Source organism: Hevea brasiliensis, chromosome 14 (assembly GCF_030052815.1).
Source record: "Hevea brasiliensis isolate MT/VB/25A 57/8 chromosome 14, ASM3005281v1, whole genome shotgun sequence".
Taxonomy (NCBI): Eukaryota; Viridiplantae; Streptophyta; class Magnoliopsida; order Malpighiales; family Euphorbiaceae; genus Hevea; species Hevea brasiliensis.
Window position 1 is genome coordinate 16,744,031 of NC_079506.1, and position 72,089 is coordinate 16,816,119.

Sequence of the window (72,089 nt, forward strand, 5' to 3'; positions counted from 1 at the left end):
GATAAGTTGCTTCTCCACTCTCATCCTCTGGTCTGTCAAAATCTCGGTGGTTTTCTTGACGGTTCTAGATTCGCCGCTTCACCATCACTCGGTCATCCTCCGCCATGCTTTCTCAGTCCGGTTTCTTCAACCCGTGCAACGCACGTGATATGATATCATTATTATCACGTAAACTATAATTTAGGCCTTGACGTTAATAAAAACCAACAATCTAATCCTTATATTTTCAAAAATAAATAATTTAATCCTATATCTTTGATAAAATTTATAATTTAATACAATCGTTAGAATTTTATTAATTTATTTTTTATTTTAATAAAAATATTAAAATGTCATTATTTTTATTTTTATTTATAAGTAATTTAATTCATAAAATTTTATCTTCTTAATAATTTAGTCTCTAAAATTTTATTTTATTGATAATTTAGTTCATATATTTTTAAAATCTAAGTCCCATTAATTTTAAAAATTTTAAATTTAAATTATTAAGGTATAAATTAATTTGATTAATTACAAAATCATCTACATATTTTAGAGATTAATCCTTAAGTATTATAACTATTTATAAATAAGCTCTTATAATATTTTCATATGTTATATTATATTGTTATATATCAAAAAAGAAAAATAAATAAATATGGGTGCAAATTATTATTAAAATAAAACTTTAAGGATTAAATTATTTTTGGAATGAAAATAAAGTTAAACACATTTTGGTATTTTTATTAAATTTAATAGAAAATTAATCATAGTTCTAGTGGTGGAAACTAATGTAACACCCCGTTTGCATAGCCTGGTAGATTTCACTGTTCCGGTGATCGGTGTCGGTCCGGACAATTAAGGGGATTAGAACCACACTTAAGACAACTAGATAAACCATAAACACAAATAATTAGTAATATTCAAGTAGTTAAGTATAAATAAGAAAAACAGAACAAAAGAAGTTAAACGAGCAGAGAGTCACAGCGATGGGTGACCTTCTCGGGATGACTGCGAAGTCGTTTTAAACTCAAATTTCGAATCGTAAAAAGTGACGCTGCGGTCCTTAGGACCCTTATAAACACAGTGGAAAAGAGAAAATCAAGAAAAAGAACTGTTAAGCTAGTCAAATAATTAGGTCAGGGAGCCGGAAGAAATATGGAATTAATTGTAAACCGGGTTGAACCGGTGAAGGGCAATTTGGTCAATTGACCCCGAGAGCTGACTCCTAACCTAACTGTCAAACAAAATAGGAGAAAAGAAAACTTCGGGATCGAGAATTAAATTAAAGAATTAATAGAAAAATAAAAAGAAAAAAAATAAAAAATGAAAAAGTTAAAAAGGTAATGACATCATGTGGTGACACATGCATGATGCCATAAGTATTTTAATTAAAAATTTATTTAATTAAAATTATGGTCTTCCTAAGACATAAAATAACAAAAAGAAAAGAAAAAAAATTTGATTTCTTCTCCCATTCCCGTCACCTCTCACCTCTCTCTCAAAATCCACCATTGAAGCTTGATTTCAAGCTCCATAAACCCTAAAAATCTCTCATAAATCCCCTAATTTTGTTGATTAAAGCTTGTCTAGGCAACTTGAAAAGAATTTTGAGCAAGGAAATAAAAGAGGAAAAGGAAGGAATTGAGGAAGAGGAAACTCCAAGTTGAGGTAAGCATTAAATTGAAATTTAATGTTTAAATTTATATGATTTGAGTTACTTTAGCTTAGAATTTTAATTTAAAATGAAAAGAGAATTATTGTTGAGGGACCATATGGGAAATTCGTCCAGCCTATATAGGGGTGAGAATTGCATGCATTTGATTGAATTAAAAGTAAACATCAGCTTGAATGAGTTGAGTAAGTAAGTTTATATGTGTTGAATTAATAAAATGTAACAAAAATTATGAGTTAGGGTTTGGACCTAGGGTTTGGGAGGCAAAATTATGAGAAATTGGTAAATAATATGTTTGACCTATTTTGAAGTTAAAAATGGTCATTTGGGACCAAATGAGTTGTGTTGGAATGGTTGGAATTGAAATCAAATTCGGAGGGAGTGTGGTCATGCTGCTGGCAGCATGACCAAGTCAACTTTGAAGAACCAAAAATGAAATTTTACAAGTTCAATTGATATGGGACCAATTGGGGATGAAAATAGACATAAAATGACACAATTTTTATTTAGAAACCATGCCCAAAAAGTGACCAAAACCTAGTGAACAAATTGACCAAAGTTGGATAAGTGCAGGCTGCCCTGTACAAACTGACCAAATGAACAGCGTTTGTTCATTTAGTCATAACTCGAGCTAAACAGGTCCAAATGACCTGAAATTTTACCAGTGGTTAGATGAGATATAGACCTAAAACTTTCATGAAGAACACAAATCCAAATTCTGCTAGCAACCAAGTCATTTGGCCACCCTAAGTTGGTGACCCAAAACTGCCAGCACCAAATTTGCCCAGAAAATCTGGGTTGTTTCCAATCCGGCAGTCATGGTTCAAATGGCCATAACTTGAGCTACAAAACTCCAATTGAGGTGATCCAAAAATGAGAATAAACTTAAGACAATAAGGAACATTTTCTATGAAGGAAGTTTTGCCAAATTTTAACAGTAAAATTACCGATGGAACAGTGCAACTTAGGACTCCAAAACCGAAAATTTGGCAATTTTGCCTAAAAGACCTAAGTTTTGAGAAAATGACTAAAACCAACAAGTTTAGTAACCAAAATGTGGTATGTGGATGAAGTTAGAGTTCCCATACCTATTAAGCCTTAGAAAGTCAATAATTTGACTTGAATAGTGTAGTGAATAGTAATCCGAAACACAAAATTTCGAGAACGTCGAGTTTAGCACGATAGAGCTAGGTAAAAATGAGGCTAAATTTATTTTGGATTTATGTTAGGTTCTAATACTGAAACATTGTAAAATTGTGTGTTTCAGTTGAAAAGAATACCGGGAAGAACCCGAGGAACCGAGTCAAGGCCAAGAGGCGGCTCGCTTGAGGTTTGTGCACAACGTATACTTTTTGTAATCATCTTTTGCATACTGTTTTGAATAATGTGAAATATTGGATTATGGCATTCTTATGATGTTTTGATTTAAATTGTTGAAAGTTATTATGTATATTGAAATGACAATGTTTAGCAAATTGTTAAGATAAGTTTTGAAACCACAGTGTCAAGACCATATATTTGAACACCTCACTAGCACGACCAGTAGGGGTAATTAGTTTCGAATTTTGATTCCTTCTCTGGAGAAGTGTTGAGGTGTGCCAGTAGAAGAGGATGTGAATGGATATCCATATATTTGAGCTTGCTAGCCTTGTGATGTGATTTCTTTTTAGCCTCTGGCTATTGAGATTCTATTTGTTTCGAATGGCATGATCTAACTGTGGGTTTTATGAAATGTGTTTTGATACTTCGAAATGAACTTGGTTTGCATTAAAATTTCATAATTCATGTTTTGTGTTTAATGCTCATGTTTAGTCAAAATTTTGAATAAATGTGATTTTATTTTTGCATAAAGATTATTTTAGTATGTTGTGCACTACTGAGTCCTAGTACTCAGCGATGGCTTCTATTGCTGTCGCAGATACCGAGATTAGAGGAGCAGCAGACTGAGCTGCTAAAAATTGAGGATCATTCAGCTTGAAGTCTTCGGGTATAATTTATACCCCAACTGTAAATATTTCTTTTGATGTATGTATTGCATATAAATGTATGGACATGTAAATGGGTCTTGAGCAGCTTGTACAAAATTTATATGAAGTTTGTAATAAAGTTTAGTTTGTATTTCTTTTGATGTGAATTTTGTAAGGATGTATATAAATTGTTTTATCTCAAATGAAATGATTGTGGAATTGTTGAAATTGATAGAGTTTGATTGTGAAATTGAAGTAGTGGTTGAGAAAAACTTTTAGAAGTGCTTTTTACAGGTATTTGAAGAACTGGTTTCTCAAAATACAGAGGGAACTCTGTCAAAATTTTTATAAAATTTGCGGAAAAACAAAATGGACCAAAAATATTAACTAGGTTTACTTTTAACCATATGTTTTAAATTCCTATTAGAAAATGCTCACCACTTGTCAAAAGTAAGAAAATTGTTTAAAATCCCTTGTAGGGTACTTAATGAGTTATCGGTAGGTGAAGTTCGGTAGTTCATTAGGTATTCTACGGGATCATGTTATGCCTTACAGAGGGATGAGGTGTGACATGTTTTAGTGGTATCAGAGCCTGGTTTTTTGAAGTTTGTTTTAACATATAAATTTGTGTCTTTCTTGTTAAGTACAACTGCTCAATGTCCATAATTGTTACATACAGTGCATTACATCATGAATATGAACTAACGGAGGGAAATCTCCTTGTGTTATTTGTTCAGGAGATACCTTACTCCAGATTGTTATGGAAGAAGGGGATTGCTCAGTTGAGCAGTTTGTTGAAGCTGAGGCACAAGGGGAAGCCCCAACTTTGCAGAATGTTAGTGGGTCAGCAGCACCAGCCCCACAAATGCCGTAGTTCCCTGCACAGTTTGCACAGCAGATGGCGGCAATGTTTCAACAAATGGCTGGGGGTATGCCTGTTCAAACTCCACCACAACCACCTGTGGCACAACCATTGCCTCCAGCCAGACAGTATGACAAGTTATTGAAGTATGGGGCTGCAGAATTCAAGGGTACAGTGGACCCTTTAGAGGCAGAGTAATGGCTTGAAAGAATAGACAGAGTATTTAAGAAGCTGCACTGCCAAGATGAACTAAAGTTTGAGTATTCTGTGTCTCTACTGCAAGGGGATGCGTATGATTGGTGGAAGACCATTCCCCACAACTTGGTTGAACCAACAGTGCTGACCTGGGATGACTTCATCAGAGAGTTCAGACAGAAATACATCCCAGATGCATATGTTGATCAGAAACTGCAAGAATTTTTGAGTTTGAAACAAGAAAATCGATCAGTGGCAGAGTATGAGAGGGAGTTCTCCCGCCTGAGTCACTATGCGGGGAGTCTCCTTACTACCAGCAAGGCAAGATGCAAGAGATTTGAGATGGGTTTGAAGCCTAGTATAAGGATGCAAGTTGTGGGATTTCGACACAGTAACTTCTCAGAGCTTATGTCTCAAGCACTTGAACTGGAGAGAATTGAATCAGAAGCAACCCCAGTGAAAGAAAAATCAGAAAAAGCTGAGAAATCAGAAAAAGACAAGGGGGAAAAATCAGTTGAACAAAGTTCTGGTGCTACCTCTGGAAAGAAAAAGAAATTTAGTGGACCCAGCAGGGGTCGAGGTGGAAGATTTGGTAGGTGCAGATTTTTCGGATAGAGACCCCCTAGGTCTGGTCAGCAGTCGAGCAGGGGTTCACATTCTGCCCACCCCTGTGAGACTTGTGGCAAGATTCATAGGGGGGAATGTTATTGGGCCACTGGAGCCTGCTTTAACTGCGGAGGCGAGGGTCATTTAGCAAGAGACTGCACTAGTGCTCCATCTTCGAGATATGGTCCAGCTCCTACTACTGCTGAGGGATCTATTCAGAGTCCTGCTCTCAGAGGTTCACAGTCATTTGGCAGAGGAAGAGGCAGAGGTAGAGGCACTGTTTCAGGTAGTCAGGGCACAGTTGGTCAGTCGGGACAAGGAAGTGCTTCAACCAGAATCTACACAATGAGACAGCGAGAAGAGGCTGAGACTTTTGATGTGGTAGCTGGTACATTCTCTATGTATGATCAAGAAGTATTTGTGTTGTTTGATCCGGGTTCAACCCATTCATATGTTAGTGCTAGCATAGTTAGTTCACTTGCTGTTCCATGTGTACAAATGGATTTTGAAGTGCTAGTAACTAGTCCGTTAGGACAAGAAGTCCGGGTCAACAGAATTTATAGAGATTGTCCTTTGGTGATCCAAGGACATGTTTTCCTATCAAACTTGATTGAAATGCCCTTCAGAGAGTATGATATTATCTTGGGCATGGATTGGTTAGCCAGGCATTACGCCATGATCGATCAGAGATCAAGATACACTTTTGGTCTCCCTCTGTACAGTGATGTGGTAATACAAGGGGAGAGGCATTTACTGCCATCAAACATCATTTCGGCTGCACTAGCCAGAAGAATGATCAGAAAGGGGTGTGAAGCATACTTGGCACATGTGATAGACACCCAAGTGGGGTGTCCAGCACTAAGGGACATCCCTACTGTATGTGATTTTCTGGATGTATTTCCTAATGAATTACCAGGATTACCTCCAGAAAGAGAGGTGTAGTTTGAGATTGATGTTATGCCTGGTGTGGACTCAATCTCCATAACGCCATATAGAATGGCACCTGCAGAATTGAAAGAGTTGAAAGTGCAGTTGTAAGAATTGCTTAACCAGGGCTTTATCTGCCCTAGTGTGTCCCCTTGGGGAGCGCCAGTGCTGTTTGTTAAGAAGAAGGATGGCACTCTCCGCTTATGTATTGACTACCGACAGTTGAATAAGGTGACAATAAAGAATAGATATCCGTTGCCCCGCATTGATGACTTATTTGATCAGTTGAGGGGTGCAGTTGTGTTCTCCAAAATTGACCTGAGATCAAGTTATTATCAGCTGAAAGTACAAGAGCAGAGTATTCCTAAAACTGCCTTCAGAACCCGTTATGGCCATTATGAGTTCTTGGTCATGCCATTCGGGTTAACTAATGCTCCGGCTGCTTTTATGGATCTGATGAATACTATTTTCATACCATACCTCGACCAGTTTGTTGTGGTATTCATTAATGATATATTGGTCTATTCGAGGAATGCAGAAGAGCATGATAGACAATTGCGGATTGTACTGCAGACTTTGAGAGAGAAACAACTATATGCCAAATTGTCGAAGTGTGAATTTTGGCTGAAGGAAATATCTTTCTTGGGGCATGTAGTATCAGAAGAGGGCATTAAGGTAGATCCAAGTAAGATTGAAGTTGTCCTTAATTGGAGGCCACCCAGAAATGTCACAGAGATTCGCAGTTTTCTGGGTTTAGCTGGATACTACCGTAGATTTGTGAAGGAATTTTCCATGTTGGTATCTCCATTGACTAAGCTACTCTGAAAAGATGTAAAATTTCAGTGGAAGGACAAATGCCAGCAGAGTTTTGATGAATTGAAGAAATGTTTGACTGAAGCTCCAGTCCTGACTTTACCTACTCCGGGTAAAGAATATACAGTATATAGTGATGCTTCTCATAATGGGTTACGCTGTGTATTGATGCAAGATCGAAATGTCATTGCCTATGCATCACGCCAGCTAAAAACGCATGAGAGGAATTATCCAACACATGATTTGGAGCTTGCAGCTACTGTGTTTGCTCTTAAGATCTGGAGGCACTATTTGTATGGGGAAAAGTGTTACATCTATAAAGATCATAAGAGTTTGAAGTATTTGGGCACCCAGAAAGAGCTAAATTTGAGACAGAGGAGATGGTTAGAGTTGATAAAAGACTACGATTGTCTGATAGACTATCAGCCAGGGAAAGTTAATGTTGTGGCTGATGCCTTAAGTCGCAAGACTATGGCAAGTCTACGAGTTACTCCTTTGTCTTTGGTACATGAGTTAAGATCATTGCATGCCAACTTAGAGATTAATGATGATGGGCAGACAGCAGTTGCATGGCATGTACAGCCAGTGTTGATTGATCAGATTAGAATGACTGCTCAGAATGATCAGAAGTATCAAAAGTTGATGGAAGAAGTCTGACAGGGTAAGAAACCATAATTCTCAATCAGAGATGATGGTCTATTGCTACACCAGGGCAGAATGTGTATTCCTAATGATGTTGATTTGAGGCAGATCATTTTGAAGGAAGCACATGAGTCTCCTTTTGCCATGCACCCTGGTGGCACAAAAATGTATAGGGGGCTAAAGGAGCATTACTGGTGGATGGGTATGAAAAGAGATGTGGCAGAGTTTGTATCCAAATGCCTAACTTGTCAGAAAGTAAAGGCAGAGCATCAAGTACCCACTGGGTTGTTACATCCACTACCAGTACCAGAATGGAAATGGGAAAGAATAACAATGGATTTTGTGATGGGACTTCCGAGGACACAGAAGAGTCATGATGCAGTATGGGTCATTGTCGACAGACTAACTAAGTCTGCTCATTTTCTGCCAGTCCGGATAGACTACAGTTTAGAAAGATTGGCCAAGTTATACATCGATGAGATTGTGAGACTACATGGAGTGCCATTATCCATCGTGTCAGACAGAGATCCTAGGTTCACTTCTAGATTCTGGGGTAGTCTTCAGAGAGCCCTAGGAACTAGATTGAACTTCAGTACGGCATTTCACCCACAGACAAATGGCCAGTCTGAGAGGATAATTCAGATCTTGGAGGACATGCTACGGGCTTGTGTGATTGAATTTGAAGGCAGTTGGGATACACACTTGCCTTTGATTGAGTTTGCTTACAACAACAGCTACCAATCAAGCATTGGGATGCCTCCATATGAAGCTTTGTATGGCAGGAAATATAGAACCCCGTTGTGCTGGGATGACGTGGGTGAAAGAAAAATAATTGGACCCGAAATCGTTCAGTAAACTGAAGAGAAAATCAGGGTGATTAGAGGTCGACTTAAGACTGCATCAGACCGTCAGAAGTCCTACATTGATTTGAAAAGAAGGGATATTTAGTATGCAGTGGGTGAGAAAGTTTTCCTCAAGGTTTCTCCTTGGAAGAGAATTATGAGATTCGGCAGAAAGGGGAAACTGAGTCCTCGTTTCATTGGGCCATATGAGGTTCTGGAAAGAGTGGGTCCTTTGGCATATCGGTTGGAACTACCTCCAGAGTTGGAAAAGATACATAATGTCTTCCATGTGTCTATGTTGAGGAGGTATCGATCAGACCCATTTCATGTACTACCAGTAGAGGAAATTGAAGTAAATCCAGACCTCACATATGAAGAAGAACCCATAGAGATTCTGGCTTATGAGGTGAAGCAGCTACAAAACAAGCAGATACCATTGGTAAAAGTGTTGTGGAACCATCATTCGGGTCAGGAGGCTACTTGGGAACGAGAAGAGGACATGAGGAGACAGCACCCACAGCTGTTCAGAGTTTGATACCAGGTAAAATTTCGAGACGAAATTTATTTTAAGGGGGGGAGAATTGTAACACCCCGTTTGCATAGCTTGGTAGATTTCACTGTTCCGGTGACCGGTGTCGGTCCAGACAATTAAAGGGATTAGAACCACACTTAAGACAACTAGATAAACCATAAACACAAATAATTAGTAATGTTCAAGTAGTTAAGTATAAATAAGAAAAACAGAACAAAAGAAGTTAAACGAGCCGAGAGTCACAGCGATGGGTGACCTTCTCGGGAATGACTGCGAAGTCGTTTTAAACTCAAATTTCGAATCGTAAAAAGTGACGCTGCGGTCCTTAGGACCCTTATAAACACAGTGGAAAAGAGAAAATCACGAAAAAAGAACTGTTAAGCCAGTCAAATAATTAGGTCAAGGAGCCGAAAGAAATATGGAATTAATTGTAAACCGGGTTGAACCGGTGAAGGGCAATTTGGTCAATTGACCCCGAGAACTGACTCCTGACCTAACTGTCAAATAAAATCGGAGAAAAGAAAACTTCGGGATCAAGAATTAAATTAAAGAATTAATAGAAAAATAAAAAGAAAAAAAAATGAAAAATGAAAAAGTTAAAAAGGTAATGACATCATGTGGTGACACATGCATGATGCCATAAGTATTTTAATTAAAAATTTATTTAATTAAAATTATGGTCTTCCTAAGACATAAAATAACAAAAAGAAAAGAAAAAAAATTGATTTCTTCTCCCATTCCCGTCACCTCTCACCTCTCTCTCAAAATCCACCATTGAAGCTTGATTTCAAGCTCCATAAACCTTAAAAATCTCCCATAAATTCCCTAATTTTGTTGATTAAAGCTTGTCTAGGCAACTTGAAAAGAATTTTGAGCAAGGAAATAAAAGAGGAAAAGGAAGGAATTGAGGAAGAGGAAACTCCAAGTTGAGGTAAGCATTAAATTGAAATTTAATGTTTGAATTTATATGATTTGAGTTACTTTAGCTTAGAATTTTAATTTAAAATGAAAAGAGAATTATTGTTGAGGGACCATATGGGAAATTCGTCCAGCCTATGTAGGGGTGAGAATTGCATGCATTTGATTGAATTAAAAGTAAACATGAGCTTGAATGAGTTGAGTAAGTAAGTTTATATGTGTTGAATTAATAAAATGTAACAAAAATTGTGAGTTAGGGTTTGGACCTAGGGTTTAGGAGGCAAAATTATGAGAAATTGGTAAATGATATTTTTGACCTATTTTGAAGTTAAAAATGGTCATTTGGGACCAAATGAGTTGTGTTGGAATGGTTGGAATTGAAATCAAATTCGGAGGAAGTGTGGTCATGCTGCTAGCAGCATGAACAAGTCAACTTTGAAGGACCAAAAATGAAATTTTACAAGTTCAATTGATATGGGACCAATTGGGGATGAAAATAAACATAAAATGACACAATTTTCATTTAGAAACCATGCCCAAAAAGTGACCAAAACCTAGTGAACAAATTAACCAAAGTTGGATAAGTGCAGGCTGCCCTGTACAAACTGACCAAATGAACAGCGTTTATTCATTTGGTCATAACTCGAGCTAGACAGGTCCAAATGACCTGAAATTTTACCAGTGGTTAGATGAGATATAGACCTAAAACTTTCATGAAGAACACAAACCCAAATTCTGCTAGCAACCAAGTCATTTGGCCACCCCAAAGGTTGTGACCCAAAACTGCCAGCACCAAATTTGCCCAAAAAATCTGGGTTGTTTCTAATCCGGCAGCCATGGTTCAAATGGCCATAACTTGAGCTACAAAACTCCAATTGAGGTGATCCAAAAATGAGAATAAACTTAAGACAATAAGGAACATTTTATATGAAGAAAGTTTTATCAAATTCCAACAGTAAAATTACCGATGGAACAGTGCAACTTAGGACTCCAAAACCGAAAATTTGGCAATTTTGCCTAAAAGACCTAAGTTTTGAGAAAATGACTAAAACCAACAAGTTTAGTAACCAAAATGTGGTATGTGGGTGAAGTTAGAGTTCCCATACCTATTAAGCCTTAGAAAGTCAACAATTTGACTTGAATAGTGTAGTGAATAGTAACCCGAAACACAAAATTTCGAGAACGTCGAGTTTAGCACGATAGAGCTAGGTAAAAATGAGGCTAAATTTATTTTGGATTTATGTTAGGTTCTAGTACTGAAACATTGTAAAATTGTGTGTTTCAGTTGAAAAGAATACCGGGAAGAACCCGAGGAACCGAGTCAAAGCCAAGAGGCGACTCGCTTGAGGTTTGTGCACAACGTATACTTTTTGTAATCATCTTTTGCATACTGTTTTGAATAATGTGAAATATTGGATTATGGCATTCTTATGATGTTTTGATTTAAATTGTTGAAAGTTATTATGTATATTGAAATGACAATGTTTAGCAAATTGTTAAGATAAGTTTTGAAACCACAGTGTTAAGACCATATATTTGAACACCTCACTAGCACGACCAGTAGGGGTAATTAGTTTCGAATTTTGATTCCTTCTCTAGAGAAGTGTTGAGGTGTGCCAGTAGAAGAGGATGTGAATGGATATCCATATATTTGAGCTAGCTAGCCTTGTGATGTGATTTCTCTTTAGCCTCTGGCTATTGAGATTCTATTTGTTTCGAATGACATGATCTAACTGTGGGTTAAATGAAATGTGTTTTGATACTTCGAAATGAACTTGGTTTGCATTAAAATTTCATAATTCATGTTTTGTGTTTAATGCTCATGTTTAGTCAAATTTTTGAATAAATGTGATTTTATTTTTGCATAAAGATTATTTTAGTATGTTATGCACCACTGAGTCCTAGTACTCAGCGATGGCTTCTATTGCTGTCGCAGATACCGAGATTAGAGGAGCAGCAGACTGAGCTGCTAAAGATTGAGGATCATTCAGCTTGAAGTCTTCGGATATAATTTATACCCCAACTGTAAATATTTCTTTTGATGTATGTATTGCATATAAATGTATGGACATGTAAATGGGTCTTGAGCAGCTTGTACAAAATTTGTATGAAGTTTGTAATAAAGTTTAGTTTGTATTTCTTTTGATGTGAAATTTGTAAGGATGTATATAAATTGTTTTATCTCAAATGAAATGATTGTGGAATTGTTGAAATTGATAGAGTTTGATTGTGAAATTGAAGTAGCGGTTGAGAAAAACTTTTAGAAGTACTTTTTACAGGTATTTGAAGAACTGGTTTCTCAAAATACAGAGGGAACTCTGTCAAAATATTTATAAAATTTGCGGAAAAACAAAATGGACCAAAAAATATTAACTAGGTTTACTTTTAACCATATGTTTTAAATTCCTATTAGAAAATGCTCACCACTTGTCAAAAGTAAGAAAATTGTTTAAAATCCCTTGTAGGGTACTTAATGAGTTATCGGTAGGTGAAGTTCGGTAGTTCATTAGGTATTCTACGGGATCATATTATGCTTTACAGAGGGGTGAGGTGTGACAACTAATAAATTTATTAAAATGTCAATTACTAAATTACTTAATTTTAAAATATCAGAAATTAATTTATAAGTTTAACCAAATCTTATAAAATAAATAACCATTAAAATAAAGTCTCAAAAATTAAATTATTTTCAAATTGAAAATTGAGTTAAAAATATTTTAGTTATTTTCATTAGAATTAATAGTAACTTAATTAAAATTTAAAAGTAGAGACTACGTTATAGATTTTATCAAATTTTAGAGATGAAATTGTATAGTCTTAAAAATACAGAGATTAAATTATAAGTTTTATTAAATTTTAAAAACTAAATTATAATTTACTTGTATTATTATTTACGATGAATTACATTAAAGCTCCTAAATTATAACTATAATTACAAATTAGGACTATTTTTAGGACTGCTATAATATACTTCAAGTTTTAACACATATGACTTGCTGCAAGAACTTCAAATTTGCGTAAAAGTATTAAATTTTTATTTTTCTTATTAGCCATATACCATGATTACTCCAGAAGTCAAGAATATTACTTCCTTGAAGATAAGAGAAGTAACTTGCTTTCTTTGAACCAATCAAGGCCTTGTTCTCTTAAGTGAATTTTATATTTTACTCATACTTATATTAATTTAAGCATTAAAGAGATTATTCAAGCATTAAAAATATTAATTTATATAGTAATTTATAATAAAAATATTTAATAAAAATAATAATTAAATATAAAAATAATTATATAATTTAATGAAAATGTTTTCCCAGCTTTCAAAATTAAGAGGATAATTTTTTATAAATTATATATTTAATTTTTAAATATTAAAATATTACATCGTTAAATAATATAAATAAAAAAAATATTATTTTAACTAATTAAGAAATTAAATACTATTTTAAAAGTTATTATAAAATTGGATATAAGAATCAAACCTTTAATTTTGCATGTAAACTTCGAATGATGGGATCAGACCCAACCACTTTGTTGATGATATTTAAATTTTTATATATGGTTAATTGTATTATATAGTTTGTGAAGAACTATAGTATTGGGCGTAATTTTGATGAAAATTTTCCGACTAATCCAAAGCCAAACCCAAGGCAAAAACATGGGAATTTACGATCATGGAAAATCCAAAAGTGAAAGTGACGATTGATCCCAAGATGCAGACACTGTTCTGACACGCCATGAACAAATTCTGAATCTAATTAAAGCAAACTGACACACTGCCATTCACAGCACATCTTTTATTTTTAACCCACCAATTTCTGCTCTCTTTATCTTCATCTGTATATAAGTTGATAAATTTCTCTTTACGCTACTCACCCACGAGAAATTTTATCCTAACACACTGCCTGGTTCACTCATTTTCCTCTCTTTTCTCTGCTTCTCCCCAAGCTCTTGTTTTTATCGGTGCTTGCTTTTCGGATTCTGGGTTTTGAAAAACCATTCCTGGGTAAATCTGAATTGCCAATGGTTTGATCTGGGTTGGTGAGAGAAGGAGGGAGGGAGAGGGGGAGGAGGAGGGCAGATACACAAATACAAACAATGGAAATTGAGAGGATCAAGGAGCTGATGCTCCTTTGGTGTAGAACCAAAAGGACCTGTGGCGCTCTCGTGGGTGGAAACCACACCGCATCCAGGTTTTGTACTCGCTAAATTATATTTTTCTTGCGTTGTGTTGGATTCCTTTTTTTCCAGATCTCTTGATTCATCATCATCTTTTGGCATCTGGGTACTTGCCAAATCGGCCGACAAGTTCCTTTTTTTTTTTTTTTCGCGTGATTACGATTGAAATCCACAGATTTGAAAAGTTTTCCCTTGAGAAATTCAGGTGGAAAGGCAAAAAGCCATGGAATTTGCTCGCGGGTATCGAGCCAAGGAACAGAACAAGATGAAGCATTCGCTGGATGGTGGCATTGATTTAAATTCTGATTCCATCTTGGTAATTAAGCTTCCTGATTCACAGGTTCTGCGTATTGTGTCTCGCTCGTTGTTTTTGGCTGTTGTTATTATTATGCTACCTTGCATTGGTTCCATTTTAAGGGAACTTTCTTCAACTTCTAATTACAATCTATACGCAGAAGATTTGGATTCTTATTTGATTGATGTTGAATTCTTGGACTCACTGCTGCTAGATTTGGCTGATGAGGGCCTTATCGAGAAGGGCGATAAAGCTCTCTTTGTAAGCTCCGGCATTGGGGCTGTGATTGATAATTCACGATTCTTGAATGCCAATGAAATTGATTTGGTATTGGGATCTGATCTGGGGCAGCCATTGTTCCATGATGCATCATTTGATTTTGTATTTGCATTTGGAATTGAAGATATTGGATTCCTAGACCGCATTGTGAAAGTTGGCGGTGTTCTGGTTACTCAGTTGAGTGACCTTCCGAATGCTCTCCAAAAGAAATCAAATTATAAAGTTGTTTATCTCAGGCGATATAGTTCAACCATTGTGGCAATGAGAAAGACAAGTTTGGCAAATGAACTGGTCGACTTCTCTTCGAGGAGGCAGCTCTGTGAGTTAGGATTGGAGGCCAAGAAAACATCATTGGATGGCTTGGAAGATGTTCTGCTTGAGCCCCCAACAAAGGTTCTAGCGACATCTAGAAAATTCTTGAAGAAATTCAACTATCTTCCTGATTTGTTAGGGGATTCTTTAGAAGATTATCCACGTCGAGTTTTTGTTGATGTGAGCTTGCAAGAGGAGAAGGATAGTGTAATGACTTGGTTTAATGAGAGCTATCCAACTAGGAATCGAGAATTTGAGATATACAACATCGAAGAAGGAGTGTCAAAGGCAGTGGCGCCAAGTGTTGATGTTTCAAATTGGTTGATGAAGAATGTGAGGCAAGATGAGTTTGTTGTGATGAAGGCAGAAGCAGAAGTGGTGGAGGAGCTGATAAGGAGGAGGACTATTGGTTTGGTGGATGAACTATTTCTAGAGTGCAAGAATCAGTGGCAGAATGGGGAAGGGAAGAAGAGCAAGAGGGCTTATTGGGAGTGTTTGGCTTTGTATGGAAGGCTGAGAGATAAAGGAGTTGCTGTTCACCAATGGTGGGGTTGAGAAGAACAAAGAAAGCTATAAAGAGAAGAGAGAGAGAGAGAGAGAGAAAACTCTCTTGCTCATGTTAGATGGCTTGTTATTGCGGGCATTTTATGTGTGAATGAATTCGTGTTTGAATTTCTGTAGCAAAATCTTTTTATGGGTTTACACTACTGAATGAAGAATGTCAGTGGTGGCTTTGTTGGTTTTGTGTTGTTTGAACTGTGTGATATCTCATATTTAGGGTTGTTATGCCGAGGAGGATCATGTGAATGTTCCTCTCCCTTGAGACTTGTTGGAATAAAGTCACATTTCTGTGTTTTTTGCTCTTCTGATATAAAATATTGATTGGCTATTTCTATTTTCTAAATTGCTTCTTGTTTCTCCAGGCTTTTTGCTTTGCAGTTCCTTTGCTTTCTGGGATTGGTTTAAATTGCCTGAACAGATTCCCCATCAACTTTGAAATCAAATAAAGTAATTCATTTAATTTGTAGAAGATGGGTTCTGCAAACCAATTGTAGAAAAATGCAAATAAGGTTTAATAACAACTCTGTGACTTACATTTGAGTAAAAAAAATCACTGAAAAGAGAGAATCACTAGATGGGTTTATATGCATGTATTATTGTTCAGGTGTACAATTTATTTGCAAATTTATTAATTTTGAGGGAATTAGTGAAGTTTATTTAATCAAGGAATTGAACATGAACTTTTAGTTGAGTTATGAACATATTAAGCATAAAAATAACAATTGAATATTACAAAATTTTATGGGATTCATTTATTTTGAGAAACTAAAAATATTATTGAATTAAATCTCTATCATGCAACATGCAGAAAAGATACGTGAAAATTAAACTACTTTTCTGAACAACAGATGAAACAATAATCAACTTCCCTTATTGTTGTGGTAGTGGTTGCAAGAATTTATTTATTTATTTATTTTTACCCTTTGTGAAAAGGGCAATGCAATTATCATGTAGATGCAAATTCAAAATGGTTATAAAATGTGCCCATTATTATGATATTAGCTTGTTCATCATCTCCGTATAGACTATGCCCTCTTCTCTTTTTTCTTTGGTGGTGGTGCTTGATTCCTTTCTTTTGCTTTTTTGATCCTTAACTTCTTTCTTTTTTGTTCCTCCTTGATATGGGTTTCTTCTAGGAATACTTGGCTTTTGCCCCTCTCAAGTCTCTCATTCACTCTTCTGCATTTGGATTCCTTTATACACACAACACAAACCAAGATGTCAATTAACATCTAATTGAGCTGATTTTTCATGTTTCCTTCGGTTATGAGGAGGCTTACAATTTGAAGATTGTATGGATTACTTCAGAATTAACTGTAATTAGCCATAAGATTGTTGTTTTGGCCAAATTAGAGACTATGTGAACCCATTTACAGAGCAAAGTATAGTAATAACAAGTTGCAATGCAAGTGGGAATTAACTAAAGAATGGATGGAGATACAAACTAAATAAACTTGAAAACTTGATTATACCTTTGGGATACATTTCTTGCAGAGGCACATTAATCTCTTAATTGAAGGGATACAACAAATACATCAAGGCTTTTCACAAGCCTACAATAACAAAATAGATGCACAACCAATTCAAAAAAACAGAGGTGATTTACTTGCTTGCTGCCTTCTTGGATTGCTGACAACAATTGTTACTGTTTCTATAATGTTGGAATACTTGATATTAGGCTAGTGCTTTGAAGGGGAAAAAGGATGGAGTTCAAGAATTTCCAGTTGGGGTTTTGGAGATCAGGGGATAAATGTTGGAAATTTGATTTTTGGGAATGCTCTTGGATGTAATGCAGGCTTAGGAGCCAACAGTTGTTTCTGGGGTGCTAGAGCTGGTTTTGGAGGTTCTGTAGGCACCAAGAAAGTTTCCGGAGGTAAGCCTGTTGAGGTTGGTGGCAATACTGGTGGTTTGAAGGGGACTAAGAATGTTGGTGGAGCTGCTATTGGTGGTATTATAGGTGTAAATGCAAATCCAGGAGGAGGAGGTGGTGGTGGTGGTGGCGATGCTTCTTGAGGTGGTGGCGATATGGGTGGTATGGAAGTTGGGATTGGTGGCAGAGGAGGCAATTTAGGCCTAGGCAAGGGAGGCAGATCCAGCAACTTGGACACAGGTAATGGTCTCTTGGCCTTGTAAGGAAGAAAACGAGTAGCTGTAGCCACATTATTGTTAGTGCTTAGAAATGGAGGAATAAAGAGGAAAGCTATGATCATTACATAATGGAAACAACCCATTGTTTTGGAGGTGGATGAACCAAAGTGCTTTTTGAACAATTCCCAATAGAATGAGCTGAAACAGTGGAAGAGAGTAGAAATTGAAGTCTAAGCCATGGTTTGAGAATTGGCCAATTGGGTATTTATACATATTGACTAATGAGGTTGTGGGACTTTGGCAATTGGGTTTTGATTATTTTGTGTTCTATGGTTTGGTTGGGTTTTGCTGAAGTTAGTACAATAGAGGACCACTGTTCTAATTTCTTGATATTAATCGTGTCAATTTTTTGTTGTGGACTATTAATGGTATGTACATTTTAATCAATATTTTAATTTTTTTTATTATTAGTTTTTTGATATTTGAGGATCATAAGTTACATATCAGTAGTTTTATTATAACTGATGCTAGATTGCTATTTCAGTTATATCCAATTGTTTGTTAAATAAGTTTCAAATGGACTCTTGAGATTAGATAAACTTTTTTATAATTAAGAAATTGGATAAAGTTCAATATCTATCACTAAAGACACTCATAATTTTCTTTTCTCTGTGATAGTGAAAAAAAATAATAATTATTTTTTTCATAGCTCAATCATGAAATAATATCAGTAGTATAAGATAATGAAGTGCTAGATATATTATAAATGATAGAAAGGTTTTATCTTAAAAAATAATAGTAATTATTCACATTATCACTATTTTGGATTGTTTACGTTAACATTATTTATAAACTGGCTATTTAGAGTTATAATAATTTTATTATGTAAAATTTCAAAGTTTAGCGAGTTTTGTTGTTACTTTTTAAATTTAGGAATATTTTTATTACAAAGAAATTAAATATTATTATTATTGGGTGGGAGTTTTTTTTTTTTTGGAACAGTTTCAAGAGCCTTCACATTGATGCCCATTATCCCATGAACTTTTCCTAATTAATAGAAGTAAAAGAAAGAGTTCAATCATGTATGAATGCTGTAAGTTCTTAAGAGAAAGTCACTCCCACTTTTGCTACTCATTATTGATGGTGCCCTGTTGGGTAAACTGCATTTCATCTTTATCACTTACTTTTCAAGGCATCCTGATTTTCATATTTGAAATTTTTCATTTTCAATTTTTTTTTTTTGATAATTAAGTTGCCATTTTAACGCATTTTGAAGTTTTTAAAATAAAAAAAAAAACAGTTTCAGAAAAATTTTCTGTATAACTAAAATTCAAAGGGGAGAAAAATATTCATATGATTATTAAATAAGATTTTCAAACTCAGTCCAATCATTGAATCAAAATAGGCAATGCTCAAGGGTGAGGTTTAGTACAAAGGCCTCTGTTTGGAAACGCATACCATGCAGCTACTTTTAGCTACCCATTAAAATGTTAACAGATGTGGTGCCTCTCCTTAAAAGTTTCATGTGGCAAGCAATTTTGGATGACTTGAATCTTTACCCTGCTGTAAGGGGCAACTCTCTTTGAGACCATCAATCTAATAGTCTTTGCCAATGGACTAACACCCAGTAATTAAATACTTGCCTTATAATACAAAATAAAATTTCAACTCTTCAAAATTTCTAATGTACCAACAAGCAAAATTTAATTTGTTTCTTTTCTACGTCCATCAATTTCCATTTTCAGATTTGCAACTTAATCATGTTCATCATAAGATCATTTCCATGAAGTTATATACACATACACGCACTTTGATCAATTTGGATTAACAGAAAACAAGTGAAAATGAAAGAAGAAAAAGGTTCAGTATTTTCAACTTGTAGAGCACAAACCAAATATTCAGTATCTTAAGTAAATTTCAAAGATTCAAAGCCAACTTATGCAGCTAAAAAGCCTGTACTCTTTTTATCTGTCAAAACTATATATGCAGCTTTCTTTCTTAGCAGGTCATTGTTTGTTGAAGCTGAAAGCTATGAAGGGGGCAACTGAAGTGAGAAGTAATGCTAAAGGTTTGAGCACAAGAAAGGGGAAAAATATTAATAAAACAAAGGTGAAAATTTAAATTAACATATTTTTCAATGAAAAAGTTGGCGGAGGATGAGTATGCTTTGGAGTTAATCGGAATGTCTGCTGCCCTGCACCATTGTAATGGAACAATATCAGCTATCTCAAGAAAAGAACGGAAAAAAAAATGAAAAAGTTCTATCTTTCTGGATGCAGGTACCTGCTTGATGATCTAAAAGACTTCGTGGATTAGCTTCTACTTCCCTATTATTCTTGCACAGTTTAGTTGAGTTCAATCTATCACCATATGAGGGATGTGGGCTATGATGGGCCAGTATTCTCCTTTCTCCTTCGAGCACCGCCGTTTCAGAAGAGGGCAGTTGCCGATGTAGAGTTGTCCAAGTGTGGGAGGGAGGCCTTCTTTTGGTAAGGACCAGACATTAGGACAGTTTATGATCCATAATTGCACAAGAGAGGTAAGCTCCTGGATGCCTCTGGATAAAGATTCCAGGTTCTGGACTCTTTCGAGAAAAAGAAAGTTCAGAGAGGTGGGAAGCAAGAGCCCACCTTCATCAGGAAAGGAGCTCATCTCTGGAGGACTTGTCCCAACAAGATGGAAGCATTGGAGAGAAGTAAGTCTGTGCATGCCCCAGTCTGACATTGGCTGCTTCAAATTCTCACAATTCCATATCTCCAGCTTTGTTAAGTTATGGGGCAAGCCCCCATCTGGAAAGGAAGTGAGACTTGGACAATCCAGTATGATTAATGATTCAAGAGACTTAAGGTTATGCATCTGATTGGGTAGGGACTTGAGAGTCAGACAGTCCTCAATCTTCAAGGATTTAAGATTGGGGATGGAGAAGCTGCTACCTAAAGACTTTAAACTAGGACAACAACTAATTTCCAGTTCACTGAGATGCATCAAACTAGCGTGGTATTCAAGCTCCAAGATTTTCAGAATTGGGCAGTTCCAAATACTAATGCATTCCAGCAACATATTACTTCGAAACATCCATCTTGAAAGTGACTCCAATTGGTTGAAATCCCAAACGTGAAACGTCTTAAGTCTAGACGGAAAAACCCCTGCCGGAAATGTTGTGAGTGATGAACATCCACTAACTGTCAGTTCTTCAAGAAGAGGCATAGGATTGACATCATTATCAATACACATGATTCCCTCAGGCAAACTCAGCAGATTTCTACAATCTCGAATGGCCAAGGACTTTAAAGTGCTAGGTAACTTGCCCTTTGGAAATGATTTGAGAGAAGGGCATGACTGAATTTCTAACTCTTCAAGAAGACACTGGTTGCTTTTGTTAGCATGCATCAACACTGTGACCCCTAAAGGTAGAGACATGAGAGTATCACAATTTATTAACTGAAGATGCTTGAGGGAAGACGGCAAGCATGTTTCTGCAACTGAGATCAGTCTTGCACACCTTCGGATGCTCAAACTTCTAAGGCAGGTGAGCATGTGCAACCCATTTGGCAGTTTCTCTAGGGCACCACCATTAACTAGGTTCACAACTTCAAGACTGCAGGGCAAAGACTCTTCATTTTCCAAAGACACAAGCTGGGAACAATTATGAATCTCTAAACGCCTCAAAGAAGCAAGTCTTTCTACACTAGCTCTTTCCTGCCACAAAGATATCATCTCATGGCAATCTTGAATCTCCAAAATTTCAAGTGATTCCAAGCTCTGTATCAACACATTTGGCAAGGAAGTAAACCTTGAAATTCTCCCAATTCTTAAGGTGGTGAGTGATGTGAGATCAGTCAGAATTTTGGGAACCACCTCATTACATTCTCTTATATTTAACTCACGCAGAGAAGGGAGGCTTATTAGTGGACCTGTCAAGCTTGGGCATTTAAAAATATGAAGACTATATAAGGACAGAAAGTGGCTAGGTAAATTTCCATTCAATTTGGGACAGTTCTTTATCGTAAGCTCTAGAAGATTAGGGTAGATTCCTTCTTCAGTGACACCATGGAAAGACCATTCGTGCCATTCTTGCATGTCTTCAAATTTGAGAATTTTCAAAGATGGGAAATATACAAAAGAAGGAGATAAATCCCCATAAAACTCAATGCCAACATATTTCACAGCATTCATGCCTCTTATGCTCAAGTCTTGGAGAGAGGGCAATTGACCAAGTGATGGTAATGATGTGCTCTTTCTGCAGTCACAGAGTTCCAAGTGTGTTAAATTAGAGAAAGAGGAATCACCTAGCCAGGATGGGAATTCTGTGCCACAATAGAACTTGATTGTGAGCCTTTTTAGATTCTGATGGGGTTCTAGAAAGTTGAGGACCTGCATTTCATTCCTTTTGCTTCGTGAGTCATAAAAATCATCAATCCATTCAAAAGCTAACTCATCAAGGCCCTGCTTCTGCTTTAAATTAGCAACTCTGGCATCTCTAACATCCACCACATGATGCAGCCCTGTAATGGAAAGGCCCTTTTGAAGTTGCAACAAATCCTTCAACTCTTTTATCTTGAGGCCACCACATGTCCCCACAATAAATTTTGGCAAGAATTGGAGGTCTGTCAATTTGCCTATTCCCAGTGGCATCTCTAGCAAATTATGTGTACAAGTAATGTCAAGATGACGCAAATTGATTAGATTCCCAGTTCCTGCAGGCAGCTTAGAAAGCTTACTACATCTACGTAATATCAACGTCTGTAAGTTTGAAAGAGCACTCACAGATTCAGGTAGGCACTGGACTGCACAGTGAGAAATATTAAGGTGCCTTAGATGCTTTAAATTGCTGATTGAATCTGGTATCTCCTTTATCCTATAACCACTCAAAGATAGTATCCTTAAGCACTGTAATCTTGTCAGCAAGTCCTGTAACACCTTATAAGGTAAGTAGCACCAATCTGAATCTGAAGCAAGAAGAGCTGGTAATGCCAGGAATGTTCGCAAATTTTTCATTTTGTAGAAGACTTCAAACCTCTGCGAGATGTCATATCGATGATGATTGAATGAAGCATAGCGAACCTTTTCAAAATTCATAACAAATTTGTCACTCTCCAATCTATCCTCCAAACTGAAACACACGTCTTCTGCAATCGATTGAGCAAGATCATGAATCAGGTCATGCATTACAAACCGTGAACTGTTGCTACTTGATTGTTGAAAAAATGATCTTGATAATAAATCACCAAAATACTCAAGACCTAAGACTTCCATTTGCTTCTTTCCTTTTATTTGTTGTAAGAAACCTTCAGCCATCCACAACAAAACTAATTCATTCTCATTGAATTCATAATCTTTGGGAAATATTGCACAGTAGGCAAAACATCGTTTCAAATGAGAAGGAAGGTGATGATAACTCAATCTTAGAGCTGGAAAAATAACACTTCTCTCTTCTGGTAAATCCCATATCCTGCTATTCAATATATCTTCCCACTCATCACAATTTTGTTTTCTGCGCAAGAGTCCTCCAATTGCTTTTGCAGCCAATGGCAAGCCCTTACACCTTTTCACTATTTCTTCACCAATTAATTTAAGATTTGGGTATGAATCAAAATTTCTTGTTCCCAATGCATGTTGGAGAAAGAGTGACAAACATTCATCATCCTCTAAAACTTGAAGAGAGTAAGCTGGAACATTACCCATGATTGATGCAACTCCTTCATTGCGAGTTGTAACGATTATTTTACTTCCAGGTGATGCTGTCACGAAAGGCCTACGAACAATATCCCACAGATCATAATTCTCATTCCAAACATCGTCCAAGACAAGAATAAATTTCTTCCCAGATAACTTCTCCTTTAACCTCACTTGAAGCAAATTCAAATCCTCCTTATCAAAACTCTCCAAAGTTATTGCCTGCAAAATTGCTCTTGTTATTTTAACAACATCAAACTCTTCAGACACACAGACCCATGCTTTTAGTTCAAAACTCTTCTTTACTTGTTCATCATTAAAGGCAATTTGAGCCAAAGTTGTCTTTCCCACACCGCCCATCCCAATTATGGGAATCACACATAAATCATCCTCACTAACTTCAGCTCTTAGCAATAACTCAAGAATAGCTTCCTTATCCTTTTCCCTGCCATAGACATGACACTCATTCACCACAGAAGTAGAAGGTATTCTTTCTTTCCGTTCATAAGACTTTGCTCCACCATATTCTTTCAGTTCAAGGTCATCCTTTTCCGAAACCAGTTGCTTTAATCTTCTAGTGACCTCCTTTATTTTAGATTCCATTCTAAATTTAAAGATGGCGATATGTGGATTCAAACTAGTAAAGCAACTAGGAATAAATTTCCGTGTCTTACTTGTACTAGCGTGGGGTTTTACCATTGCCTTGCGCTGCAGAGCTTCAGTTGTGAACTCATCCAGTAAGTCCTCCATGTCATAAGCCAAGTCTCTTAGGTCTCCAAGCCAAATCTTCACAAACCCATTTGTCATCTGCTTCTCCTCTGCATCTTCAAGAACTGCATGGATTTTCTTCAGCAGCCTCTCCCACTTCTTGAGCTCAGCAAAGACTTGCTCTTCTTTTGCAAATTTGAGCAAGTCATTTGAAGTCAACTTCTTGAACAACCCTTGTAAGGAAGCAGATAGAATGGCCTCTCCAACAACAGCAATGGCTTCCATCACATCACATAAACAAAGGAGTTGAAGTGGAAATGGAATTAAAAGAAATTCAAGGATAACCTAACCAGGGGAAAATCATCTTCTTCAGTAGAAGTTCTTCCACCTCTATTTACTATGGTTGACTCTCGCTCAGTGAGGCAGTAGACTTCCATGAAAGAGTGGGGAAAACTGAAAAGGATAGGATGGAAAATAGAAATGAGAGAACAAAATCGTAACCTTTGAGCCTGTTTCTAGAGAATGTGCTTTCTCTGAGCCCAACTACAAGCCCATATACAACATGGCTGATTGCTTCCCAACCCCATATTCTCTTGAAATAAATTTTGCTTCTCTTATTTTCTTGCAAGTTGGATTGTTTCTCAGGACCATGTTAGCATTTTTCACCTTTTTCTAGTGTTTAAGTTTTTCTTTTTAAATTTTATTTGCCATAAAGAAATATATATGTATATATATAGGCTTTTCTAGCATCCATTAGGGGTTCAGTGTGTAGGCTTTTTGCCATGATGAACAATCCTGTGCTTCATCGGTTTCCTTTGCTGCTTGGAAGGTCTTGTTTGGCTTTGTTTGGGAGAGTCAGCGATGCTCCCTCTACAACCATGTTCCTGCCACTTTCAGGTCATGCCCATATTACTAGGGTTTGGTTTCTAGCTTGGGGCAACCTTGTTAGGTGCTTTTTCATATAGGACTTGATTTATTAGCTTGGGTTTTAATTGCGCCGTTAATATTAGAAATTTTTGTTTAGACCTGATTCATCGTGAGCTCAAAATATAATTATATGAAACACATATATTTAATAAATGGATCTCATTATATATTTTATATTTTGAATTCATAATAGACCGAGTCTACACAAGAAGAAAAATTCTATTAATATTTAGTTTAGTTAATTTACTGTTAGATCTAAATTATTGTCACTTGTATAAATTGATAATCAATATTATAAGTGGAGGACTAATTTCATGAATGATTATCCCTTAAAAAGTCTTTAGTACTTGAACATTATACACTTGAAGTAGGCATTAGCCTACAAAAATACAAGCGAAGATAAATTGGCCATATTATAATACATCACATTCATGGACCTTTATTAATTGAATACATTCTTTTTTATTTGCATCATTATTGCAGCTAGCCACGAACTACTTCCTCCATAAGTAACATAATTTTCCAATCTCATGGCCCATTGAGAATGAAATAAGGAGCAGGTGGAGTTGGGAGAGAAAAAGAGGGGAAGAAAGGTGGAGGAAGTAGCTCAGGAGGCAACTTCACAACTGGTGGCACAGGAAAATCATTTGGAGTTTTAGGCAATCGAGGAAGATCCAATGGAGGGAACATGCCAAATAGTTGCTGCAGCCGACGACCTGCCGACGCAACTCCTATGCTTGAAAACGACAATGTGATCAACAAAACCAAGATCAAGAAACGGGAAGAAGCCATTAAAGAAAGGTGTAAAAGAAGAGTCAGAAGAGGAGTGAAGGGAGTGGTGCTTCTCTTATTAGGTATTTATAGGCATAAATATGTTAGACATGCTTGGATGAGTGTAAATGCACTGTTAGCTTAGCCTCTAGGTTTGGTGATGACCATTCCAATAATAAAAGTTAATATTTGTGTAAGACAATAAGAAATAAAGAGGAGAAGAAAAAAATCCTTTTCACTTTAAGGTATGATTACATATATAAGAAAAGTACTTATCACCCATAAGGGTTGGTTCAGATGTAAGGAAAATTTATTCAATTAGAGATACAAGTTCAAATGCTACCATTGGCCTCTTGGTGCGATAGTATACCTATATTTAATTAGTTGGCTCCATCCATGAAAGTAAATGTGTTAGGATGTGAAAAAGCACAATATTCCCTACTAAATATGTAATCAGCCTATTTATACACTCAGTATTTAGCGTATCTATATTTAATTAACTCCATTCATGAAAATAGATTTATGTGAATGCGATTAGCCTATCTATATGCTCAGTATAGCCTATCTATATGCCGAATATAACAGCATATCTATATCCAATTAACTTCGTTCACAAAGATATATGTGTGTAAATGTGAAATGTTCAATACTCTCAGTCAGTTGTGTGATTAACCTATTTATAATACATACATTTAAAAAAAAATAAATAAGATACACTTGTCAATAATATAATCTTATCCTTTCTCTTAATTTAATACTTAGGTATATATATTTACTATATAATGGATCATTAAATTTAATAAATATGAAAAATTAATGATAAATTGATTTATACAATATACTCACTACTATATTAGCATAGCAAACAAATTATACATCAATTTGAATCCAAATCCAAAAATAAAATTAGAAATATTGGAAGCAATGAATCTTGAAGAAAAGAGATTCATGACTCATGAACAAGACTACATGCATATACAAACAATATCATAGTAACAAATGAAATTTAGTTGATAATGAATGCCAATAAATGAGTGGTTGGGAAAACCCCAATGAGAGTAGAAACATTTTAAGTAGTTACAAATATTGTTGTAGAAACAATTATGTAACTAATCAATTGTCTGTAGCAGTTATATGTCAAAGTCTTTAATTAGTACAGTGATAAAGATTGCTATTATACAATCAATCTTGGGATTCATTTATTTATTTTGTTTCTAATATTTTCTGCTTTCTAAAGCCAAAGAGAAACCCACTATATATAACCCAGCATGTTGTGGTCTATCTGCTGCTTTTTATTTATTTGTTTATTTTTAATTAATTTTTATGGCATATGTGCTGCACTTGCGTTTTATGTTTTTAATATGTTTTTGAATTATAATTTTTTATTTAAAAATTTATTTTTAATTTATTCAATAATGTAATTTTTAAAATAATAAATAATAATAAAACTTAAATAATTAATTACAAACCGACTTAGAATGAGAAATATTTCATAAAAAATTATATGTTAATAATCATAATTAACATAAAAATATATAGAATTTATAAAAAAAATAGCATAAAAGTAATATATAATACTTTCTTTTTAAAATAAATAAAATATAATACTTAAAAAATTTTATTAGGCTAAGAATTTCAGAAATAATAAAAAAATCTCTCTATTTATAAATGTGATTATATAAATAGAAATTATATATAGAGAATTTAAAAAACACACCATGTGATTTATTGTTTGATTATTTAAGAAAGAATGTTTTCATTTTCATTAAATTAATATCATAAACTTTTATATTGTCATATTATTTTTGTATCAATTAACATAATGCTGACATGCTAATTTTTTTTTTTATATTTTCAATTAATATTATTGTAGCAAAGAATTTATGGATAATAGATGACATAAAATTTTAAGATATTAATCTAATAAAATAAAGGTTTTGTCAATTTAATGATAACACACTAAATATCACATGATATACTTTTAAATTAAATTATGCCTATCAAAAAACTATATATATATATGAGTAAAAAAAAGTGAGCGAAAATTATAAATTAGAGTGAATAGTAAAAAAGTGAAATTTAAAATAAAAATTTTACAATAAAATTATATATAATAATTATAAAAATTTATCCATGAAGTTTTTTTTATTAATTACTTATATATATAATTAAATTTTTTAACTATTTGCATCTAATAAATTTTATTAATTTTTATGTGCTTAATTCTATATTGTTATTATGAATAGTCACTTACCCATTTTTTTCTAAAAATATTAATTTTTATTTTTATTTAAAAAAAATTTAATATAAGGTTTTTTAAAAAAATTTTACATTTATTTAAATTATAAAAAATTTTAATTTTAGTGACTATTTTTTCTTTAATTTGTAAAATTTCTCTCAAAATTAAAAATAATAATTTTATCTAATTAAAATTTAAAATTAGTTTTACTATCAATCATGAAAATAAATTGAATATAAAACTAAAATATAATTTTTATGGTGTAAAAAATGATCTCTTTTTATTTTATTCCAATAGAATCAAAATTTTTAATTACTATTTATTATAATAATTATAAATTATTATTTTAAAACAAAAATTAATTTAAAAATATATGTACACACATTTAAACTCTTTAACCTAAAATTTAGTTTTTCTATAGTACTTTAACTTTTTAATTATCAACTCCTGAATTAAATTTTCTAAAAATTAATGTCCCAATAATAAGCTAAAAAAATATTACAATTAATATTAATTATGATTTATGTACCTTCTTTATTAAGTTATTCCTTATTGTTTAAAGTTAACAAAATATATGATTTATAAAAAAAAATCAAGATTATTGTTTGATAAAAATATAATTTATAAATTTTCATTAATTATAATAATTAAATGGCTATTTAATTTTTTTCCTCCTCCGTTTTCAATTATGTGTTTGCCCCTATAAAGATTTTTGTTATATTTATATAATGTTTTAGTAAATATATTTAAGCGACCTAATTATGAATATAATAGATAAAGATCTGTGAGAATTCTTTTTCTTCCATCGCTAAAGCTCCTTTTTATGATTTCACAAATTTCATTTTTTTTTAATTAAATATAGTATTTACTTCTTTTTTTTTTCGTGTTGTTCAAGTTTAATTTTAATTTAGCTAAATTTACGTTGCCAAATTGGAATAAAATTGAGAAATATAACATTTTATTAATTAAAATTTAGAGTATTAATTATTAGTATAATTAAAAACTATTTAAATTTGAATTGATTTTTTTAAAGAAACATAAATTCATGTTTTTTTTATAAAAAATATGAATTTATTAATTATTTTTTGACAAAGTTTTAATTTAGTTGCAATGGAAATTTTAATTAAGTAAATTTGTAAATAAAATTAAAAATTTTAAATTTATAAAATTTTAAAATTGATATAAATAATTAAAAATAATATAATCATAAATAATATAACATTTAAATGTAAATAATATAAAATTTAAGGATATTTTTATCCGTTTGATAACTCTCATCGGTACATGGAGAAGCAAAAGAATTTATTGCTCCTGCAACACATCAGCTACCAGCTAAGTGATTGGTCTCCTTCAACTACCGCTTCGTTCTGGTTTTCTGAAAGTTTTAATTACATGTAAAAGGCTTAATTAATGCTTCATCAACTTCACTTTTATGTGGATTTGGGGTCCAGAATTTAATCCAGCCGACACAAAGAATGTAATTCCATAAAACAGTAAAAGCGAAAACTTATTGATTAAAATCTTTCTACTGTTCACATAAAACGAAAGATAAAAAGGAAAATTCATTAATCTAAAAATTTCCCAACAACTTCGTGTAATCAGTGGGCGAATCAAGAAAGCTTGGAGATTGATCAAAGACACCATGTAGCCTGACCACTCCAATATTGAGTATAGGCCCAGGCACATCATCAGATTCTGAACGTATATGAAAAGCCATGCACTTGGCATCTCCATGATCTTCAGATATCAGATTTTCCACCAGAACATGAGCCACACCAATCTTCTCATCCTTCTTGAGTCGCCTAACCTTGTAAATTTCGAACACCAAGCAAGCATTCGGCCTCCTGAGCTGCAATTCACTATCAATGGCGAATACAACTTTGTCATTCCATGTTGGGTTGGTGTGGCCAAATCTGTCTACCCTCGATTTAAGCTTCTTGTCAGGATCAATATAAGCAACGACGTAGGTTTGAATCTTGGATGAGGATTTGCGTGAACAGTCAAGGTCTTGGGCGGAGATGAGATTGATCTCAAGAATGGTTACAGCATCGCTTGGAGCGGTTTTGGTGCCAAAGTTGAAAAGGTGGTGGAGGTGCATCTTGAAGTTGATGAACAGAACGAAGAAGAAGCAAGACTCTGGTTGATGGCTAGAGATTGAAGAAGAAGATGTCGGACTGATCTGCAGGGCTTGGCCAATGATGTTTATATCGCGATTGAAGTCGGCGTTATTCCAAAAGTAGTACTCCAAGTTCAAGTAGGAGAAGGTTGCTATTATATATGGTATGCATTCACTGGCCGAACCACAATTATATCGATCAAATAATTGAAAAGATTAATTAAAAGGGACTTAAACGCTTTTTAAAACCATTGATTTCCATCAAAATTGATGTTTTATTAATAAATTACATCCTTGATTTTTTTACTTAGTATCATATTATTATTATTATTATTATAAAAATTTGTTTCACATTTTATATTAGAATAAATTATATTAATCTAATGAAAGTTGGTCTAATTAATAAGCTAGCATGAGGACTCTCATTATTTATCAAGTAAGATTAAATTTATTGAAGAGCATTATAATAATTAATTGCGATAATTTGTAATTAATTTATTTATATATGATGATTAGAAATTAATATATGGTGATTTCTAATGACTATATAATTTAAAAATAATTTATTTATATACGATGATTTGTATTGAATATGATCATTAATTACAATGTCATATACATTTGAATATATGTGTGCTTCTACCCTTAAATTTATTAAATAAATAAATTAAATTAATTTGTTTTATGATATCCTGTATTTCTAAATTTATCTTTTTTTATAATTAAATAATAAAAATATTTATATCTATACTATATATAAATGTGCGAGGAGCAAGTTCGCTTTGCCTAACATTAGTCAAAATTTGAATTGGCATGTAAAGGATTTATAGCGATATATCTTTTTTTTGGCTAATCAATAATGTTTGGAAGGCACTAATGGCTAATATTAGTGACGTATCTTTTTGTCACTAAATAGCATTAGCGACGAATTTATATGATCTTATTTATCTATTGCTATAAATATGTTCTTTTAAATTTTTATAAATAATAGATATATTAATAATATTTTTATTTTTATTTATTAATTTCTTATTTTAATTAATTACTTCATGTAAAATCTATATTTAATTGAAGTTAATATAAATAGACTTAAAAATTTTAAATTTATATGAACTCTAAATTTAAGAATTTTAAATTTATACAAATTTTAAAATTAATTTAAAAATAATTATATTTAAAAATTATATCAATTAAAACTAATTAATTTTAAGTAAATTTTTATTATAAAAATTTTAAATTAATTAAATTGAAATTAATTATTGTTGTAATTATAAATAATTAGAATTAAAATAAATATATAATATATCTATAATAAGTGATAGATTAAAATATTCATGGTAATTTCTTGATAAAAATAGGATTTAGTAAATTAATAATACTTAACTATATCCATTTTTTCAACTTTAAAATTATTTTGAAAGAGCCAACATGATAAATTTAATAAAAGACAATACATATTCAAAATAACTTTATTTATTGAATAGAATTAACCAATTATAGAAATGGCTTGCATATATTAAAATCCTATTTGAGTTTCACCACATGTTATGTAATTTAATTATTCATAAGTAGTATTAGAAAATTTTAATTTGAAGCAATAATATTCAAATACAAGATTGTTATAAATTGAAAGCACAAAGATTGATTTAAATAAATATACCTATTTTTTATTTGTTCTTGCAAAAAGTTTAAAGAAGTTTAAAATTTTATAAAGCATAGGAAATAGTACTACATAAAATTTGAATAGTAGCCCTAACTAATATAATGATAATCATAATGTAGAGATAAATAGTAGAAAAAAAAACTTAAACTATAAAAATAATATAACCAAAGAGTGCAATTTAAAAATAAAAAATACATTTTAACTTTGCTTAAGATACTAACAAAGTAAACTTATAAAAAAATAATAAAAAATATAAATTAATTTTAATTAGAATAAAATATAGTTATATTAATTTGATATTATGGCAATAAACTATTAAATTTAATTAATCATTAAAAATTTAATAGTATCTATGGAGAGGGAATAGGCATAGTATGAGTACATTATATATATGGTAAGGGCTCCCGGCTCATTCTGGTATCAGAGTCTGATTATGTTTGTATTATACATACTTCGTTGGTGAGTAGGGGAGAAGTTTTCAACCTCTAGTATTTCTCTTAGTCTCTGTACCTCTGTTTTTTGCCATATTCTCTTACCTTGGTATATCGGCTGGAAACTAGTAACTGTTTAATTCCTTCTTAGAAGGTAGAGTGATCTCTAACCACAACGCCACGTACCAATCATGGCCTGTCAAACACCTAACCCTGTTGTTGAGACCCATCTCCAGACCCCTTCTCCCTCTGAAATAGTTAATCTCACTTCTTCTCTCTCTTTTTCTTCACCACTACGAAGGACCTTGTCCTCCAGAATTGATAATCTTGTAGAAATATCTACTCTACTTGAAGATGCTCAGGTTGGAGAATCTCTCTTATCTCTTCTCAGTCCCTACAACATTTATAGACGATCTGGATCCCTAACCAAATCTATTAGATCTCTCATTTTCTCCAGAAGATCTTTATCAAAAGAATACGTTCAGGCATCCAGAATGGACCAGTGCTCTCTTCAGAGCTTATCTGCTGAACAGTATATGACCTTAGAGATTCCTCCTCAACTCATCCCCAGATGGAGACAAGAAGGATTTTCTCACCTCCACTTTAGAGTCGTTCGACTTATCCTCAGTCTACATGGAAGACGTGGGCTTCCAGTAACAGCAAGAGTGTCTCTCCTTGATACAAGATTCTTATAGTATAAACATGCAGTGATAGGGACATGCCTTACCACTTTGCATGCTGGAAGTGTGGTGTTAACATTTTTCCCAAACTACAATCTCTCACTCAGAGATCCATATCTCAACACCGCCTTAAAAGTCCAAATTCAACTCACTGGTGCAGCGTAAGTCACATCCTCCATGATGGCTACTTTACACAATCAAATCATCTATAGACCGCAAAGATTATGCAGTAGATCTATCTCAGGCATCCGTATCAAATGACGCTCTGCTCGTATTAGCAGATACTGAGACCACCCCAACAATTGTTCAGATCCCTAGGCAACTGCCTAGAAATGAGCTTGAGCAGCTCATTCCAAAGGATTGGTTAACCAATTATGAAAGACTTCATTCAACCTCTCAGCCAATCCAGATCACAGAATCCTCTTTCAGGAGAAATCCTGATGAAATAGTACAAACTTCCTTCCAGCCACCACGGCATTCTACAGGATCTTTACCTGTATTCCAGACCATGATGGTCCAGCCATTAGAAAAGGAGCAAGAAGATTTTCCCATTGGAGCAGTAACACCTGACAACCATTACATCTATCCTCAGAAGATAGATGGTCACTTTCCCTGGGATCTCCCAGGATCTGAAATGTGCGATGAAGACTGTGATTGTTCTGATAACTACTGGGAAAATGAATATGACCATCATTTGTCTGAGAAAAATTGGAGGAAGCTTACCAAAAGCACGAGGAAAGCCTCTTGCAGACCTCAGCAAATTCTCAGAAGAGACTATCCAGATAATAGCCCATGGATTGGTATCCATGAGGAAATCAAGCAGAAAAAGCCTCTTCCCATCTATGAGCTTGCCCTTGAGATCATCAGAACAGAAGGAAAGAAACTATCCCCTCTTAAATCAGTTTCTTCTCCTCCTCCTGCACTTCCTTTGGTGCAACCCTGTATGATGTTCTCACCTGCCTCTTATGAAGCAAATTTTCCTCCATTAGCACAATAGACAGACCAGCAGACCAAAATCTCCACCAGACCTTTCATTCACTCAACTAAGGTTGATAGTGAAGGTCAGATAACCCCGATCACTCAAGCTGAAGAAGTTCTGAATTGACAGACGAAGAATGCAGCTGTCCAGAATAAGACATTACAACGAATTGACTCCAAAATTGATCAAGTTCTTACCAGAACTCAGCATATTGATCAGAAGGTCGATTCTTTCACTGCATTAGCCCAGAACATGTATATGGATTTGCAAGGCAGAATTGCCCAGCTTGACAAGGATTTAAGATCCTCAATCCAGCAAAGGAGATTTAACGCAGAGTTTAACCAGAAGAAATAGGAAATCAGAAGGTTAAGAAAACAGTTAGCCCAAGTTGAAGCATACCTGCGTAAGCCAACAGAGGCTCATGTTTCTTACAGCCCATTCTCCACTCAAGTGACCCATAATCCTTTCCTTCCTACCCCTGAACCTGCATACTCTCCTTTTGGTCCTTTTAACTACTCATATGAACCACCTCCAACCACATACCACCCATCTCCTTTGTTCAGACCTACTCCAACACCTACCAGATATGAACCAAAGAGTCCATCTTCCTCGGAAGAGTCTCATCCTCCAAAAAGGAAGATTGATAAAGGCAAGGACAAAATGTATCCCGATCCTCCTCCTCAGCATATAGTGTCTATATCATCTGAATCAGGAAACAACTCTTCAGATGATTCATCTGACAGCGAGGATGGACGAATGGATATCACTACATTGCTCATGACTGATCCTTAACCAACTGCATCTCAAACAGGTCCTTCGCCAACTACAGATTCTACTAGTGGAACTACAAGCCCTGTCACTGGGCCTCCTCAAGCCCAAGATCCATATGTGGAAATGCCAGAAGATGATCCAATCCTAGATTTTAACCTTCCAGGAAGCCCCACACCAAGGCAGGCCCAGCTCAGGCCCATGGTTCACACTAGACGACATTCCCCCTTCAAGATGGAGAGATCGTCTTGCAGAATTTTAAGCTTGGCTCGATATTCAGATGCTTCGAGAGGATGCTGATTCTCACACTGTCCTCAGAGAATTTCTCTCGAACTACTGGCACATTACAAGACTGGTTTGCCTCCATTGGAGAATATAATAAAGCCCAGTTTTGTCACCTGAATATTATACAAGCTGTCAATGCTATTTTTGCTGAGTTCCTTAGAGATGTGTCTTTAAATAGCAAACAGCTACGACAGGAGTTCTTTGATATGCGTTGTTGCTCTTTAAAGAGAACATATATTGAAAGGCATTATCAACGCATGGCTCAGCGCTATTATTTGTTAAATGGGTATAATGATGTCAATCTCAGGCATACATACATTGCTTCCCTCCTAGAAGTATTACAGCCTGAACTCCACAGGAGCATCACTGCTACTAGAAAAGCAATGAATGCCATCACCATTGGAGAAATCCATCAGATGACCTTGGCTTGTTTAGATAAAATGTGTGAGCAACAGGAGTTGTTCAAGGACATCATTGACAATAGCAAGGCTTTGAAGAATATCTGCCAGAAGTCCCACCTTGCCATCAAATGCAAGGAAAAGAATTGTGAATGCAAACCAAAGAATAAGGGACATTACAAGAAGTATTCTTCTGGGTTCAAACCCCCTTTTAAACAGAAGAAGGGAAGAGGGTCAGTCAGATACTTTTGAAAGAAAAGAACGGGTACAAAGAAGTCTGACAGGTGCTACATCTGTGGCAATCGAGGTCACTATGCCAAGAACTGCCCTAAGAACCCTAATAAGGCAGTCAAGCTTCTACAACATATACAGCAAGCTTCTCACATCTCCCTGGAACATGATGATATTGAATCCCTGTTCTCTGAACAAGATGAACTAGATGAAGATACAGTCTTTGCCCTCGGAGCAGATACTGGTTCGGAACAAGACTACTCTTTTTCTTCAGAAGAATCAGGATCAGATACTGAAGCCCATTACCCGTCTTACCTGGCCCAACATATCCAATCCTCCCAATCGACTCACGGCTCAGAAACTATTCCAATTCCTTTAGTCCCGCTTCATATTCTTCTCAGCAAATATGTACGGTCCATTAGTGTCATTGGTTTTCTAGATACCGGGGCTCACAAAAGCATGAGGAACCCAGCCATTTTACCTTCAGAATACTGGGTTCCTCATGAAGAATATTTCAAAGCAGTAGATGGGAATGTTTTCAAAACTAGCCTCATCACCAAGCATCCAATTGGAATCCAGTCCTTCCCCACTTGTATCCTCTGGACCAGGGTTATCGGGTCGGATCTTCCTGACAAAGATTTACTGATAGGCTTTGACTTGTATCAACAAGTGAAGCATTTGAAGATCCTACCAACAGGATTAAAGTATAAGATGAATTTTTAGCCATTCACCTCTGTCCCAAGGTTATATTCTCTGGCTGATGCTTCAACTGAGTTCCAAGAACACAAGGAGCTCCTCCTAAGATCCTGTGCTGATTCCCATACACATATTCACCATCACCACCCCCTGTGGAAAAACCCTGAATTCTTTGTCAACCTTCCGTTCAAACTCAATGAGGATATCAACCCAACAAAAGCATCACACCCAGGGATGAATCCTACAGACTTGGCTCTAACCCAAGAAGAGTGTAAACAGCTTCTCCAATAAGGTCTCATAGAACCCACTTCCTCTCAGTGGGCCTGCCAGGCCTTTTATGTTGAAAAAAGATCTGAACGACTAAGAAGAAAGAAAAGATTTGTCATTGATTACAAGCCCCTCAATCATTTTCTTCAAGATGACAAGTTTCCATTACCAAAGCCTGAAGCCTTGTTCAATCAACTTCATGAGGCTCATATTTTCTCCAAGTTCGATCTCAAAGCAGAATTTTGGCAATTAGGTATTAATCCCTCTGATAGGCCCAAAACTGCTTTATGCATTCCTTCGGCCCAATATCAATGGACAGTCCTTCCATTCGGCCTTAAGACGGCCCCATCAGTTTTTCAAAAGGCTATGACAAGGATATTCGAGCCTATACTTCACAGTGCTCTCATCTACATAGACGATATCCTTCTCTTCTCCAAAGATGTTACGGCCCATAGGATACTTCTCTCTACTTTCCAACAATTAGTGGATTCCTATGTAATTATGCTTTCTGAAAAGAAGAGCTCATTGGCCCAAACTGATATCGACTTCCTTGGAATGAAGTTCAAAAATGGAAAATACTAACCGGGACCTCACATTGCAGAAGAATTACTGAAGTTCCCTGATAAGAACTTGACAGTAAAACAAATACAACAGTTCCTTGGTATAATCAATTACATCAGAAAGTTTATTCCACATGTGGCCACCCACACTTGCCAACTATAAAAAATGCTTAGGAAGAATGCTCCGCTTTGGAAAGAAGAACAGACATGTGTAGTTAAGGCATTAAAAGAAGTGGCTCTGAATCCGCCACCTCTGAAGATTTCCAGCATTGGACATCGGATCCTTCAGATTGAAGATAGTAACACCCACTGGGGTGCAGTCCTCATCGAAGAAATACAAGGGGAAAAGCATATCTGTGGACATGCTAGTGGAGAATTTTTAGAGCCTCAGAAACATTATCATTCGGTCTACAAAGATATATTAGCTGTCAAAAATGAGATAAAGAGATTTGAATTCCATCTCATTGGCCACCATTTTACTGTGGTCATGGACAGCTCATCCTTCCCAAAAGTTCTAGACTTCAAAAATAAGTCTCTTCCTGAACCACAATTACTGAGACTAAAGGACTGGTTCGCCAAGTATAAATTCACAGTCCAACACATCAAAGGGAAACATAACTTGGTTCCTGATCTTCTATCCAGGCCCAATAACCTCCACCTTATTCAATCTTCCTCTACACTCCCTTTGATCCTTATGGCATCATCATCGTCTTCTCTATATACTCCTTCCCCAATGCACAACTTCTTAGTACCTACTCCAGACAGTTTACCCCCAGGATGCTCAGCCAACCAGCCTATCACAAAAATGGCTAAGTTCGCAAGGGATCATCTGTTCCACTATCTAAGTGCCAGGAACACTCTGAGAGGGTTGCTCCCATCCTCATCTATCTTTATCCCTGATAACCCTTTCCTCACCTGTTTCAGCATCCATCCCATCCTGGAAGAACTATGGCTCCTCTGGTGCATGATTACCCTCTATTCCACTGGGATAGAATTTCCACTCATGGCCTTGTACCAATATGTTATGTGCAACACCAACAGGACTCTCCTGTCCAGATTTCTAGAATGGTTCAAGCCCATTTCAATATGGCGATACAGTCTGAAACGTTTCATAGACACACATGGGATTGAACACAGGCCCATCGGTACTCAGCCCAATATCAGAACCATGTTCATTATGCACAGGCTTTTCTCTAGAAGGCCCGATGGACTCCTCTGGACCCAAAATACTGAGTATGAATGGAGAACTTATGAGGGATCAATTACTGAAAAGAATGCCATGGGGCCCCTAAGAAGACAGCTTGCCGAATATCTCTGCGAAATCAATAGCTATCAATGCCTGGTGCCTCCCCATGTGAATTGTACATCACTTGGTCCCATCCGGTCTCTCACTGAAGAACCCATTGATTGGACTCATCCCATGTGGCAAGATTCCCAGGATCCAATGGACTCCGAGTCACAGGATGCCATTTAGGACACTGACCCACCATCACCTGTACACCGACAGTGGCCAAATGACTTTTTTGGAATCGACTCTGATAACTCCAACTTTGATACTCTCAATCTGTCCACCACCCCATGACTAAAGTTAAATCTTGTCAGTCAATAATGCAATAGAGTGTCCTTCTTTGTTTTGCTTTTACTTTATTACTTAAAAGAGTGTCGGTAGCCAGTTTCTAACCGATTACCTGTAATCTAATAGCCTCCAAGTCTATATAAGGAGTTGCTCTTTTCAGTTATAATCAGACTAAGTTTTCCCTTTCAATCATATTCTCTGAAGTTTTCCCACCCGCACAGACCGTTACGAGGCTCTGATATCACTTGAACTGAAAATGATATCCTGTCTAGTCAGCGCACCAAATACCTCTTTAGTCTCGTCCACGGGCCCAAACCCACCAGGACTCCACTTGCGCAGACTTTAGGTTCGTCAGGCCTACTCTTAGCACAGAAATTTTTTCTGCAGGTGAGACTCGAACCCGACCGCATGCACCGTTCTGAGGCTCGATATCACTTGAATCGAAAGAATATCACCTGGTCAGCGCACCAAATACCTTTTTAGTCTCGTCCACGGGCCCAAACCTGAGTATAGATAAATATAGAAGTATAGACATGGATTATAGGTTATAGATTAATTATATTTTTTTATTTATTAATTTTTTATTTTATTTAAATTATATATTTAATTAAAATTAGATATAAATAAAATTAAAAATTTTAAATTTATATGTACACTAAAATTCAAAATTTTAAATTTATATAAATATTAAAATTAATTTAAATAATAAAAATATAATTATAATTAATTTAAAAATAAAGAGTATTTTTCACAAAACTAATATTTGCCTCTCCCCAAATTTAGATTATATCTTTTCCTTGATTATTCATTTTAAATTATTTTTCAAAAATTTAATCATATTTTAATTGATATATATAAATTATATATATTTTTAAAATAATAATTTGATTATATAAAGACAATAAGTTTTAATTCTTATAACAAAATAAATAAAAATATAAAAATCAAATTAGGAACGAGCAAAATTTAATTTAAATAAAAAAATTAATAAAATCAATGAATTTTAATTTTTCAATTCGATTTTATTGTAATTTTTTATTTGCGTGAAACATTGCAGTACAGCAAGATTGAACTACTAAATCAATCAAATTAACCGATGATTACCAATGGCGGCATCGCGGCGGCTCCGTGATCTCCAATCACAACCGGGGAACAAGATCTGCGTCGATTGTCCCCAGAAGAATCCGCAATGGGTGTCTTTCCTACGGCGTCTTCATGTTCCCAGAGTGCTCTGGCAAGCATGTTGTCTCGGGGTTCACATATCCTTTGTCCGATCCGTTACCAGGGACTCATGATCTGAGATCCAGATCAAGAAAATGGAAGCTGGAGGCAACGAAAGGCTCAACGCTTTTTTAGTACAGTATGGAATCCCTAAAGAGATGGACATCGTCGCTAAATATAATACTAAAGAAGCTAGCGTTTACCGGGATCGAATCCAGGCCCTCACCGAGGGTCGACCTTGGCGGGATCCACCGGTCGTTGAGGAAACCATCGTGGCAGGAAAAAGCCACCGACCGCTGGCTCAATCTGCTGGTAACGGAGATAATAATTATTCTAGTTTATAAATAAAATATTTTAAAATTGATAAACTTCACCTTGGCACAGTTAGTTTGTGCAGAAAGTCAATTTAGCCCCTCGGAGTGAGCTTTAGCTCACTAAATTATAATTGGACTCGATTTTTTTTTTCTCGAATATATACATACACATCCAGTGATTTAGAACGTATTAACCCATATAAATTATCTCTATATATTATTTATAATTGATATAGGATCTCAAAAGATCAATCTTCCACTCAAGAGATCATTTGTATGTGATTTATGTGTGGGAGGTAACTCACGCACACTTGCTCACCCTATCAAGTACTTTGATATTTTTATTAAAAAATGTATACAACACTCAAGTGATTCAATGATAGAACACACCCTTTGATAAAACTATAATAATTTTATCAAGACATGCTAAATCATTCATGCAAGGGACCACGTGTATGCGACTCATGTGTGGAGGGTAATCCACACACACCGACTCACACTCTCGAGTACTTTAATTTTTTTTCCTCAAAAATGTACACACACATCTAGATAATTCAGTGACATAACACACCTTTTAATAAAATCATAATAATTCTATTAAGACATACAACTCATATAAATCACCTACACACGCTATCCATAATTAATGTAGGATCTGAATGATCGGATTAAATTATTTAACTTCACAAATTTAAGCAATTGAACTCATGTCGGATCACATGACATATTGGATCTATTTAGTATTTATTAGAGTTATTATTGAAAAATAATTTTTAAATATATTACTTAAGAGATATTTAAAATCATTTTGAAATTAAATTTCATCTATTTTAGTTATAAAAATTTTTAAATAATTAAAATAATTTTTTTTAAACTTGATTCCTAATAATATTTTAAATATTTTAATCAAGAAGTATTCCTTTTTATATATATATATATATATATTTTATGACTAAATTTTTTTACTGTATCTATTAAAAATTTTAAAATTTTTAATCTGGGCATTATAAAACTCTACTTATTATGCTATATATATTTGAAAATTAATATTTTTTTAATTAAATTTTCAGTTGAATTAAAAAATTAATGAATTATTTTAAAATCTCTAAATTTTTTTGCCATTATTCATAATAAATTTAAATTTATTTTTTAAAAAATATTATATTAATATAATTTAAGTAATTTTCACTAAAATGTTATTTATAAAATTTAAAAATTTATCGTTAAAAACATTTGTTGTATTTAAAATAAAAAATTTTAATGACAATAATTGCCTACCACATGTATTTTTTTATTTTCTTTATTTTTTATTAGTATAATATAAAAATAATAAAAATAATTTATTAATGAATTTATTTCAAAATTTAAAAGTAAATTATATATAATTTTATATATATTTTCTTGAAAATAAAGTAATATATGGTGCCATTAAAAAATTATTTTATTAATATTTGAAATAAAATTATAATAATTAAGAATTTTATTATTAATAAAATTTTATAAGATAATTATAAAGATATAAAATATAAAAAATAAACAGTAAATTATGTTATTAAAGTAAAACGACTAATTGATTATAATTCTAAAAAAGCCATAATTTGACGATAACTTTTATTAAAAAAAAAAAAAACTATTAAAATCAAATTGCCACAACCCACCTAAGACTTTCAACAAACATTTTATCTACATTTAAATGTTGCACTTCTTAGACACCTCTTATTTCAAATTTAGTAATTTGATCTAATATTGTAACAACTTTCAAATAATTTTCAGATTCAAATTAAAATATTAACCTAAATTATTGTAATAGTTGGACTAGGGATTATATATTGAATAATTAGCGGCTTATTATTTTATGTATTTATTCTACATGAAATCACAGTTTCGCCTTATAAGCGGTGTAACAGTATTATCGACCACAAACCATATTTGTCAATTTTCTGTGGAAAATTGGTGGGTTGGACTAACAACCCAATATGATAGAGAGTTTTTTCTGACCAAACTGGAGTCCTGATCACCCACCATACAATCGAGACAAGCAAGGCTGCAGCAAAGTGTATATATTTCCCAAAACAGACATTGTTTCTCATCGAGACTCCCAGCAAAATTTCCCTCTGTTCAAGATTTACAAATGGCCTCCTTCAATTGCTTAATTTTGGCCTTCTTTGTTGCCTTATCATTTTCAAGCATGGATGCTGGCTTAGCAGCTCGTCATCTCTTGCAATTGCCCACGTTGCCTTCTGTGCCAAACTTGCCAAAGCCTGCACTGCCACCAATGCCAGCCATTCCAACTCTTCCACAGCCTACATTGCCAACCTTGCCAACTGCCACTCTGCCTCCTATTCCTAGCTTACCCACTGTCCCTACTGTCCCAATGGTCACTTTGCCTCCTTTGCCAAGCATTCCTTCAATTCCCACTATCCCAACAATTCCCTCCATCCCCTTCCTTTCTCCACCACCTGGAAACTAGTCTATCTGTGGGGAGTTGAGTTGAATGATTCAGTTTGTTTATTTCTGGTTTTGTTCATCTGTTGAGAGCATTGCCAATTTATTGTATGGTTTGATTAGTTGATTGCCATTTTCTGTCGTATGTACTTGGAGACGACACTATATATGGACGTATTTATCATTTCTTCTATCATATCATCCTTTCCCACTTTCATTTTCAATGCATTTAGTGTTAGAAATAAATTAAATCATTATAGATTGTATGATTAGAGAATATGTGTACCTGAAAATACGTTTGTATTTATGATTTTCTATGAATAATCAAGAATGGAAGTGAAAGGGTAGGTTCATAACTACTGAGAGTTAGAGCCTTTTCCTTAGTGGGCTTATGGACAGTCTGACCCATTACAGGCTTGCCCAATCACATGACCCAATCTATTTAGATATTGCCAATTACTAAACTTATTACTTGATATCATTATTTAATCTGTCAATGAGTCTAACAATTGATTATTGCTAATCCACATCCAGATACAAATAAATAATCCAACAATCTCTCACTTGGATAGCAGTAACCAATTTATTAAACTAAAACAACAGATTAATAAAATACAAACAATATCCAATAACAAATAAACAATTTAACCTATAAAATTCAGTTAATGAAATGGCAAACAAAATAATATTGAATCCGATAGGGAAAACAATATTATATATATTGCCAATAGAATCTCAAAAAACAAAAAACTAAATTTAAATGGAATATGTAATAAGATATGTCCAAAAACAATGGTCTAAGCATTCCATACAAATGCGAACCCAAATATAGCATAAAACAGACTCCCACTAAACCAAAGCATCATCAAAAGTTTTCACTACACCCATATGCACAACATGCTTATGAAAAACATTAATGGGCAAAGCTTTGGTTAACGGATCCGCAATTTTCGATCCGTAGTAATATATTTAATTCGAGTCTGTAATTCACGAATCTTCTCTCGAACAAGCAAGAATTTGACATCAAAATGTTTAGTTCGACTAGAATTCCTATGATTTTGAGAGAAGCAAACAGCAGAAGCATTGTCGCAATAAATGGTCGAAAGGCCTTAAGATGCTTTCAACAACAAGCATACTAGAAATCAATTTCATTAACCAAATAGCTTGACAAGTGGCCTCATAATAAGCAACATACTCTACTTCCATAGTGGAGGTAGCGGTAAGTGTTTATTTGGCACTCTTCCAAGAAATAGCTCCTCTAGACATCATGAAGATATAACCAGAATTAGATTTTTTTATCATCTACATAGCCTGCAAAGTCAGAATCAGAGTACTCAATGACTTTCATATTGTCAGATCTTTTGTAAGTCAACATATAATTCTTAGTACCCTACAAAATATCTCATAACTTTCTTTGTAGCTTTCCAGTGGCTCCATCCAGGATTACTCAAGTATCTACCAAGGACACTAATAGCAAATGCTATATCAGGACGAATGCATACTTGAGCATACATCAAGCTCCCAACTGCAGAACTATATGGAATCTTTTCCATTTTAGTCCTTTCCTTGTCATCCTGAGGACACTAAGCTTGAAAGAGTTTCTCACCTGAAAGAACAGGTGCAATAGAAGATGAGCAAGTGTGCATATTAAATCTCTTAAGAACTCTATCAATATAAGTTCCTTGAGACAAACCCAATATGCCGCAAGACCTATCACTGTGAATCTGAATACCCAAAACATATGTGGCCTCACCAAGATCTTTCATGTCAAAATGACTAGAAAGCATGTATTTTATTGTTCAAGAGATTGATGCGATTACTGGCAAGAAGAATGTCATTAACATACAACACTAGAATAATGAAATGGCTCCCACTCACCTTCTGAAAGATGCATTGATCTGAAGCATTCTCCTCAAAACCAAGAGAAGTCAAAACTTGATCAAACTTCAGAAACCATTGTTTAGAAGCCTGTTTTAACCCGCAAATGGATCTTTTCAACTTGCACACTAAGTGTTCTTTACTAGCTTCTATGAAACCATTTGGTTGAACCATATACGCATCTTCATATAAGTCTCCATTTAAGAAAGCTGTTTTAACATCCATCCGGTGGAGTTCTAAGTCATAATAAGCAACTAAAGCCATAACCACATGAAAGACATCATTAGTGGACACTGGGAAAAAGTTTCTGTATAATCTATACCTTCCCTCTAATTATAACCTTCTACTACTAGTCTGGCCTTATACATTTCTATTTCTCTCCCTAGAAATGTGACCCAAACGTCTATGTCATAACATTGAAGAGTTCTCTTTAACTCTTTGACGTTTGTGCCCAATAACAACATTGATAGGAACATCAATAGATTGAAAAGGAACTGAATTTAAATCCAACATGTATAAATCATTGCATAAAATAGCGGAACCAACAATATCAGATTTAAAATAAATAACATTTTTTTTATTGCCCTGAAGAAACATATAACCACACTTATCTAAAATAGGTGTTGGAATTAAATTTCTCCTTGAAGAAGTAACATAAACAGTATCATTTAATTCCAACATATGTCCAGAAGATAAATTCAAAGAAACAGTCCCTATGAGTTCTACTACTGTAACTCCATTTACTCCTAAAACAGTCTTCTCATTTTCACTTAGCTTTCTCACATTTTTGAACTCCTTCCTTCTCATGCTTCTTCTTAAGCTTAAAACAGTCCTCTAACTTATGGCTAAGTTTCTTGCAATAGTTGCACTTGCCTTTGAAGGGCTTCTTCTTAACTGTTAAATTATGATCATGCTTACTGTTGAACACAGAACACAAGCTTTTAATAATCTCAAGAGGAATAAGAATGCATTCAGTAATGAAAAGCTCACAACTCAATTTGTTTTCAAAAGGAAGTTGCTTTATTTGATCCAACAGCAGCCTTATATAGGCTTACAAAGAAAGACACGTTAACATGATTTCTCCAACAAACTTCATGACTTCACTAACAAGACTTAACAAAACCACTAAAATATAGAAACAAACCAGTAACAATTCATGGCTAAAAAATAGCAACATACTCATAATAGTTAAACCCATTAACATAGCATTAACAATTAAAACTAATTCCGAACTGACTTAGTCAAATCAACCTTCTAGAAACCATCAGGCTGGTGTTGTAAGCTTTAACACTCCCCCTCAACACCAACTCTCATTCTCTCCACTATGCCAAGTTGATGACAAAAGCTTTCAAACTTGTTGGTGCTCAAACCTTTTGTGAACAGATCTGCTACTTGGTCCTCTGTCTTAATCTGCTGCAACTCAATTTCTCCTTGTAGAACTTTTTCCCTAAGAAAATGATAATGCACTTCCACATGTTTAGTTCTTGCATGAAAAATTGGATTCTCTGCCAAACGTATTGCTGATTGGTTGTCACAACACAAGGGAATTGCATATTCTACAGGATGATGTAAATTCTTCATGAGTTGTATGAGCCAAGTGCTCTCTTGAGTTGCCATTACTGCTGCTCGGTACTCTGCTTCTGTTGTTGACAAAGACACAGTAGGTTACCTTTTGCTGCACCAAGAGATTGCTCCTGTTCCAAGCATAAATACATACCCAGTAGTTGAGCGACGGGTATCATGATCTCCTGCATAATCAGCGTCACAATAACCAACTAGCTTCCAATCTCCAACTTTCTTATACAAGATACCATAGTCAACTGTACTCCTTACATATCTCAGCATTCGTCGAACAACATCCATATGAGGTTTCTTTGGATTTTGCATAAACCGACTCATCACACCAACTACATAAGAGATATCAGGTCGAGTTAAAGTTAGATAGATTAAACTACCCACTAACTGTCGGTACATCGTTGCATCTTCCAAATCTTTTCCTTCATGTGCACATATTTTGGCATTTGGTTATATTGGTGTCGAAATTGTCTTGCACCCAAGCATTCCAAACTTCTTTAACAAATCTTTGGAATACTTTTGCTGATGAAGAATTATTCCCTCTTGAGTATGATCAACCTCTAGACCAAGAAAGTGTTTAAGCTGTCCAAGTTCTTTCATATGAAAACAAACTAATAAATTCTCCTTTGTTTGGAGAATTTCTTCTTCCCAATCACCTGTCATGATTAAGTCATCTACGTACACCAGCACAATAGCTAGCTTCCCTTCATTGATTTTGACAAACAAATTAGAGTTTGCAGGTGTCACCGAATAGCCATTTTGAGTCAGGAATTCAACAATCTTACCATACCAAGCCCTTGGTGCTTGTTTTAATCCATACAATGCCTTTCGCAACTTACATACATATTTAGGGTGACCTTGATTTTGAAAACCCATCGATTGAATCATATAGATCTCTCGATCCAACTCCCCATGCAGGAACGCGTTCTTCACATCTATCTGCCATAGGTTCTAGTCTTTGTTAGCTGCAAATGCAAGTAAGATTCGCACAGTTGTAAGCTTTGCAACTGGACTAAACTTTTCATCATAGTCTAGTCCATATTGTTGACTAAACCCTCGAGCCACCAGACGAGCTTTAAACCTTTCAATTGATCCATTTGTGCATTGCTTTATTTTGTAAATCCATTTGCAAGAAATAGGTTTCACATCTCTTAGCTTTGGCACAAGCTCCCAAGTCTGATTTCGTTCTAATGCAGTGATTTCTGCTTCCATAGCTTCAATCCACATAAAATTCTGAGATGCTTCCTCAAACGTCTCAGGTTCTTTTGCAACTTCTTCTTCTATTATGGTAGCATTAGCATATTTGAGATTTGGCTTTCGGATTCTTGTTAACCTTCTGGGTTGTGATTGTTCAGTTGGTACTTCTGCTTTATCAGTCTCTCCTTCTTCACTTAGTTGTTGATACACACTAGTTTGCCATGAATTTTGAGTCATACCTTGTTCAACATCATTGTCATCATTTGAATCTTTAATTTCATCTGAACTCAACTGGATTTAGGCAGATTTCAACTTATCTATAAAACTATCAGAGTCTGGTAATATCTCATTTTTTAAGGACCACCATGAAGATGTTTCATAGAACACCACATTTTGGGATGTGTAGCACCTTGTAGTTGTAGGATCACAACATTTCCACCCTTTTCTTTGGCTATCATATCCCACAAAAATACATCTAACAGCTTTCTTGTCAATCTTGCCACGTAAATGATTGGGTACAAATACATAGCACATACATCTGAATACTCGAAAATAACTAACTGTAGGTTTCATGTTCCATAATTTCTCAAAAGGTGAAAGAAAGCATAACCTTTGTTGAGGAAGTCTATTGATCACAAAGGCTGCAGTCCTCATTGCTTCTGCCCAAAAACTTCCTGGTACATTCTTTGCATGGAGCATACTTCGACAAATTTCAGCAAGATGTCTGTTCTTTCTCTCCGCTACACCGTTTTATTGTGGTGTGTTGGCACATGTGAATTGGTGACATATTCGACATTCCCGTAGATACTAGAAAAACTTGTCTGAGCTATACTCTCCCCCATTGTCAGTGCTCAAGCAAAGAATTTCCTTATCAACTTCTGCTTCAGCTATCTCTTTAAACTCTTTGAACTTTGAAAATGTGTCAGATTTTTCTTTTAAAGAGAAAACCCACACATACCTAGAAAAGTCATCAATAAAGGTCACCATATACTTCATCCCACCAATTGATGGCTGCTTAATAGGTTCAAACACATCAGAGTGTATTAACTCTAGTGGTTTCTTTGCTTTAAACTTAGACTCCTTGTACGGCGATTGATGTGCTTTACCGTACTGACACCCTGCACAGATTATCTTTGTTCTTACTTCAAGTTGGGGAAGTCCCTTAAGCATCGACTTGCTCATCATCACATTTAGCTTGGAGTAGCTAATGTGACTCAATCGCATGTGCCATAATTCTGCTTTTTCATTCCTCCTGGTCTTGTCTACATACGCAGACTCTGCTGACATCACATAGACTGATTCTAACCTTCGTCCCTTCATCATTGGCTTTTCTAAAATCTTGAGATCACGATACACCTTCACATCTTGCGGGCCAAACAAAACAAAATGACATGATGATGTTAATTGTGCTATCGAAAGTAGATTTTTCTTCATTCCTGTGACATGGTAGACATGTTGAAGTGACACCTGGTTAGCACTATATTTGGGCGAAACAATCGTCTTACCAATGTGAGCTATTGGTAACTTAGAATTGTTGGTTGTCACCACCACACGGCTTCCTTTGTATTCTGATATGTCCTGCATCTTTTCTTTGTCGCCTGTCATATGATTTGAGCAGCCTGAGTCAATGATCCAGTCATTGTCATAATCGATCTGTTTTGATGTTGTTACAGTGAGAGCTAACTCCTCCTCTTCTGCAGCAAAGAATGCTTCAGCATCCCAGTCATCTTCGCTTTTCTCCTTTGTATTGGAAGTAGCAGTGTTGCTCTCCACAGACCTTTTCTTGGACTAACAAACTTTTGCCATGTGACCCTTCTTTCCTCAATTATAACACTTCCCTCCAAACCTATTACTATTGCCATGATTCTTTGAAGCTCCTCCTGGACAAGAGCTCCCCTCTCCTTGATGATTTTTCACCTTCTTATCATTCCTTTTAGATCCACTAATGACATTCTACTTGTAGGTCCCTCTGCTTTTAATGGTGTAGAGTGCTTCCTCTTCACCCTCAGCGAGACTCCTCCCATTTGCTTAGCCATGGCCTCTTGACCAGCAAGCAAATTTTCAAACTCAACAAGTGATGGTTGATTTGGCCATCCCTGTACTGCAGTAATGAAGCCTCTAAATTCAGGTCTCAAACCATGAATGATTATTCTTTTCATCCTGGTTTCTCCAATTGGAGCTGTTGGATCCAATTCTAAAATTTCACGGTATATCGACTTCACCTTGTGAAAATACTAGGCCACTGTCATATCACGTTGCGCTACTGACAACAGATCACTTTTTAACAGCTGTAGTAGCGTGTCATTCTTCTTTGAGAAAAGTGTAGCCAGCGTGTCCTAAGCTTCTTTTGGTGTTTTAGAATCTCGGATATGCTCCAATACGTCTTACTCTATTATAGTCTTTAGAGCAAACATAGCTTTGCCTGCTTTTATCTTCCACTTTCGCAAGGTACCACTTGCATCCTCTGCTTTTGGTTGTGTAACTTCATTTCTGTTGACTACCTCCCACAGATCTTGGCCTTGCATGTAGGACATCATACATGTTGCCCATGTATTGTAATTCTAGTTGTTGAGCTTTTTAATCCCTCCAACATTTTGAAGATCAGTCATCTTGTCAGTATAGATCAACTTCCACCAATTTGATGGTACTCAGACTATCTCACGACCAACCTGGCTCTGATACCAAAATTGTTGAACACAGAACACAAGCTTTTAATAATCTCAAGAGGAATAAGAATGCACTTAGTAATGAAAAGCTCACAACTCAATTTGTTTTCAAAAGGAAGTTGCTTTATTTGATCCAACAGCAGCCTTATATAGGCTTACAAAGAAAGACACGTTAACATGATTTCTCCAACAAACTCCATGACTTCACTAACAAGACTCAACTAAACCACTAAAATATAGAAACAAACCAGTAACAATTCATAGCTAAAAAATAACAACATACTCATAACAGTTAAACCCATTAACATAGCATTAACAATTAAACTAATTCTGAACTGACTTGGTCAAATCAGCCTTCTAGAAACCATCAGGCTGGTGTTGCAAGCTTTAACACTTACCACCATTCTTGTTCTCAAATTTAGCTTTAGGCTTCTTGTCCTTCTGAAATTTCTCATTATTCTTGCTACTAGACCCTTTAAAAACATAATTAACAGAAGGAGTATTTCCTTTCCTCATAGATTCCTCTTCTAGGCACACAATGGCTATCAACTGATCAACTGTCCACTCCCTTGTTGGGAGTTGTAAGAAGTCTTGAGAATTTTGAATTGGGGTAGAAGAGATTCAAGAATGCGCCAGACCAGAAAACTTTCTCCCAAATCAATATCAAAAGACTTGAGCTTGTTTAAATAACTTCTAAGTGTCATGATGAGTTCTCGTACACCACTGACACCATCATATTGGGTGTGCCCCAGCAAAAAAAGATAATGACTCTTTTGAGCCTTGTTAAACTTTTTAAACTTTTCAGTAACAGTCTACAGAAATTTCTTAGCAGTCTCCTTATCAGGAATACCTTGTCTTATAGACTTATCTATATTATACTTGATCACCATTAAGCAAACCCTATTAGAATTTTGCCACTTCTCATGACAAGTCTTTTTAGCAACAGTGGATTTATTAGTAAGTTTAGCAAGTGCATCAACCCTTAAGGCTAAATCCAGTTGGGCTATTACTAGGTACATGCTTAGAGACGCTTTCCAATCATCAAAATTAGAGCCATTCAGAGTTTTCACAGCAGATAATTACATAGAAATAGTAACTGGAATAGAACAACAGAGGAAACGTGAATTATGTATATAACATAATTACAAAACTAAAATTTCCTTTCAGATCCAGCTAAGAAAGCAATTATGTACAAAACTATTATTTATTATAATCCCGTCTAAGGGTCCCGGATTACAATAAAATCAAGAAAACTCATTGGACTCATCAATATATATATATATATATATATATATATATATATATATATATATATATATATATCAACATCTTTAACACTTTTATACCGATAGGGTATTAAAAAAATATTAAAGATAACAATCAACAAATAGCATTACAACCAACAATAACATATTGTATTAATAGTGTTATACCGATGGGCATATCTATTATTTATATATAAACCAACATCTTTAACACATTTATACTGATAGGGTATTAAAAAATATTAAAGAGTATCAACAAATAGCATTACAACCAACAATAACATATTGTATTAATAGTGTTATACCGATGGGCATATCTATTATTAATATAATCCAAATAACTCCTGAAATCTATGAAATAAATTTTAACCAAATTAACAGAACAATCTTATGACTAGTCCCACGATAGGTGAGCTCATAATCACAAAAGTGTTTACCATAATAAAAATTTTCATGGACACTATGTTATGAACATAGTAACGATGTTACTACTCATGAATATGTTCTCAATATGACTGAACATAATTAGTCCAACAAAACCAACAACTATTAATAAACACATAATATTATCATAATTAATAAACACATAACCAAACATAATTGTAAATATTGTATGCTCTTGACTTTTGTTAAATTAATTATATGTGACAGTATGCAGGTTTCATATGGGTTACGAAATTCAATCATATTCAATTATAATCACTATACGAATATATTATCTATTATTTCAAAAACCAACATGTAACCATGTGAATTTTGAAATTATATATATATATATATATATATATATATATATATATACAAACAACGCAATTGATGTTCAATGCTGTGGATGTCCAATGCAATGGCCAACAAACATATACATATATATATATTCAAGTATTTAAGGAAAAAAAATATTTACCAAATCATGAAATTAAATTCAGTATTTATTTGACGAGACTAATATTCAGACATCCAACAACGAAATTAACAAGAAAAAATATAATCTCTAACCATGACTCTGATACCAATTGTTAGAAATAAATTAAATCATTATAGATTATATGATTAGAGAATATATGTACCTGGAAATACGTTTGTATCCATAATTTTCTGTGAACAATTAAGAACAGAAGCGAAAAGATATGTTCATAACTCCTAATATCCACAGAATTCAAATTCTATCTGACTTCTATCTGATATTAAATGGGGTTATCATAATGTATGTATATATATATATATATGTATATATATATATATGTATATATATATATATGTATATATATATGTATATATATACATATATATATATAATGGGGTTATCATAATGTATGTTATATACATATATATATACATATATATATATATATATAATGGGGTTATCATAATGTATGTATATATATATGTATATATATATGTATATATATATATATATATATATATATATATATATATAATGGGGTTATCATAATGTATGTATATATATATATATATATATATATATATATATATATATGTATATGTATATGTATATATATATATATATATGTATATATATATATATACATATATATACATATACATATATATATACATATATATATACATATATATATATATATACATATGAGATCGAGAGGTGGGGCCTCTTCTTTAGTGGGCTTATGGACAGCCTGACCCATTATAGATTGCCCAATCACATGACGTAATCCATTTAGATATTGTCAATTATTAAACTTATTATTTTATATCATTATTTAATATGTCAATGAGCCTAACAATTGATTATTGCTAATCCACATTCAGATACAAATAAATAATCAAATATTTAGAGATTTAAATCATGAATTTAATCAGTACTAAAAACCATCTGAATAAACTTAATTTGCACCCGATTATAATTTCATCAACACTAACTATCAGAATGTTTGAGAACATATGAATGTCATCTCTCTCATCTATGATATATAATTGAACAGCATGAGTTTGGTGCAGTGGGGGGAACATCAATCTTAAATGTTCAAAACAGAACGTACAATTGTGCTTGTTATTGCTGTAGAACAAAGAGTATTGCCAAAACTAAATGCCAAATTGCCACAATTCTTACCAAGATAAGGACGGTTGTGTTTTATTAGACAAATTCAACAATTAATATATTGTACAATGAAAGATTCATTAGCCATTATTATAATCTAATTAATTATATTCTCTAAATATTTACTTGTGTGGCATGACAACTAGTTGGAGTATAGTGATACACATTCGTTGTTCAATCTCACTAAGATTCTTAGAATTCATTGAGATTCTAAGATGAGAAAACCAGAAAAACTTTCACGGAGATACTTCTTTTCTTCCTTTATTTTCCTCTGCTTTTATAGAACAATCAATATATATGCATTAAGGATCCCTTTCTTAGCAGTATGATTACTGTCGTATTTTGGACACCGTTTGCATTTTGAACTTGCTAACATGGAGAAAAGAGTGTAATAACATGGAAAAAGGAGTGTAAGTTCTTCAGAAATACTTTATAACATTGGAAGAAAATTAAGCATTTAGCTTTCTGTGCCTTGGAAACTCATGGATCATTATGCATTTAATGTATCAACTGAAGCTAATCAAACTGAAGCATCAAGAATTTGATAATATCTGTGCAGTGTATATTTACAAATGATCTGTGTTGGATATTTTGCAGTTATATATTCAAAAGCTTTGAGCAAACAGAATAGAACAATAAATGTTTATCAAGAGATTAATGACCATGATGACATAGGAAATCTTTATCATATACTGATTACACAAAAAAGAAAATAATTATACGATATTTAAAGGAGAACAATATCAGAACAAGCAATGATCTAGATAACATGTTTCTAATGGAGTTGAAGCAAAGAGATGGGAGCTTCTAGCGTATGGCAGACCAGAGCATGATATATTAGTCATCTCTTTCTACTAGGGAACACAAATCCTGCTCCTAGTTCCCAGGTGGTGGGGAGAGGAAAGGGATTGAGGGAATTGTAGTAGGGATTGTGGGGATGGAGGGGATGCTTGGCAGCGGAGGCAAGGTGACCTGGGGGACAGCGGGCATGGTTGGCAGGCTAGGAAGTGGAGGTAGCGTGGGTTTAGGCAATGAAGGCTGAGTGGTTGGCAAAGTTGGTAGTGTAGGTTGTGGCAGCGTTGGCAAAGAAGGCAATGGTGGCAATGTTGGTTTAGGCAAAGAAGGCACCGTTGGGTTAGGCAAATTTGGCACTAAAGACAGAGGTGACAATTGCAGAAGATGGCGAGCTGCTACGGCAACATTGATGCTTGAAAATGACAAAGCAATGAAAAGCACTAGGATGAAGAAATTGAAAGAGGCCATTTTGAAGTGAATATTGCGTCTCTTACAAAGTTTGTTGATACCATGAGCAAAGGAGCTCTATGAGGCTTTTGGGGGGAAAACAAGACATATCGATGGGCTTATATAGGATTGGTTGACACCCTTCTGTTGTCTTGTTAGTTTACCGTCGGTTGTTTGGAGTTGCTCCCTTAGAACTCAATGTTACACTGCCCAATAATTAGGAAGTATTGATTACCATACCCTTGACTTGCTTGCATCGTTATGAAATGGCAAATATTTAGCCAACCAGAACCATATTTGTCAATTTTCTGTGTGGAAATTTGACAAGGTGAACTAACAATCACCCAAAAGCATATGACTAAGGAGTTTTTCCCAACTGAACATGGTGTCCAAGTCAGCTACCATGAGACCAAGCCAGGTAATCATGGCTGCAGCTCATATATATATACTGCTAGAACCATACCTTGTTTTCTCATCTAAACTAAAATTCCCTTTTATTAAAGATTCACAAATTTAACACTGGCCTCTTTCAACTGCTTCTTTCTTGCTTTCTTGCTTTCTTTGTTGCCTTGTCATTTTCAAGCATGGATGCTGGCTTAGCTGCTCGTCATCTCCTGCAATTTCCCTCATTGCCTTCGGTGCCGAACTTGCCAAAGCCTGCACTGCCACCAATGCTAGCCATTCCAACTCTCCCACAGCCTACTCTGCCTCCACTTCCTAGCTTTCCCACCATCCCTACTGTAACAAAAGTCAATTTGCCTCCCTTGCCAAGCATTCCCTCCATTCCCACTATTCCAACTACAATTCCCTCCATCCCATTCCTTTCTCCACCACCTGGAAACTGATTCCTTCTTTGGGGACTTTGCTTCTAGTTTAGTTAATTTATTTGAGCATTGTTAATTATTATTTGATAGTACTTTTGGCTACGTTTATATGTATGGTTTGATGATGTTGTGATTGTCATTTTCCATTGGATGTATTCTAATGGATTTATGTATTTACCTTTGCTTCTAATATGGATTTAAAAAAAATAAATAAATTTCATCTTACTCAACTATGAAGTCTAAATTCCGAAGTTAATTTCCATGTTTGGAATACAACCAACGATGATACAGGTACGGTCCGTATGGAGTCTCATTAGAGCTGCACAGTAGATGGCCTAGGTTGGGCTTTCTATTGGAATTCTTTTCAAGCTTTGCTTAAATTGAAAGGCCCAACTATTTTGCGGAGTGAAGGAGAAAATAAGCAAAAAATAAAAAAAATAAAAAAAAACTAAAATGTACAACTTTTAAAAGGTTTTAGGTTTGAAATTATTTCCTTTTTTTTATTTTTCTGTTGAAAAATATAACATTAACTTAATCGATATTATAATTATTAACTATTTAAAAGCAATAATACTTCGTAGTAGGAAAAAATAAAACTTTTAAGATTTTAATGTAATTTTTCTTGTTTTACATCTCAATCAAGAGATTAATTTTTTTACGTTAATTTATTCAAAGCTTGCCATAATTGAGTTGGGGGATTTATTGAGAGTAGCTACCCTCATACCAAGTATCAGATAAAAAGTCATTTAAAAAAAAATAATTTATAAGTAAAAAAATTATTATTAGTAAAAATTGAACTTTTTAATTTGATAAAAATATTCTTAATATTCGTCCATAATTTTCAAGAGTTCATGGCGAAGTGGATCGGGAAAGAAATTAACTGCGAAAGTTTGTAAATTTTAATGATCTTATAATAACATTTCGAAATATAATTTGTTTTTGAAGCATTCGAAATATACTATTTATTTTGTAACAATTTCTAAAGTTTGCTATTACATAATTTTGAGATGGAAATTATGTAGGGCTTAAGAGGGCATTGCAACCTTGAAATTTTAAGTGTATAATGGTAGTTTTATAAAATATAATACTTTTTTACTATTTTTATTAAATTTTAATGAAGCATTGGACGCTTACGCATTTGAAAAGTTTTCAGAGATTTATTACTAATTTTATGAAAAAAAAAAATCCAAATTCTTTATAGAATGATATTACCAGTAAAATAAAAACTCTCTTGAAAAAAAAAAAAAAATCTAAATTGTCATTGCCGCTTAGCATTTTTTTTCTATCAATTTTATTTTACCAATTTCTATTTGCTTCAATTAGCCCTTAGCAGAATTCGGTTCAAACTGAAAAATCGAACTGAACCGAGTTAATTCGATTCAATCGGTTTGATTTTAAAATTTTATCAGTTCGGTTCGATTTTACATTATAAAAATTTCGGTTATTTCGGTTCGGTTTGGTTTTGAAGAGAAAAAATTGATTAAACCGAACCGAACTGAATAGTAATTTATATAGTCAAATCGAACTAAATCAAACTGAATCGATTTTTGAATTAATTTATTTTTATAGAAAATTTATGAATTATATTTAATTATATATATATTAATTGTTTAATTTCATTGATTAATGGTTATTAGGTTCAAACCAAAGTTAAAATTAGACCAAATAACTTGAAAATCAAGTCTAAATTAAAAAATCAATCAAAAATCAAACTGATCGGTTTAAACCGAACCGAACCGAAATAGAGCGGTTCGGTTCGATTCGATTTTTCACCCATTTTGGTTCGGTTCGGTTTCTAAAATTTACGGTTTGATTTTTATAATTTAATTCGGTTCGGTTCGATTTGAATCAATGCTCACCCCCAGCTTCAATAAATCAATAATCACCAACTTCTATTCATTAAAATTTAAATTGTTGGACAAGATTTTAAAAGAGAAGTCTAACACAGTTGTCCCATAAATTTTTTTTCATCAATTTAAAAATTTAATGATTTTCTTCTCATTGTTGAAATTCTTTATATTTAGGTAAAAAATAATTTTTTTTCTTTCATAATATTAGAAGTTAAAATCATGCCTTTTTATTTGTTTAATCTATAATTTCAATTGAATCGTTTTAGAAAAATTAGATTTGAAATTAATTGGATAAATTTTATAATTTTAGATCATCAGTGTATTTTAAATTTAGTCATTCATAATATCAAACATTTGTTATATTTTTGAATTAACAACAATTTCATTTAATTTTTAGTAAAATCTCTACATTTTTTATTTTTATAGTTATAGAACAATTCTATCAATCAACCATAGCATAATTATCACCATCCATAAATTAATTATTTAATCAGCATTCAAACAAGTGATTAACATATCACGTATTTTAATTACGCTCCCCAAATTAAATTTTTGCGTCTGTCATAGTAACGTTCTAATATTTCATTGTTGCATTGGTTATTTTGCAGTGAACGAGATTGGAAATTTAAACTTAAACCAACATAATTTCTATCATCTTGAATAATTTCTAAAGTACCTAATTAAAAATAAAAAAGGGGAAAACTCTTGAAAGTTTAAAGTGCTTAGCATATATAATTATGTGCTATGTCTTGAATATTGAAACCCCATTTTCATGTAGTACTAGGAAGATATATACTTGAAGATGTTTCCTGCGCTAAATTGACTTTCAATCAATTTTGAGTGTGTCAAAAATCGTATAGATTCTCTCTCACATATGTCTAAAATTGCAGGCGTGCCCTAAGATCCCAATTGTGTAGTGTGAATGTGTCGAAAACTTCTAATCTAAATGATTGTGTAGCAGAAAATGGATGACCAAATTTTTCTTAAAGTTCCTTGACTCTACTAGGAAGTGCTTTTTTAAGATCTCTACTATATCAACCGGGAATTTGAGAAAATTAGAATTGATTACTGTAATTAAAAGATCACCTATGCTTCAAAAGTTAAGGTTGTGCTTGAAATATAAAGGTTGTTTAGTGATGGAAATGTAAAATAATTGTGCACTTATTTGAAAAGTAAATTGCTTGCAGAGAAATTGTAAAAATATATACAGGAAAAAGTAAATGAGAGTTTTGAAAATTAAAGGGCTAATTTTTGAAATTAAAATATGTGTAAGAAATTGTAAATTGACATTGGAAATTAAAGAGTTGATTTGTTGGAATTGAGATATGTGCAATGAATTGTAAACGAGAGCTTTGAAACTAAAGGACTTAATTGCTTAAATTGAAATATTTGCAAGAACTATGCCCTGGAAAATAAAAAACTGATTGCTTGAAATGTAAAAAGCAGAATTGAAATTGAAACCGAATAATAGACTAAAATAAAATTGGCCATTGAAACTAAAAGATTGCAGAAGTTAGAGAAAAGTTTATCTAAGATATTGTCTTTGTGTTGTTGATTGGGTTGAGTGTGTCTTGAAATGAAGTTTGCTTCATTATTTATAGACTTTCCTTGCTTGGTGATCAATGATTGCATCTTGGAAAACTTGGTGAGCAAGTATAACTACATCCACTGCATCAGCTTCTGCATCCTTAAGGGGGTGTTTGGTTTACCTGTTGGGTGCAGCTGATAGCTGATGGACATCCAAACAGGTAAATTATAGTGTTTGGCAAGCTTAAAAAAATAGAGCTGATAGCTGATGGGCAACTGATATGATACCCATCAGCTGCAGTTTGTATCAGCTCTATTTTTAGAGCTGTTTCTCATCAGCTGATAGCTGATTTGATTTTATTTTTTATTTTGACCATATTATCCTTTTTTATTTAACTTGAAAATTAATATTATTAATGTTTTTATTTTTTATTTGTAATTTTAATATTTTAATTAACGTATTTTAATTTTGTTAAAATATTTTTTTATTAATAACATAAAATATAAAATATTTATTTATATCTAAAAACTTAAAATTAATTATAAATTTTTCTATTAACAATAATAATTATTTTATTATTTTATCTATATTTTTAAAATTATTTAATTATCTTAAAAAATAATTATTTTCTTATTTCAATAATAAAATAAATGATATAATATAATAGATTAATAATTATATATTTATTTAAATAATATAATATATTAATTTAATAATTATATATTTAATTTAATAATAAAATAAATAATATAATGTAATAAATTTATAATTTTATATTTATTTAAAAATTAAATAAATTATATGATATATACCTTTATTAGTCATTTCACGTATCAACAGCAACAGCTAAATATAATTTTACCAAACACTTAATATAAAATAGCTATTAGTTACAGTATAGCTAAATATAAAACAACTAAATATAATTTTACCAAACACTTAATTTTTAACTTTTTTAGCAAATTATTAATAACATATTATCAACAGCAACAGCTAAAAATTTTGGGGTGTTGCAGGATAATTTAATTTTAATTATTGAATTTATAATTAATTAGGGTCCCAATAAATTAAAATTCAATTGTGGTAAATAAGAATTTTTGTTTATTGCTATATTATTATTGATCAATTGAAAGATGCATGGGGTTAAACCAAGAAGATCTTACGAGGCATTGCCATTCAGATATATATAGTGGTTGTAGAAGGTGGAGGGGAAAGGAAAGGGATGGAGGGAATAATAGTTGGAATGCTTGGAAGTGGAGTTAAAGTGACCTTAGGCACTGTGGGAAAGGAAGAAGTGGTGGCAGCGAAGACTTAGGCAAGGTGGGTTGTGGAAGAGTTGGTATAGAAGAAGGTAATGGAGGCAGTGTTGCTTGGTTAGGCAGCTGCAAGAGATGACGTGTTGCCAGTCCTACATGAATTCCGGAAGATAACAATGCAATGAAGAAAGCGAAGATGATGAAGATTTTGCAGAAGGCCAAAGTTACATGAAGTTGAATTATATTGAGAAAGTTTAGGCTAGTAGTCATTGATTTTTTTCAGTTGTGATTCTTGGTTCTGATGAGGGCCAGTTTGATGATGATGGATGAATATTCGACAGTGCTACTGAGTAGAGACTTGAGATGGATCATGGATTATATATATATATTAGTAAAATTTTTTAAATAATAATTTTTTTAGTCTCGCTTGCATAGAGTAACAAACGGTAACTTAACAGATTTTACAATCACGTTACTGTATGTAATTAATTTGAATATAATTAGATAAAAATTAAAATATGTAGGATTTAGTTACTCTTAATTAATGGTTGAGAGATTCAATTGATTATAATTAAAAATGAGGGGTCAAATTGACTATGAAGATTAACATTTAAGAATTTATTGGGGCCTTTGACGAAATTGTTATTATCAATAGATGATCAAAACTCCTAAACTAAAGAATAATTAAAGGTGAGTATGAAATAGTTAATTAATCTATTAATTATTTTTTTAAATAAATGGTCGGCATCTGTCACGACCCAACCTATGGGCCGGACCGGTACTAGGAACTGGACCAGCCTAAAGCCCCCGAGGCCCGTAGTAAGCCTAATTATTCATCAACCCAACTCTGAGGCCCATTTGGACCCAATTTCAAAAATTCAACCGAACAGAGTTCGGCCATAAAGTGGACCTTTCAACGGGAAGTTTTTGACTCACCCGACCTGTAAACACAATATATAATTAATTGGGGAGCTCAGCTCACCCTCCACATACTCAAATGTCATAAAAATAAATGGGAGCTCAGCTCCCTCATCCAGTCTAACAAACATGCATATAATAATAAGTTTACAGGCCCAACATGACAATTATATTGCAGTCCCCAAAACAAATAAATATTTCTAACACATACGAAAATCCTAGGAGTTAACAGAATTACACAACATTAATAAACAACCTGCGAAGGAGAAAAGCAGGTTAACCACAACAATAATCCTCCTGTAGCCTGAAAAATAATGAATAGGAGTGAGCGTTCGACTCAGAGAGTAAAATATCAATTTTAACCATAATCTCTATAACTATCTAAGGCTAATGCACCCTGTAGAGTGAAATGCAACATCAGCAATATTTTCATATCATAACAACAAAAAGGTAATTTGGAGCACTCACACACCCAGTAATGTCAAATCATAAATATATAGGAGTTGATCCCCTATACAGCTCTCTTTAATCCAACCTGTGCCAGCGAAGAACTCAAGCTGGACTTTCAGTTAATAAACCAAATCGGGGTCCCAGCGAAGAACTCAAGCCGTGTCTACCCCGAAGGACTGGGTCCCAGCGAAGATCTCAAGCCGTGTCTACCCGTCCTATCCATAGCCAACACCATATCACACGCACGCCAAAGCACGCACACTGCTCCAAATTACCACAACAACATCCATGGCACTTTAACAGTTGCGAATGCAACATAAAACGTGCCTAGAGTTTAACTACATAGATATATACATATAAATAATGCATGGGCATGCTTGAACATATAATAATATCAAAATTACAATTAAAATTAATATTTTACTCACAGACTTGACAGCAGTCACTGTGGTGGCTGGGCGGAGGAAGAAGGCTATCCCGGCTCACCTGACAATTTTATTACAATTATTTAATAAATTTGATTTAATGCAAACTAAGAAAAAGACCAAAGACGTCATAAGTCGTGCCGAAAATCCAGCAGAGTCTCCCCTATACCTAGGACCTACCCAACCTGCAAAAGGGCTTAAAACGCACTTCTATATCAACAAACCATACACCCACAACTCAATCATATCACACAGTGTAACACCCCTATGTTCGGTAGTGCGTTCTACTATTCCGGTGACCAGTGTCTGTCCGGATAGCTAGAATGCCTAGAACTACACTTAAATATTGGTGAAGAGACATAAAATAATAAAATACAAGAAAAGAAAATACAAGAAAAACAAAGGAAAAATAATAGCAATGAAATGTAACCAAGTTAAACGAGCCGAGAACCATAGCGATGGGTGACCGCACCAGGAAGTTGCGGCGTGGACCGTTGACTAGCCCTGGACCACGGGGAACCCTGGAAAATATTTTTAAGACTTAAATAAACATCTATTGAAGTATAAATATCATTAGAAATATCAAAGAAAAATTAATTAATTAGTACAAAGAAAAACGAGAAATCGAGAAAATGACAAAACTCGGTGTTACCGAAAAATCGAGAATGCAACCCGAACAGGGGCATTGTGATCATTTGACACTCTGAGTTACCTTTTGACCTAAATGTCCATTAAAAATAAATGATATTACACTTGGAAAATGTCATGAAAAATTAAAATAGTAGTACATAATCTAAATAGCAAAAGATAAGAGAAAAATGTGGAAAATTGGAAAGTTTAACATTAAAATATCCTTTTATTCAATTAGTGCTCCACTAATACCACTTAAGTGGACCACTAATCAACCCTTGGACAGAAAAATTATGTCATCTTCAACCTTGGGAAAAACCAGCCGAAACAAGTGAGAGAAACCTCCATGGCCGAATTGCATGCAAGCTCCCATTTCACCACCTTCAAGCCATAAATTCTTGTAAGTCCCTTCCTTAAAAGTGATCCTCACACCATGGGCAGTAGATAGGCAGCAAGAAAGTTATGTTTTGGTGAGGTTTTGAAGAACTTCAAAAGTGGTAAGTGAGTGTTTTCAATTCTTGTTTCATTAAAAGTGTAACCAAGGTTGTGGGTAATTGATTTATGGAAGAATTTTTGAAGTTTGATGAATTAGTGGAAATGTACATTTTGGCAGCCATGGAACTTCACTATGAACAGTTTGTTCTTGCATGTAAATAGTGGTTTGAATGATGATTTAAATGTTTGATTGTATTGAAGTTAAATTCCATGAGTGTAAGGTTTGATTTGTAAGCTTGAAAATTGCAAATGGAAATTGATGAGTATGTGTAAACTTGTGGCAGTCTCATGAAGAAGATTGAAGTGTTTAAATTCATGAAATATTGTTGAATTATGTTGTCATTGATGGCAGTATGTGTATATAAATAATTGTTTGAATTTGGACATGGAAATGAGGTATGTTCATGTGGTTGAATTGTTATAAATGGGACTTTAATTGTTGTAAATGGGACTTTAATTGTTGTAAATGGGACTTTGGAAAATTCTGTATTATAGTGTGTATGTTGAGTGTGGTTACAAGCTGCCAAAATGACAAAAAATGTGAAGTAAAGTGTGTTAATGTTATGGTACAAACCAGAATTGGCATGGAAGAGTTAATTTGGTAAGTGTTGGATGTGTAATTGGTAAGGATGAACAATGTGTAATAGGGCAGTGTATGTTTTGGCTTAGAACCTTAAGTGTGTGGCTCCAATTGGTATGAGACCAATTGGAGGTGAAACTAGGCACAAAATGTGCCAACTTTCATGAAGGAAGCTTACTAAAATTCTGCTTGGAAGGTGACTTGAAAAATGACCAAATCCGGATTAGTGCTTTGAAAGCTTGAAAATTGACCATTTGGGCAGTAGTTAGTATTTTGACCATAACTTACACAAAACAGGTCCAATTGACTTGAAATTTTAACCATGAATAGTTGAGACATATATATACAATTCTTATGAAGACACCAAAGCCCAGAAATGGCCAGAACCAAGCTAAATAGCTTGCACAAATTCAGGTCTAAAAACTTGCCGAACCAAAAGTGACCTAAAAATGACCTAAAGTTACCATTTTGGTACATTCTGTCTAGCATTGGTAGATTGACCATAAGTTGGTCTACACAACTCAGAATGACCTGAAATTTTGCCCCGCGTGCAATAAGACATAGACCTACAAGTTTGTAGTTTGGACCGAAACCCGAAAACCGAGGAAACTAGGTCATCTGGCTAGGTCAAATTAGTACACCGAAATTCGGCAAATTGCAATAAAATTCAATATACTTGAAAATGAATTTGGTAACATGTACCAATACTAAAAGGCTATAAAATGTGACATATTGGTAACATTAAAACCTAATTCACCTAGAATGCATCGAGGGTTAACATCTTAGGTTGACTAAGGAAATAATAGAATTCAATAAATTAATTATTAAGCCTTATTGTTGGAAACGGTTTAAATGAGTACTGAAACACTTTAAATTGTGTGTTTCAGTTAGCAAAGACTCAGGGAAGGGGAAGGAAACACTGAGTCAGGGCCAAGAGACATTTATCAGAGGTTTGTGCACAACAGTTATTTCTTTTGAATTTTTTCAATTGAAATAAATTATGACTATTTGTATATTATTGTTTTAAATTGTGAAAAAATTGTTTGAATGATATTTGATGGATACTTATTGATTGAAAAGCATTATAAATGGTTTGAAACCACAGCTATCATGTATATTGATTGAATTCCTCGCTAGCTTGTCTAGTGGGACGAATTGACTTTGAATTCCCTCTCTGGTTGAAGTGTTGAGGTGTGTGCCTGTAGAGGACGAATAGAATGAGTACTCATATTATTGCTAGCTAGCTATGTTATTCCTCATTAGCCATCGGCTCTTGGGATGCATTGAACTTTGGAACATGATTAAGTTGTGTGTGTGATTTATTGATATTTATTGTGATATTGTGAAATGGAGTTTAAATTCTTTATGACATTCACTGTCTTTGAATTTAACTATGGTTTTAAGTATCCACTATTTATACGACTTATGATTTATGATTTAAAGTTGTATTTTGTTAATGTTATGCACCACTGAGACATTGGCTCAGCGATAGTTTTTCATCTATCGCAGGTAGACAGGCTGACAGGGCAGCAGACTAAGCTGCTAGTACTACATTGAGAGTTCATAGGGTATATTGAGTATACCATACTTTGCATTTTGTATTGTAATGTATGTACACTATATGTATATATTGTTCTTGGTCTTGAGCAATTATAAATTAAAATTGTACATTAAAGTTGTAAACTAAATTTGTAAATTATTTTGGTTTGTAAATATTGTGATATATTTCTTTTATCTTATCTTTTGAAAACACTGAAAAATTATTGTGGATTGAAGTTGACAAATGTTGAGAAACTTATTGTGTTGATTGGAGTTTGGGATTGAGAAAAATATTGGAAGTGCTTTTTACAGGTTTTTGAAGAACTGTTTTATTCAAAATACAGATGGCACTTTACCAAAATTTTTACAGAAATTATTAATACTTTAAATATGTCATCTGGTTTCACTTCAGTTAAAAAAAAAAAAAAAAATTAACACCTGTAAATAGTGCTCACCACTGTAAAAAGAAGTAAGAAAAGGTTTAAAATCCCTTGTAGTGTATCTAATGGGTTATCAGTAGACGAAGTTTGGTAATTTATTAGGTATACTACGGGATCTTGTTATGCCTTACGGAGGGGTAGGGTGTGACACACAGCCCCTCCTGGGCCCATCCAAACAGTCATCAATCACAATATGTATAATTACAGTTTAGTTCTTATAATTGACCATTTTTGCAAAAACTACCCAAATAAACTATAAAAATTCTAAAACTTTGTCCCGCGGTCCTTAGCAATATTACTAGGCTAATGCAAAAAGAATCATAATTTTCTGAGCTACCACGAATATTTTATGGATTTTTAATCCCATTTAAGCACTAGAAAATTACGAAAAAGCAAGGTTCGGGCTTACCTATGCCGATTCCAATCTCGGGAACGCGCTCGGGGCGACTGATAACGGTAGGGTAGCCAAAATCTTGATCCAATTCTAAGACTTTTTCGGTAGCCAGTCTGTCTGGCCGGAAATTCACAGACCTGGACAACTGTCAAATTTTCGCGAATTGAAGGTACCTACATGAAGCCCACAACACGGGGGTTAGTATAAAATTTTTATGGAATTTTCTAAGCTCATTTAATGCTCGAAAAAATACTGCGAAGTTTCGTGGGACCCACTGAAAAACGGTGTCGAAAAATTTTGAAATTTATATTGCCGCGAAGCTCTCGACGAGTGGAGCGCTCTGGTACTCTCGGTTTCCTCGTGGAGTTCACTGTTTGTGAGAAATCTAGCCCAAAAGTCGAAATGGGCTAAAACTTTCCAGACAAAAATTAGACAAATCGCTCGATGAATTTTGGTGTTCTTGGTGTCTATGTAAAGCTCTCGAGGTGTAGATGGTGTTTGACATAAGACCCGGCTCAATTGGTGGCCGGATAGGCCGGGAAGCTGAAAAGTCGCGCACGTGCAGGGGAGGAGTTCGCGCACGTTTTCCAGTTACCTGGGATGACGGCCGGCCATGGGGAGGCACTGGGGCGGTGCACCGGTGAGGTAAGGAGGCTGGGGAGGCAGCGGGGCGGCCTGGGGGTGAGGGAGGAGAGAGAAAACGGGAGGGGAAAGGAGGAGGGACGGGATGCGTGGGGGAGGGGAAGAAAAGAAGAAGAAGGCCGGTCCAATTCAACCGGTCCAATCCGGTCCGGTTCAATTCGGCCGGTTCGATTTAAGATATAAAATTTTAAATTTTTACTCTGCCTTGGGACCGAAAATGAGGTCCAAAAATTTCAAAAAAATTTCAGAAAACTCAAAAAAATCCATAGAATCCAAATATATTTTTAGTTTTGCCACGTGGTCTTTAAATTAATTTTTAAAAATCATCAAAGTTTTATATTTTCAAAAAATCGAGCCCGATTTCTAAAACCCGAAAAATCTCAAATAATTTCCCAAAATTTAATTAAAATAAAATATCAAATTTACCCAAAAATAATAAATTTTAAAAAAATATTAGGGGTGTTACATTCTTCCCCCCTTACAGAAAATTCGTCCTCGAATTTTTTTTATACAAGGCAGAATAAGGTACAAAATTACACATTGAACAGATAAGGGTACTTGCTACGCATGTCCCGCTCTGACTCCCAGGTGCACTCTTCCACTGACTGGCTCCTCCACAAAACCTTAACCATAGGGATCTGTTTTGATCTTAGCTGTCTCACTTGGTAGTCCACTATGGCTACAGGTTGCTCCTCAAACGTCAAGTTTTCTTTCAGCTCTACTACATCCGGCTGTAGCACATGAGAAGGATCAGGAATGTATTTCCTGAGCATGGAGATGTGAAACACAGGATGAACATGAGAAAGGTTGGGTGGTAGCTCCAACCGGTAGGCAACTGCTCCAACTCTATCAGTAACCTCAAAAGGTCCAATATACCGAGGTGCCAACTTGCCCTTCTTTCCAAATCTCATGACTCCCTTCATCGGAGAAACCTTCAGGAATACGTAGTCGCCTACTGCAAACTCCACATCCCTCCGTCTGGGGTCTGCATAACTCTTCTGCCTACTGAAAGCTGTTTTCAATCGTTCCCTGATTAAAGGAACTATCTCTGAAGTGTACTGCACTAGGTCTACATCATGCACCTTCGCTTCTCCCATTTCCGTCCAACACAGAGGAGACCTACACTTTCTTCCATATAGTGCCTCATAGGGTGCCATCCCTATGCTGGAATGGTAACTGTTGTTGTAGGCAAACTCCACCAAAGGTAGCTGATCATCCCATTGACCTCCAAAATCCAAAACACTCATGCGAAGCATGTCTTCCAGTGTTTGGATTGTCCTTTCGGACTGTCCGTCTGTCTGAGGGTGGAAAGCAGTACTAAAGTTCAACTGTGTGCCAAGTGCCTCCTGCAACTTTCTCCAAAAAAGAGAAGTGAACTGGGGCCCTCTGTCAGATATTATGGAAGCAGAAACTCCATGTAATCTGACTATTTCTCGATTGTAAAGCTGGGAGTACTGTGCAACAGAATATGTGGTCTTCACAGGCAAGAAGTGAGCTGATTTAGTCAGACGATCTACAATTACCCATATCGAATCATATCCTCGCGTGGTACGAGGCAACCCAGTCACAAAATCCATAGTAATCATCTCCCACTTCCATTCTGGGATAGGGAGCTCTTGCAGCTTCCCTGACGGTCTCTGGTGTTCAAACTTCACCTTCTGACAAGTCAAGCACTTGGACACAAAGTCTGCTATGTCTCTCTTTATGCCATTCCACCAATAGCTATCTTTCACATCATGGTACATCTTGGTGGAGCCTGAGTCGACATTGTACAGTGTATAGTGTGCCTCTTACATGATTTCATTTCTGAGCTTGTCCACATTGGGCACACATATCCTAGAACCTTGCATAAGGGCGCCATTATTGGCAAATCCAAACTCACCACCTTCACCCTGCTGTACTCTTTCTATGATCTTCATCAATTATTGGTCTCTGTGTTGGGAAACTCTGACTCTATCTCGCAGGTCTGGTCTCACTGAAAATTGAGCCAACAATACCCCCTCATCTGAAAGATCTAGGATTAGACCTTGATCCGTCAACTCATGTACTACCTGAATCAACGGTCTCTTCTCTACTGATAGGTGCGCCAAGCTGCCAGAAGATTTTCTGATCAAAGCATCTGCTACTACATTGGCCTTCCCAGGGTGGTACTGGATGGTACAATCATAGTCCTTCAGAAGCTCCATCCATCTCCTCTGTCTCAAATTTAAATCCCTCTGTTGGAAGATGTACTTCAAACTCTTGTGGTCGGTGTATATCTCGCACACTTCACCATACAGGTAGTGTCTCCAGATTTTTAGTGCAAAGACTACAGCCGCCATTTCCAAATCATGCATGGGGTAGTTCTGCTCATGCCTCTTCAGCTGCCTAGAAGCATAAGCCACTACTTTTCTATTCTGCATCAAAACACACTCTAAGCCAACTCTTGAGGCGTCACAGTACACGATATATCCTTCACCACTCATCGGTAGTGTCAACACAGGGGCGGTGGTTAGACACTCCTTAAACTTCTGAAAACTCTCTTCACAGTCATCTGTCCAAATGAATGGAACATTCTTCCGAAGGAGAAAAGCAGGTTAACCACAACAATAATCCTCCTGTAGCCTGAAAAATAATGAACAGGAGTGAGCATTCGACTCAGAGAGTAAAATATCAATTTTAACTATAATCTCTATAACTATCTAAGGCTAATGCACCCTATAGAGTGAAATGCAACATCAGCCATATTTTCACATCATAACAACAAAAAGGTAATTTGGAGTACTCACACACCCAGTAATGTCAAATCATAAATATATGGGAGCTGATCCCCTATACAGCTCTCTTTAATCCAACCTGTGCCAGCGAAGAACTCAAGTCGGACTTTCGGTTAATAAACCAAATCGGGGTCCCAGTGAAGAACTCAAGCCATGTCTACCCCGAAGGACCGGGTCCCAGCGAAGATCTTAAGCCGTGTCTAACTGTCTTATCCATAGCCAACACCACATCACACGCACGCCAACGCACGCACACTGCTCCAAATTACCACCACAACATCCATGGCACTTTAACAGTTGTGAATGCAACAGAAAACGTTCCTAGAGTTTAACTACATATATATATACATATAAGTGATGCATGGACATGCTTGAACATATAATAATATCGAAATTACAATTAAAATTAATATTTTACTCACAGACTTGACAATGATCCTTTGTGGCGGTGAAGCGGAGGAAGAAGGCTGTCCCGGCTCACCTGACAATTTTATTACAATCATTTAATAAATTTGACTCAATACAAACTAAGAAAAAGACCAAAGACGTCTTAAGTCGTGCCGAAAATCCGGCAGAGTCTCCCCTATACCTAGGACCTACCCAACTTGCAAAAGGGCTTAAAACGCACTTCTATATCCACAAACCATACACCCACAACTCAATCATATCACACAGCCCCTCCTGGGCCCATCCAAATAGTCATCAATCACAATATGTATAATTACAGTTTAGTCCTTATAATTGACCCTTTCTGCAAAAACTACCCAAATAAACTCTAAAAATTCTAAAACTTTGCCCCGCAGTCCTTAGCAATATTACTAGGCTAATGCAAAAAGAATCATAATTTTCTGAGCTAACACGAATATTTTATGGATTTTTAATCCCATTTAAGCATTAGAAAATTACGAAAAAGTAAGGTTCGGGTTTACCTATGCCGATTCTGATCTAGGGAACGCGCTCGGGGCATCTGACAACAGTGGGGTAGCCAAAATCTCGATCTAATTTCAAGACTTTTTCGGTAGCCGGTCTGTCTGGCCGGAAATTCACAGACCCGGACAACTATCGAATTTCCGCGAATTGAAAGTACCTACACGAAGCCCACAACACGGGGGTTAGTATAAAATTTTTACGAAATTTTCTAAGCTCATTTAATGCTCGAAAAAACACTGCGAAGTTTCGTAGGATCCACCGCAAAACGGTATCAGAAAATTTCGAAATTTATATTGCCGCGAAGCTCTCGACGAGTAGAGTGCTCTGGTACTCTCGATTTCCTCGTGGGGTTCACGGTTTGCGAGAAATCTAGCCCAAAAGTCGAAATGGGCTAAAATTTCCCGGACAAAAATTGGACAAACCGCTCGATGGATTTTGGTGTTCTTGGTGTCTATGGAAAGCTCTCGAGGTGTAGATGGTGTTTGACACAAGACCCGGCCCAATTGGTGGCCGGATCGGCCGGATTTCGGCCTGGAAGCTGAAGCGTCGCGCGCGCAGGGGAGGAGTTCGCGCGCGTTTTCCAGCCACCTGGGACGACGGCCGGCCGTGGGGAGGCACTGGGGCGGCGCGCCGGCGAGGTGGGGAGGCGGCGACACGGCCTGGGGGAGAGGGAGGAGAGAGAAAATGGGAGGGGAAAGGAGGAGGGACGGGACGCGCGGGGGAGGGGAAGAAAAGAAGAAGAAGGCCAGTCCGATTCGATCGTTCCGATCCAGTCTGGTTCGATTCGGCCGGTCCAATTCAAAATACAAAATTTTGAATTTTTACTCTGCCTTGGGACCAAAAACGAGGTCCAAAAATTTTGAAAAAATTTCAGAAAACTCAGAAAAATCCATAGAATCCAAATATATTTTAAGTTTTGTCACGTGGTTTTTAAATTAATTTTTAAAAATCATCAAAGTTTTATATTTTCGGAAAATCGAACCCGATTTCTAAAACCCGAAAAATCTCAAATAATTTCCCAAAATTTAATTAAAATAAAATATCAATATTTACCCAAAAATAATAAAATTTAAAAAAATATTAGGGGTTTTACATTGGTTGATAGTTAATAATTAACCATTTCTTTTATTTTTTAAGTTTGAGTAAACTAATAAATTAAGAAAAAATGACAAAATTAAAAAAAAAACAAAAAATCTAAACTCTACCAATGTTTATAATTGTACTTAAAACTTTTGTTTAACAATTCAACTTCTACAATTAATATCGATTTAATTGCACATTGCCATTGACGGAGTGATTAATGGTAGGATATGTAGAATCAAAATAATGTCAATTGTTCATGATGCAATTTTTCGAAAAAAAATTTCAGAGTAGAATTATAAAACGATTAAAATTAGGGGTGCAATTTTAAATAAAAAAAACAAAGTTTGGTAATTTGGAAAATTTCCATTATATAATTTTATACAAAATAAGGATATAATAAATTGAAATTTAAAAGATTTATTTTTTTGAAATTTTTATTTAGTACAAAATATATCAAATGATAATTAAATAATGTAAATAATATATTAAAAGAAAAATACTTGCCAACTACGGTAAATTATAATATATATATATATATGAAAATAGTTTCTTTTAATAAGAAATTATAAATAAAAGTTTATCAACAAACTTAAATTAAAATTGATCAAATTATTATATTTCACTAATAATAAATATTTTGAAGATATTAATAACATAAAAACCTTTTTTTTTCATAACTAATAATTTACATTCGAATTAAAATAAAATGTCTTAATAATTTTAGAGCCGTGGCCCTTTTGATGCAAAGGCAAGCTTCGATTTTTTGCATAATTTACATTTTATCAGCTTTATGCCTAGAAAATAAGAGAAGGGAAAATAATTCTTGAAA

The 72,089-nt window shown here is 34.6% G+C and overlaps 7 protein-coding genes across 7 annotated transcripts; 3 read left to right on the plus strand and 4 right to left on the minus strand.

Annotated features, from left to right (window-relative positions):
- Positions 1 to 19,508: 19,508 nt before the first annotated feature.
- On the minus strand, positions 19,509 to 24,561 carry LOC110636097 (putative disease resistance RPP13-like protein 1). The gene is made up of 2 exons (XM_058134783.1): positions 19,953 to 24,561; positions 19,509 to 19,863 (listed from the first exon to the last, which is right to left on the minus strand). The coding sequence occupies exon 1, from the start codon at positions 24,336 to 24,338 to the stop codon at positions 20,025 to 20,027; it is 4,314 nt and encodes a 1,437-aa protein (XP_057990766.1). The 5' UTR covers positions 24,339 to 24,561; the 3' UTR covers positions 19,509 to 19,863; positions 19,953 to 20,024.
- Positions 24,562 to 29,446: 4,885 nt separating this feature from the next.
- LOC110636086 (BON1-associated protein 2-like) lies at positions 29,447 to 30,388 on the minus strand. The gene has a single exon (XM_021785640.2). It carries the CDS (start codon positions 30,086 to 30,088, stop codon positions 29,561 to 29,563), a length of 528 nt encoding a protein of 175 aa, XP_021641332.2. The 5' UTR covers positions 30,089 to 30,388; the 3' UTR covers positions 29,447 to 29,560.
- Positions 30,389 to 39,602: 9,214 nt separating this feature from the next.
- Positions 39,603 to 40,233, plus strand: LOC110636082 (ADP-ribosylation factor GTPase-activating protein AGD7). The gene is given in 3 exon segments (XM_021785627.2): positions 39,603 to 39,838; positions 39,840 to 39,880; positions 39,883 to 40,233. Coding segments are annotated over 3 exon segments (456 nt in total). The 5' UTR covers positions 39,603 to 39,746; the 3' UTR covers positions 40,206 to 40,233.
- A 2,073-nt stretch (positions 40,234 to 42,306) lies between these two features.
- On the plus strand, positions 42,307 to 42,645 carry LOC110636069 (protein PELPK1-like). Its single transcript, XM_058134330.1, has one exon. The coding sequence runs from the start codon at positions 42,307 to 42,309 to the stop codon at positions 42,643 to 42,645; it is 339 nt and encodes a 112-aa protein (XP_057990313.1).
- A 4,379-nt stretch (positions 42,646 to 47,024) lies between these two features.
- Positions 47,025 to 47,969, minus strand: LOC131172804 (uncharacterized mitochondrial protein AtMg00820-like). Its single transcript, XM_058134331.1, has 2 exons — positions 47,832 to 47,969; positions 47,025 to 47,561 (listed from the first exon to the last, which is right to left on the minus strand). The coding sequence occupies exons 1-2, from the start codon at positions 47,967 to 47,969 to the stop codon at positions 47,025 to 47,027; spliced, it is 675 nt and encodes a 224-aa protein (XP_057990314.1).
- A 6,185-nt stretch (positions 47,970 to 54,154) lies between these two features.
- LOC110636058 (protein PELPK1-like) lies at positions 54,155 to 54,541 on the minus strand. The gene has a single exon (XM_021785590.2). The coding sequence runs from the start codon at positions 54,539 to 54,541 to the stop codon at positions 54,155 to 54,157; it is 387 nt and encodes a 128-aa protein (XP_021641282.2).
- Positions 54,542 to 54,902: 361 nt separating this feature from the next.
- LOC110636076 (protein PELPK2-like) lies at positions 54,903 to 55,365 on the plus strand. Its single transcript, XM_058134333.1, has 2 exons — positions 54,903 to 54,938; positions 55,024 to 55,365. Exons 1-2 carry the CDS (start codon positions 54,903 to 54,905, stop codon positions 55,363 to 55,365), a joined length of 378 nt encoding a protein of 125 aa, XP_057990316.1.
- Positions 55,366 to 72,089: the final 16,724 nt, after the last annotated feature.

What these genes read in the sequence shown, in the direction of transcription:
- LOC110636097 (XM_058134783.1), bottom strand. Translation starts at nt 24,338, where the DNA reads ATGGAAGCCATTGCTGTTGTTGGAGAGGCCATTCTATCTGCTTCCTTA.
- LOC110636086 (XM_021785640.2), bottom strand. Translation starts at nt 30,088, where the DNA reads ATGCACCTCCACCACCTTTTCAACTTTGGCACCAAAACCGCTCCAAGC.
- LOC110636069 (XM_058134330.1), top strand. Translation starts at nt 42,307, where the DNA reads ATGGCCTCCTTCAATTGCTTAATTTTGGCCTTCTTTGTTGCCTTATCA.
- LOC131172804 (XM_058134331.1), bottom strand. Translation starts at nt 47,969, where the DNA reads ATGCTCCATGCAAAGAATGTACCAGGAAGTTTTTGGGCAGAAGCAATG. An exon ending in TATGGAACATGAAACCTACA is followed by an intron (nt 47,562 to 47,831) that starts GTTAGTTATTTT and finishes GCCTAAATCCAG; the next exon opens with TTGAGTTCAGATGAAATTAA.
- LOC110636058 (XM_021785590.2), bottom strand. Translation starts at nt 54,541, where the DNA reads ATGGCCTCTTTCAATTTCTTCATCCTAGTGCTTTTCATTGCTTTGTCA.
- LOC110636076 (XM_058134333.1), top strand. Translation starts at nt 54,903, where the DNA reads ATGGTGTCCAAGTCAGCTACCATGAGACCAAGCCAG. An exon ending in CTACCATGAGACCAAGCCAG is followed by an intron (nt 54,939 to 55,023) that starts GTAATCATGGCT and finishes CTTTTATTAAAG; the next exon opens with ATTCACAAATTTAACACTGG.